We start from the raw sequence: 70,841 nt of genomic DNA on the forward strand, positions 1-70,841 counted from the left end.
CAGATATCATAGCTTCTAGGAATTAAAAATGTCAAACAGTATACTTCACTAGACCGTTTTACGATTAAAAAAATGAAAACTTCTCTACTTTCTTCATAAATATATGGAGCAAGTTAGACACACTTTTCAGGCAAAACAACAGGACTCCAGAGACCATTCCCCAAACCAAAGAAAACTAAAAATCGGTTTCACATAGGAATGGGGTGCAATAGCAACAGTTTCCGACATAATCATGGAGGTTGCCAGCCAACCAGAAGCCTGCCTAGTATATGAATCAGAGTACTCAAGGCAGCGCTGATAATCTTATGGTCTAGGTTCCAAAAATGGCATGGGAAATTTAACACCTCTTAAACAAAAAATCTACAAAATAAAAACAGAAGCAACTGGGCTTGAGACTCACCATGTTTTGCCACTTGTGGTAAATTCCTGTAATATCCTTCTTTTTCCACTCTTTAAGATCAAACATGTTCATTCCATATGCCCACCCGCAAGCATTCGGATCAAAGTTCCTTGATATATGAGGATTGGAGAAGTTAAGGTACTTGTCGAAACGGTGAAAGCTCTCCCCACAAGTTTCAACTGCACCGTTCACCTTTCCATGCAGATCCACTCTCCACAACCCAGTCAAGTCCTTCTGGACAACAATGTCGTCATCCAGAAATAGAATCTTATCCAACTTGGGGTAGACTTCAGGAAGATAGAATCTTAAATGATTAAGCATAGAGAGGTACTTCGGATTCCTGTACTTAAGGTTGGAAGACCCAGATGAGAGTGTGGTCGGATGATCAGCCTTGAAATAGTACTCTTTCATGGCAGCAGATTCAAGCTGCCGTAAAACTGGGCAGTAAGATGAGTTGAGCCATTTGAATTCATCAACATTCTCAACATGGATCGTGGCTTTTCCAGGAGGATTCAATAGAAACCACATATTCATTGCTCCAAAGTTCAGTTTATCAGTAACAAGATGAAAGACATGTTTTGAGGGATCCTGCAGATCAGCGAGAACCCATTTAGTGAAAATAAGAAACCAAATCCTAAAATATCCGGCACAGTTGCTGATTGAATACCAACGAACGATAAACTCCTCTACTATAACAAGAAAAGGCAAAATTACCTTCGCATTCCTGATTGTTGAGTTGACAACAACTGATGCAGCCAAGACATTATCAGAGAACAGGGCATAGTGGTAAAGATCGCGATTTTCCAGATTCTCACTCCTCGGGAACTTCCTCTTCTCTGGAGGTAGAAGATAGTAGTCAATTGTCAGGCGCATGGACAAACAGTGGATTCCGTTAGGAATAGTCTTGGCCGCTAATTGGCTCAAAAATGTGCTCTGCCTTTTCAGACTCCTAACTTGCTCATCTGCCGTTTGCAGCATTGCTCTTAGCTTTCCAGTGACTAGATTGCAATCATACAACTGCTCTCTTGCTTTTGACAGAACTTGCCCCATCGCTTTCATTTTCTCTTGTGCACTAAAAATCAACACCAAACAATAAGCTGATAGAACCTTTATGATGGTGACAACAGACACAAGTATATAAAATGAAAGTCATAATATTGTCCAAACAAATATTATTACCTGTGAGGAATATCAGCATCAGCTGTAGCCTCTCCCAAAGCACGTTGACTCTCTTTGAGTCGAGTTTGTAATTCTTGGTACAAATCAAGCTTGTTTTTCATCTTCGCTAGGGTTAAATACACCCTAGCCATTATCATTTGGTCCCTCACAAACCTCACTGTTGTATCGGGGTTCTCATTTTCATTGTCCTTTCTCCAAATACTGTACTTCCCCAGAACAGCTGAATCAACTGATTTAGAGCGTTCTATGGCAGCATTTTCAAGTTTAACTGTTGCTTCATCATCATGCTGCGCCAAGTCAGCCACACGCTTTTCACGTCTCTTCTCTCGCAGTTGCTGCCAATTCATAAAAGTAGAATTGGGACTTAAGGAATTCTTGAATAAGTACACAAACACACAATAAACACAACACAAGCAGAAAGCATAAACACTGGAAAACCAAAATTTTTTATGCTAGAGTTCATCAGTCTCTTCCAGCTGAAGTTATGTCAGTATTCTAAACATGGAAGGATTCAAGATGAAATGAAGTTATTACAATAAAGGGGAAGAAAAGGAGAAAGAATATACCCGACGAGCTAGCTTTGCAGGGGTATCAACAAATTCTGATTTATTATCTGCACATGGATGTCATATCAGAAATCAACCATCCAAAGGCATTGGCAAGCATATGAGCAGACTGCATATAAAGACATTAACCTGAGGAATTGGTAACTTCGCTCCTTGGTAGCCCTTCTTTGATATCACCAGCTCCTTGGATTGACTAAAAAAAATTCAGAAAGAGATATACATATATGAGATATCCAAATAGGAAAAAGTAAAAACATTCTATATCAAAACTAAATAGCTATTACTGACCTCCAAATTGGAATCATTCACAACTGATGCATCTGGTCCAACTATTCTCCATGAAGCAGACAAATTGGATTTTCTGAAAACATCAAGATTTAGGGGATTTGAATCATCTGTGCTGGCTGTAATTACATCGATCACCTGGACATGAACAAAAGTTAGCATGAGGCCACCATTCAAAGGTTCATGCTGCATCCGGAAGAAAACTCATTAGTTCGTAATAAATCTTTCAATATAAGCTCACCCCTTCAGAGAAAAGAGATTTAAGATGTTGTGCTGCCAGTCTTTCTCTCCAACCAATATTCTGCATTCCCGGAACGATTTTATCATGAGCAAATCGGAAAAACAGAAAATGTATACTAAAAGGAATGAATACAGAGGCATATTAAAAGCACTACCTCATTCCCTAATCCATTTGAATTTTCAATTGTGCCTGCAATTCAACAATAACCACTTAAAATTGTAAACCAAAATGGCATGGGCTTTTACTTTTTTAACAATATAAAAAGAAAAGCAAGGCACTAGTGGTTTTGCTTGTCCGCCCTTGGCACAGGTAGGTAAGTACAAAGGAACACAGGTAATGCAGAGGATGTTCATCACAGGCCACGATAACATGAAATGGATTTTAGTCGATAAGAAAGTGGGGGAGAAGAGGTCAACAAAAAGATAATCTGCTAAAAACTTGAAGGTCGTTCCCACCAATAGTTATCCTGCAAAAGACAACAATACTACAAGATAGACACTTTGGGTACGGTGGAACAAAGCTACACTCCTTCCAAGTTCTAAAAGATCCTACAGTTGCATCCAATAGATGCGATACGAGGTGGTAACCGCTTGGCAACCAAATTTTCCTCAGGGACCTAACAGCTGTAGACGAACTCCGACTCCGAGCATGATGATCCATTTCTATGTAAAATGATGTAATATGGAGGACAAACATAAAACCCTCTTCAGCAATGAACAAAGTATCTAAGCATTAACAAGATGCTAAAATCTCCTCAAAGCTTTTGCTCATAACTTGATGAACAATGTAAATTCGACCCGAGATTCATATGAACATGAATCTTGGTCGAAGAAGCCTGAAGAGAAACTCTTAGACGAAATGAAACCAACCCCACATCTAACAAACTAAAGAACTAGCAAAAGAGAGAAGGGGCAAATCAATTCACTTCCCTTTTAAGGCAATAAGATCTGCAAACACGCAAATCCGAGACCGAGAAGAAGAGGAAGCACGGGGGAGTGTAATTGCAACAAGGCACTGACCTAATCGGAGGCCGGGGCCGTAGAAGAAGAAGAAAGGAGAGAGAACGCAGAAGAAGACGAGGACGGCTAGAGGCAGCCAAGATCCACCGAGTATGCTCCGGTGGACGCCGGCATTGGAGGGCCCCCGCTTCAACGCCATTGCCGATTTGGGACCTGGAATCGGGAGAGAGTGCACAGGATCAGTCACTTCGCAAATTGAGATGGTGACTTCAGGAGAAAGCAAGAAAGAGAGACGGAGAGAGATGGGGAACAGATTTACCGGTCAAATCATGCAGAGATCTTGGGGTGAATCAAATTGGCGTGATATTGATTGCTGCTACTTCCGAGTCCATTGCTGAAACAAACAGAAAATGACAGAAGACACAGACGGAGAGAGAGAAAGAGAGAGGGAGAGGGGAGTGAAGAAGAAGGAAGGAAGGAGTTCCGAAGAGTAAAGAGCTGGGGAGGGAGAGGGAGAGAGAGAAGGGATCTTCTTCTTCTTCTTCTTCTTCTTCTTTGGGGGGAAGGAAATCAGGAATGGCTCTTCCTTTCCTTTCCTTATTATCTCTCTCTCTCTCTCTCTCTCTCTCTACTCAACACTGATCTGTTATTTTGTTTGTTTGTTTTAGTAATTGAAAATTGAAGAAGACGACAGGGACGTCGTCGTTTTGGCGCCGAGATTGGCTGTCGGCAAGCAGATGGTTTTTGGGCTTTACTCTCTCCCTCTCCTCAGCAAATAATAATAAAGATTAATGATAATATAAAAAAATGGGATTATTCCTCCTGAGATTTTTTGCTGAACTCGTATACTATTCATTCCTTTTTTTCCCCCCTCGAAAATCAATAATGAAATTATGAAAGCATATTATTCATTCTGATTCATTATTAACAGTATAAAAATAATGAACCATTGGAGGAGACCTGGACCTATTTGTTAGGTCCGATCGCAATGAGTTTGACACCATAATAACTCTAATAAGGTATAAAATGAGGTATAAAATGAGAAAGAATTAAGTGAGCATCAAGAATTTCCTTATAAATCAAATTCAATACGTCTTGATTAATGAAACAAATCTTCACTCTTCCTCTCTTCCTCGTCGCAGGGCACGTTGCGACTACCAAGCGGAACCTAAGGATTCCATTTTTTTTCCCGGATAGGTAAAGTAACATTACCATCCTTTCTTCCAAATAAGGAAAGTTCAATTAATCATTGGAGTGATTTTAACCAATCGCTGCAATCCGGCAGTCGCCTTTACTCTTCAAAGTTGCATCCCGAATACAGACGAGTCATATGGCATATCAAAAGTTGCTCACATTTCATTTCGTTCATTTGGATACATAACCGAACCATAATTCCCAAGTCCTCTCACGGGATCGTCTGTCACGGCAGAAAATCAAACTTGAAACCAGCGTGCTTCGTTGAACCCATTTTGTATTTCCTTTTCTAACTACAGTAAAGAATCCTCTATTCTATCGTCATTGATGCTCAATATTGCAGATATGAACATGATAATTGATACTCCACGTTGCAGAACTAAGACCGGAAAAGGATAGTAGGCTGATGAAAAATGAAACCACTGAGTTCTATGCTAACTAGGGTGACAATTGCATAAACATCACCTCACAAGACAATTCAGAATGACCTATTTGCTATCACATGACAGATCATTTCCAATACATGCAGAAACTGTATCATAGTAAACCAGTACATCGACAATTACATTGACCGTCTCTCGTGCAAGAGCTCTAGGCATGAAAAGCTTCTTCAGAGAATGGCCACATCCAAGTAATCTCCAATCTGTAAAAATAGCACGAAAAGATTAGTGCCCCATTCAAGTCGTTCGATTGGGTGATAGTAGACCAAGTGCAGGTTATCAAACCTGGAAGCTTAGTTCAGCCAATGTCTTTATATCATCCAGTCGTCTCCCGTTACCATAGGAAAAGGTCTTCCCAACCTATTACCACAATATATAAGAAATAAGAAGGGATGCACAATCAAAATATCATTGAGCTACCATTGGAGTGCAAGCACTCAATTATTCAAGGTCCCGATTTGTGCACCTTGGATTTCTACTCCAGGGTTTGATATGATCAAGAAGTGACGAGGAAAAAAAAAAAACTCACCTCTCGGACCACAAAACGGCCATTTTTATCAGGATATACAAAAGCGAAAGACAACTTTGCATCCCTTCTCCTTGCTTCCGGAGCTACCTCCTTGACCTGAAGCAGTAGAACTTATAAGGCAACATAACAGTACAATTATCTGAGGTTTCTGTTTTAGCCAAACAATCGAAAGTTCACCTAATCATATCAAGGAAATACAAATACCTGCCATTTATCCAATTATAATCAGCAAGTAATGGATTTGATAAATAATTACATGCAAACTTTTTAATCCAACAGTGATCAGTGCTATAAATGTCAACTTGAGTTCCAGTACTAAAATTTCCATGTTCTGCAGGTAGCCGACATTTTACCAATTATTCCTCATCAATTTAAGTGAAGTTATTATTTGTACCTCTTTCTCCGCAAAAGCAGCAAATCAAATAACTAAAGAACTGAAGAATGGCAGGACAATGTACATTTCAAATCAAGAGACAACAAGCACTGAATATTGAATACAAGAAAGGCCATAGCCAAAAAGTGAAAAGCAACTAGGGTATCTTAATCAATTAAATGAAAATCAGAATTATCATTATCCGCATCAGCGGGGAAGAAATGCAAATAAGATGATATTCTGACTAAAATTGGCCAAAGGATGGATTTGAGCATCAAACAAGGATTGCAACACCTCATATGCATTGCATGATCAACAATCATAGAAAAACATACACGTTTTGATAAAGATGGATGAAGAACAATGAAGATAGGGAACAGTCCATACCAGGTCAGTCAACTCACGAAGAGTAGCATCTTTCCATGTATAAATTTGAACCTCATCTTTAGGCTCTTTGCCTCTCACCGCAAATTCTTCCTTGGAATGATGACCCCCACTCTGCAAAACCACATGTGATCAATCAAAGCAGGCACACTCCATTACCGAAGCATGCGGCCACTAATAGCAGAACCAAACATCCATTTCTCAACGGGAATATCATCCCATGCAAAAGATGTGCCTACGTTGGATGTAACTATTCAAACAATGAAATTTTAGAATTGCATTTCCAATGATCGTTTTGTTTGGGAATGGAATGGAGTTCATTCCAACTATAAATAATTATATTTATTTGGGGTTGTAATGATTATATTGTCGAATTATGGAAAAAAGTAATGAATAGTTGAGAGAAAGTAATAATCGTATTGTTGAATTGTGAAAAAAGTAATAAATAGTTGAGAAAATTTAGTATTAAAAATTGAATTGAATGGTAGTTAAGATTAAAAAAATTAAAGAAAAAAGGAAAAGTAATAATTATGTTGTTGAATTGAAGATAAGTGGAGTTAAAGTGGAGTAGAGTAATGAATATTACTAGTTCTACTCAGTGTAGACGTAACACCGGAAGGACGGGTGAGACACAAAAAAGTACCAGCAAACACTAGACTTCTTAAACATTGTCTAACAGCCAGAGCATTAGCATAAAAATCTTTCATTTTTCACTACCGAGAAAAGTTATTAAAAAATAATCAATGAAATCATATCAAGCTATCTGTTTGGTGATAATACATGAAAGCATGTAAGCCTGTTCTGCAGGTGGAGAATTCTTATGCATCTAAGAAACCAGTGGCATCACCTTCTAGCTACAAGTTACAAATCAGTATCACCATCTCCAACGGGCTGTCTTTTTAATAGTATCGAGAAATAAATCCGGGCTAAATTCAATTCAATTTAAAAGGAAAAAAGCCGTAATAAATAAATATCAAGAGAGACAAGGAATCAAGAAAACGGTGCTAAGTCTATCTTCTGTAGGATTCGCATCGAAGGAGGAGCTTACCTTAGTGAATACCCGAAGCAGTAGTGGACATGTCTGCAATACCCAAAAGCCAAAAAATGAAAAGCAAATTAGTGAGAAATGACCATGAAACAGAAACGCCAAGAAACGACCAAAGGTACAACCCCCCGTTTGTGTCACTGATCAACAGAAACCCATCGAGCAAATTCGCCCCCAATTGCAACATTTCTACGTCTAGAACTACTACGTTTTTCGACGGTGGAAAGACTACCGTAACGTATCTCTCCCAATTTAAGGTAACCGAAGCCCTAGAAGCTCTCTCACTCGTTGCTTATATCCTTACTCTACTGAACCCTGAAGGCTGCTCAAGCTTATCTATATCGACTTAAACTCTTAAGGGCGTGCATATTGAAAGAGGAGATGATCACCTTCTCGCGCTCGACGGGCTCGTAGCGGGCTCGAGGAGGAGGCGGCGGAGGAGGACCGCCTCTTCCGGGAGGCATTGGCCTTCCTCCCTGTCTCTTCGGCGGCTCGGCCATTCTAGTCTTCCTCGGTAGCTCTGGAAGCTTCTGAAAGTTACAACCCTCCCTCCGTTTGCTTTCTCAGGGCCAAGAGACGATCGTGGGGTTAATGGCTGGCTCCGAAGAAGATACCGACTACAGTGAGCGGCGCGCTTGAACCGGCTAGAGGAAAGAAAGCGACGATCGTGCTGTGTAAGGGCCTGGGCCGAAATAATTTTGGGCCTGGGCCGAAGTATTTTTGGGCCTCCTAATTTCACTCTTGCTAAGTTAGTGCTCCTTTACGCAGTTCCAGGCTGAATGGGACTTCGAATTAGATAAGTTAAGCCAGATTAGTGTCCTGTCAGCCCTCCAATGATTTCGTTGACATGTCCGTGACATGATCTTGGACTTGCAATAGTCGAGCCACGATGTTCTCAGAAATTCACTGGATCTCTAACGAAGTGATACTCGACCTCTATGTACTTGCTCCTTCGATGACGCGCGAGAATCTTGGCCGAGGTGCCAGTGTTGCCTTGTTATTATGTTTGAATCAACATTAAGTATGCTCCCGCTTGTGATGTAACTTCCTAAGCATTTAGGAATTATATGTATTCCGCTTCTGCGATAGTCTCCTTAATTACCTCGACATCATGCAAACAATTCCGAGAGCAAGAGAATACGGTGTTTAAAGGCGCATTCTCACGTCAAAAATTAAATATTGATAGTAGACATGTTGACACATGATCCGGTCAATGCCAGCAACCTTGAATGAGATGAGGGCCAGGAGCGGCCAAAAGGAATTAGTGACCTAAAGCAAAACTTTATACGAGGGTTATTACTAATTTAATGAAATTATATAAGTTAATTTTTTTATTTAATTTTTTTTATTTTTTACGATAAAAATCACTATTAAATTCTTCAGTTGTTTTTTAATTGTGCTTTCAATATGTTGTAAATGCAAAAGAAATCACCTCACGGAGGTGCTTCGGTTAAATCTTATTTTATTAAAACTTTTCAACAAATAATGGAACAAATTTTTTTTAAAAAAAAAGAGTGAATGGTATGAAAAATACATTATTTGCTTTATAAAAATATTGAATATTAAGGGCGGAAAAAGGTCGATAGAAAGGACAACATTATGACAAGGAGAAGAATAAAAGTTAATGAAGATGGGACCAGGAGCAAAAATAGGGAATCCAGATTGCAAGATACGTTATCACTTATTCGGGTGAATATATGAATTCCTCTTTAACTATTAGGTTAAAACCTCTTGAGGTTAAATGTATAATCTGTTAAGTACATGAGTTTTGCGTTTTTATTTAATCCTAAATGCTTATTGGTTTTTTTTCGCTATATTATTCACAATAATGATCGTTTAAAATTTTCTCATTAATAAAATATAGAGATTGTGGGGATCTAATTATATAATGTAATTGAGTAATCATTACAAGTTGGGGAGAATGAGATTTACTAGCAAATTAATTGGAAAAAAATTAAATTTGAGGCATTGATTTATGATGCAAAAATATATGTAATTATATAATATGAGGCCTAATTAATCTTAGACCCTTTGGGGGGGGCTCCAGCCATTGCTTGAGTGGCCTTACCCAAGGGCCGCCCCTGATGGGGGCCTTATCCTTTGAACTTAACATCATGAAAGCACTCTTTAACTTTCAAGTTGAGAGAATAAAGAAGTCATCCATATGAAAATTAGGAAAAAAGAAAAAGAACATGTGGCCATTTGTAAGTAAAGTATAACCTTTCAAAGTCTACAATTATGAAAATTTCACTCGACTGACATGGAATGATATTATTAAATTAAAAATGAGTACACAGTGAATATAAATTTTGAATTTATTAATTACTTATGTAAGACTTCAATTATTAAATAACGTATAATACAGTAGTGCACGTCTTCTCCTATTAAATAAGAGGTTTTAGATTTGATATTTGGTGAGATTATCTGTGAAACTTTATTAGTTATTACGATTTGCATTTCATTGTATTACTATTACACTTATAGACTTCTTTTATAAGTGAAAAATTTTTAATAATGAATAAGGACAATATGAAGAACAGGTTACTTTCCTTTTTTCCTCCAAATAAAATATTGCTTAATAAAAAATAAATAAATTCGTGACTGTCCGTCCATTTTCCTCCGTTCCCAGCTCTACTCCTCTCAAGTCTCAACCTTGAACCTCCTATGCTCCTCTTCCTCTTGTCACGCCGCTCCCCCATGCGATGATTTCTCCATTACTAAAAGTTACACATTATTTGTACGTTATACACAAACGCCATCTAAATCTCATTCCATTCCGATCGATAATCCTATCATATCTTGACGAGCAAACATGGCTTTAGTGAAATAGTGTTGGGATTTACTTCGGAGGAGAGATGTCATTACGTAGAAACTGATTGTCAATATTTATCTATACAAAGAAAAACTTAAGATGGAACCATAAACTCTCACTAATATTGAGCATTGAATAATTGAGCATATTGAGGTGATTTATTTTAACTTGAGGCATTTTTTTTTCCCTTTTGAAAGAAAGATGAAAAGAAAATTAGGAAATGGGAAGAGAAGTCATCATGATCATTCATTTTAAGAAACCCTCTGGTTTTATGTACGTAGTTCCATATATGATCATACACCGTCCACATCATTACTCAATTGTAGGCCTGTGGCAAATTATAGCAAAGTCTACAACTCTCCATATAATTTCCCTTATACAGTACAAACAAATGCGATGAATCATAAAACCTGTGTAGCCCCACCTCACATGAATTTGCACAGTACCCGTGAAAATTCATGAAAATGACTAGCCCTTTCCCTCCCACATAATAATCGCTCCCAATATCTTTGCTCGGTCAGCATTCGCTCATGTATGAATGATACATCATTGAATTTGAATGTCACGATGTCGAAATGAAAAGTTGAATTCACTTGCTTGCGATGTCAAAATTCTGTGATGCGAGGTGATAGTGGTTATATTGGAAGCATACAATTAATTTGAAACTCAAAACGTAAATAATGCGAGTGACATGGTTCATTGGTGATACGTGATTTTGTACGTACATGATCTTACGATTATAATCTTATGACTAGAGGTATTGAGCTAGCTTTGGAGATCGTAACGCGTTAATTTATCCTATCATATATACCCTCAAATAATTCTTTTCAAACTATGTGTATTGCTATAAGCCTATAACCTCCTTATATATGAGATGCTCATAGGATATGTAATTGGTTCAGTCGGTCATCCTAGTCGCCACAATGCACATAGTTGATGGTACGATCCATAAACTGACGGTATAGATTAATTGAGATTAAATTCATCCACTCTATGATCGCCGACTGAGATCAGATATAGTTGATGCTCTCTGGATGGACCTCGTTTCATTGCAATAGGAACATACATATAGCTTAGCTAATAAGCAGCAACATGCTATATGTTTGGCTGTGGATTGAAAGTTGAGGTGATAGCGAAAGTGGGTAAATTGCAAGAAATGGGCACTTCTGCATTGAAGAACTTCCTCGAAACCCCATTAAAGGTTTCCTAAAATGGAAACTTCCAACCACCACCACCTCCTCCTGCTTTGCCCACTAATAATCCATCCACTGGCTAGCTTGTCAACTCTTTTTTTTTTTTTTCTAAGTTACAAAAGAGGCCCAATACATAATACAAGGTCTAATACAATAAAAGAAAATTCATAAATAACTAATAAAAGAATACGGGTAGTCTCATTAAGTATTGAATCAGCGATCTCTAAATCAACAGACGAGGACATGCGTTACTGAGCTATTCCTTTTGATGCTTGGCAACTCTTTACAAGAGGAAGTAGAATTAGCTGGCCCCACATGGGAAGGGGAAACTATATTCGCACTTCCTGTTCAAAAAACCTGCCCAATGTTTTTTTTTTTTAACGTAGGGTGTTCGAACTTCACCGACTAGTGCTCGCGGTCCCATGTGCACGCTTGCAAACACACAGGACAAAGTAAACCAAGTTACACAGAGGTGTTGGCTAGCCACAAGGGAATTCGAACCCGAGACATGGTGAATACGTATACTCCTCATACTATTAGGTTAATCCCCTTAGAGTTAACCTTGCCCTATGGTTTGATTACTTGCAATTGATTTCTTTCCTTTTGCACCTTTTTCCTCATTTCCTTGTCAGTTTTGCCAAATGATCAGTTTGCTGATCATGTATGTATGGAGTAAATCTGAGGTTTAATTTGGACCAAATTGTTTAAATTAATTTTGCCATGCCAATTGTGTCAATACTTCCTAATGCATCGTTTTCCCAAATATGTTCCGACATAAATTAATAACTAGTAATTGCGGGTCGAGCTTCCCCCAACAGTCGTGGATGCTCTCCATTGAGATTGTGGACAGTAGCCACGCAATATGACCAACGTCACGAAAAAAAGTGAACAAGACCGAATCTCCTGATGATGATTATTTGGAACATTCGCCCCCTAATCGCAGTAATTATAAGAAAAAAAAAGTACATATAATTAGAGGGAAGTATATATAAAAATTCGTATTTTTGGTGGTCACACTGCCTTCTATTCTTGAATTAGGAATATTACAGTCCGGTCTAAAAATGGTACTACAAAAAAGGGCAAGTGCTAAGGTTATTATTGCCAGCCAGCCGATAGCTAGTCATCATGCGTGTATTGTATGAACGCCATTTGCGTTGGTCAATTACAGTAAAAAAGTTTGAAATTGATGTCCCAAATCGTAACTCACACATCACCCAAAAAATGTATCATCAGCTGGGAAAAAAAAAATGTATGACTAATATAAATGTGTCTTCAAAGGGCTCCTGTGCGCTGAATATATATTGAAATTCATTGATCTTGATTCCTATATATAAGATGATATGTTCAACTGGGGCACCAGATTCTCTTAAACAGCACCGTTGGTCTTGTTGAGTCTGTAAGCACACGAGCGAGGTAGGACTATCTCGTGTCCAGCAATTTTCACATCTGCCTTAACAACCGAAATGTAACAGAGATGGAACATACGTTTCGAATCGATGGTCTGTGGAGATCGATCATGCTAGCTCGTTCAAATCTCATAATTGGAAATTCCGAATCGATCGATGGGTCATTCTAAGGAGACAAGAATTGATAAGGCACACAAATTTCTGGCACACAATATAGTCTGGAAATTTCAACAACAAAACAAAGAGAATTCCTTCAAGAAATTCAGAATTCGAAAAATTAGAAAAATTAAAATCGATGGCGGAAAAGGAATTTGACCCGGAAAATCAAACGCTTCTGAACTAAAGATAACTCTTACTTGCAGATGGAAAAAGATGGTTTTGCTAAAAATGACAAATTGGAAAAGGGAATAAATCAGAAATGAGAAGAGGAATTACTGAGTTGGGTTATTATTATTTTTTTTGCCCGATTTATAACAAAGGGAGAGGGATCGAAGCTGCAGTGGCCTTTCATATATAAAGACCTCAACTTGCACTCTTTACCATATTCACATCCTCTCTCTGCTCTGCTCTCCCCCATTTTTGTCCCCAAGCTCCAAGAATTAGCACATCAAACATTAGTACTGTAATTGACCATAAAATTAAACTGATATATATCATCATCATATATATAAATGCCTGCTCTGTGTGTATACATACATACATACATATATATATATATATATATAAATGAATTTTCAAAGTCTGCTAGTAAGCTGATGACCTCATGATGAGTATATATTAGAGTAGTGTGTGGGGTTGATATTTTCTGAAAGAGAGACTGGGGAGAGAGAGAGAGAGAGAGAGAGAGAGATGGGGAGAGGGAGGGTGGAGGTGAAGAGGATAGAGAACAAGATCAACCGGCAGGTGACCTTCTCGAAGAGAAGGAATGGCCTCCTGAAGAAGGCTTACGAGCTCTCGGTCCTCTGCGACGCCGAGATTGCCCTCATCATCTTCTCCAGCCGCGGCAAGCTCTACGAGTTCGGGAGTGCCGGGTGAGTATGATCAGTAACCGGCGAAAGTTGACCTTGTTGTTCTGAAATATGGAATTAACATAAACCCAATCATTTGATGAGCGCGCTTTGCTTTCTTTCTAGCTAGCTAAATATCCAGTCAACCTTATATATTGTTATGTTATGTTATGTCCCGGTTTTAATTTAATAAATTCAAAGCAAATTTTAATAAAGTCTCCTGAGACTTTGTCTGGATTTCGATCTTTTGGGGGTGAGAGAGAGAGAGGGTGGACGAGATGAGGTTATTACCTTTTGTATATAAGGAATGGAAATGGCTTGCTATATGGCTAGCTAGGGTTTCTTTCTCTCTGGTCTGTTCTGGTTCTTCGAGGTTTTAGTGTGTGTTACATAGTTTTTGATGATTTTGTCTCCATGCCTGCCTTTTCATCCTTTGATCCTCCGGGCTATTCCCTGCTCTCTCTCTCTCTCTCCCAAAAAAAAAAATTCTATATATGTGTTGCAATTTCTTGACTCAATTAAATTGAATTGAAAAAAGTTTAAATGTATAATAGGCCGACTCGACTTAAATTTGATAATCGGATCCCATAAGGTTTCCGGCCGGATATCACACAAAAAAAAATTTTCATTTTAATTTCCACCTTAAGTTGATCGATTTATGCTCTGCCAGTAAAAAAAAAGATCTAAAAGAAAACAAAAAGGTAAATTACACCCGAAAGGAAAAATTACACAGAATAAAAAGATTGTGCTTGGATTTGGATTCTTTCTTTTCTAGTTCTGACGTAGTGCTGGTCTTTTCTATGGGAGGACTTAGTGCTTTTTAAGCTTTTCTTCAGGATGTTATATGTACGGCCAAACAATCATATAATACGCATAGTCACATAGCCAATTAAATGTACTACTTGTCATTGGTTTTGCCGATTATAAGGAAAATCTATGAAATTCGTTCAATGAAACTTGTCATTGACTTTGGAAATGCTATATATTGAGCTTTAACGTTCACTTTGTTGGATAAATTCTCGAGCTTTAACATTATAAAACTACATAGAGAGAAGTTCTTGGTGCAACTCCTGACTAATTTATGTTGTTTATGATTGTAATCGAGAAATGCACGTCCCATATGTCTTGTACAAAGTTTCTCTATTCACTATTTTTCTTGTTGCAGTACAAGCAAGACTGTCGAGCGTTACCAGCATCATTATGGCTTCGGACAAGACATTGGACGTGAAACACAAGTTCGTATTCTTATTCATCTCGAACTTCAATATTTATACAAGCGCACCACTATATGATAACTTCTAGCTCTGCTTGGTCATTATCTAGATTGATAGAGATTGTGTTGAAGATAATTATTATAAATAATATATATAGTTCCAGTCATTGTCCAAAAAATTTTGCTGTGTTATTTTGTACAAAAAATGTATTCGCTCTCCCACTCTTTATGCATATATATTATTATTATTTTCCGGTTATAACTCTTTATAGTTTTTTTTAATAAATATATGTTTTCGCAATTTAATCTAAAAGAAAACAAAAAATGGAAGTTTATTTCAAATATCTTTCCTGTTTTTTCTAAAAAGAAAACTAGAAATAGGAAAAAAAAATCACATGGAAATGGTGCAGGTTAGCAGATGATTTATGGTAGTTATTCGATTTTCAACTTGGCTTGAGTTTTACTTTGTAACATCATTTTTCAGAGGAGATCGATTGATATTTCATTGCACAACAGTACACCAATTAGATTAATGTTATTTTTCACTCTGTATAATGTATATGTCATTTTATGTGGGGTATACAGTTTTCTAACGCATTGGATTATTTGTATATTACATATGCAGAGCTGGTGCCAAGAGGTTACGAAACTAAAGGTGAAGTTCGAGTCTCTTCAACGCACCCAGAGGTCATTGCATATTCTTTCGATGTTTTTGGATAATCATAGCTGTAACTATACATATAGACGTATACATTGGGCGTTGTCATTAAACTTGCTATATCTTTTTATGTCATATATCTCGTAGGCAGTTGCTTGGGGAAGATCTTGGACCACTGAATCTGAAGGAATTGCTAAATCTTGAGAAACAACTCGAAGGAGCTCTTGCACAGACCCGGCAAAGGAGGGTAATTTGTGAACTTATCGTGCGCTCAGAACGTGTTTCTTTTCATTATTTTCCTTGCAGCCGAGGATCTTTAAATTTGAACTATCCTAATCGTTGCCGGAAGTATGGTCGACCAGCTCGAGGGATCCAATCAAGTTCTTACAATTTTGTGTCTATTGACCAATCGTGGAAGTAATCTGGTTTTTCTTGAGATTGACTGATTTTTTATTCAGTTTGACAAATGTGCTTGTTTAAACTAATATTTTGCGCAATGGAGTGATCAGTATATGATTCCGTAATGTCTTATCAGATGATATGTGGCTATTATACAATGATCGATTATATATCGACTATTCGGAGAGTATACTTTATTGCCAAAGTTAGATTTCCATTATTTGTATTTCTCTCTAGGTAATAAGCTTGTGTTTTTAGTACTGACATACCAAGGGTATATTCTGTGGACCGACATCGTACTTGTGATCTCTAGAATATTTGTAGATTCGACATGCCGGTACATTTCACAAGTTTTCGGACAATGGAACGATAATGGCCAAGATCTTTAAATTTATTATACGAACCCAAGAGAAATTCCTCCATTTATAACCTTTGCTTGTTCAATTAATTTCAGACGCAGCTCATGGTGGAGCAAGTGGAAGACTTGCGGAAAAAGGTATTAATCTTCGTGAAGATTACTTTGTGATTCACCTCTATCATATTTGATGATTTTTCACATGTATTTCGATTTCTGTTAATGGGATGTAAACTCTTCAAGTTGAGGAGGAGCATATGGCATGGCTGTCTGTTATATTGACACTGTCTTGTGGTGTACGTATATGCCTCTTTCGGCAGTGGTCATTGGCTGAAGCACACTATCTTCGGCATTGATTTAGAGCAGCAATTTGTCACCTGTCAAATTTTCTTAATGATATCAAAGGAATCTGTGTTATCAATGTTTTAATCAGCCATATATATCTATGCACAAAATTCAACTTTAGTTTTCAATTTACTAGCATATTTCAAGTTTCATCTGTCATCAAGCCTAAGTGTATATTCGGTTGGTGGTTTACATGTCCGGCAGGAGAGGCAGCTGGGAGATATCAACAAGCAGCTCAAGCTCAAGGTCCAAATTCAAAGCCTTAATTATAATGTGCGGACTAATTCATACTTGTGCACGTCATCGTTTTTGACTGATCTATTGATTTGCTTTATGTATGTGTCTATCAACTCGATTGATCACGTCAGCTCGAAGCCGAACTGTGGAGCTCCAGCAATGGAGGAGCAACAACATCAGGGACTAGCAACTTCCATCTCCACTATGCCCAGCCTAACTCCATTGATCACTGTGAACCACCTGAACCTGTACTCCAAATTGGGTATTACTCTATCCATCTCTCCATGACAAGAGTTATATAGATCGTATAAAATACAAGTATTGGTCAGGCCGTTTTCTGTTTTCCTTCTGTTTTACATAATGATCAGGACAACGCGTAAAAGTATATAAGCTAATCTGCATTTGACAACGCATTTTTTCAACGGCTGAAGTGAAGCTTTGTTTTTGCTTCTTCAAGAATTCAGTATTTATTGGAGGGCACTACTTGATCTCTCACACGAACCATTGCAATAGTTTACGGCTCTAGAAAAAAGGATCACCTCCAGTTGAACGCTTGTTCGAAAATTTTGTTCATTTAAGCCGATTTTATATTCCTGAAACAAGCGATTCGTGATATGTACAGATCATTTCTTGAATTGCAGGTACCAGTATGTGCAAGCAGAGAGCTCGTCTATCCCGAAGAGCAATACGGCTAGCGAGACCAACTTCATCCAGGGATGGGTTCTTTGAAAAAAAAATGAAAATCTAATTAAGTTAAAGCCATTGCACTCCAGGCACAACGAATGAATTTGTGTGGATATATTAATTGTTACTTTTGGATTATGTGGTCTCCTTAAATATGTTTTGATGTTCTAAGCATGCATTCTCCAAAACATGCTGCACGTTTGGCCATATTCTGTGCTATGGTTATGGTTACGTTATGTGAATCATAACGAAGTTTGATTTATTTTGTTTTGAAAATCAATCAATCTGGTTGCTTTGCGACTAAAGTTTATATATGTATCTTCATATGTCACTGGAAATGAGATATACACGCATATGTCACAGGTGATAAAGCTTGTTTTATGTTTGGAGTGAGAAAAATAATTTAAATTTATGCAGACCTATTTAAATAGATTTGAACGGGTAAGGATTTTCTTAGAAATCGATGACAAAAGAACGAAAAAAATTGAAAATGCACGGTTAATTGATCTATTGTAAAGATCTTTAGTTAATGACCAATTTGCATGGTAAAAACTAACAATTTGCAATATAATATTTGTCCTAAACTAGGAGGAGATATCCTTGCATATTAATTGGTTGACATGAGAGTAAGTACATAATAATGGCTTAATTAAAAGAGTAAAGTATGGATATTTATCTTGTTAAAACAAAGGATCTTACAGTTTAACGTACCGATAAATTTTGCTCCTCCTAAAAGTCCATCAAAATCTCCTTATGATAATGCGCTTCTAAGTACCCTTTCCAAGAGAATTGAAAAAACAAATCAAAGTAACAATTCCTTTCTTAATTAATATTTATTATTCGATCAAGTTTTTGAACATATATAAAATATATAATCTGAGAATTGACATTTTAAGGTTTTTGAAATTTAAAAAATAAAAATAAAAAGGTCGTATGAATATTATGTGATGCCCCTTTTGGTCCATTAGGAATTTAGGTGGGACCCCGCTAATTAAGTCAGGAGCTCACTAGATGGACCGATGAGATCAGTGTTGGGCCACCTTCTAATTTGGGCCTACGGCCCAATAAACCCACAGTAAGTGCCCAAGAGGAGCCCTTGAACTCTTCATCAAATTTATACTACAAACTTTTACACTTAATTTAAACTGGGCACAGCACCGCACGATACACAGGTGAATATAAAAATTGATAAAATATAAAAATTTCATAAATATATATTGAGAAATTCTTTAATTTCTCAAGATTGGATTATATTACAAAAAAACTTTTAATATTTATTCGCGATTTTTTAATATAAAATTAATTGTTATGATTGTATTAAAATTGAAATATTCAAATACATGAATCTCTTTTTGGAAAAAATCAATTAATTGAATAATCGAGAAGACACTTAATCACGAGTTAAAAGTTAGCAATTGGTACTCCAACGACTCGCACTATATTAAACCACAAGCTAAGGGTTAACAAATGGAGCTCTCACGTTTTACGTTTCAGCTTTTAAATATAATAATAGATAAATGCTGAAAATTGGAAGTTCTTGGGATGTTGTATATACTTGACAACTCTACATTTGCAATTTTTTTCACTTTTACCCTAGCATTTTCATATTATGCTATTTTCATATATTTTGAAACTAAAATAAAAGTTGATAAAAAGGGAAAATTGCAGCCATCAGAGACATAAGGTGGTGATGGCTACGATTTTGACCACCACCACTCTGACAAAGTTACCGATGGCTTCAGATGTCGCTGATGACCTCATTTGAGGGGGTGGAGGTCAGGGTCGAGGCCTCCACTGCCCAGATTTCTCTACTTGTACCGTCTATCGAAGAGAGAGAGTCAAGTCTAGGGCGGTGCGGGTCCCGATAGTGGTTCCACCTTCTTAGACGAGGTCGCCAACGATCTTTGAGGCCAACGATGATCTCGTCTGGGCAGTGGTAGTCGGGATAGAGGCTTCCTTCTCCCCAGACGAAGTTGCCAGCAACCTCTGAGGAGTTACCTTTGAGGCCTCCTGCGCCTTGTCGAGGTAGTGGTAATCGGAATTAGAGTCTTCTCCACCCCTTCCCTTTAGTCCCCTTTCACCGGCTCTCTCTCTTGTCCCCGTACTGTGTGAAAGAATGGGAGAAATTTGCAAAGTTGAAAATTTTGGGGGCCATCACTGCAAATTTTGTAAAAAAAAATTGATATGCTAGTCGCAAATTAAGTAGGTTTTAAATTACTAAATCATTAAGTGTTTTTTTTTTACTTAACAAGCTAAGTCCATTTTTTATGTTCTAAACAAACAAGCTATATCTAATAAAGTGCTGAAAAGTAATTTAAGCACTTAATTGGAATAAACAAACACCACCTTAGAAATTGAATTCAAACGGTTCGACTCTTGTCCCCCTTAAATAATGTCTCAGATTCAATTCTTGTAAATGAAAAAAAAATTATACTAGGAGAGAGCGATACTTCTTAATGGGTCACTCCAGCTTGACTGAATTATTCAGGAGCCAATTGGATTTCTGAATACGAGAGTACACACAAAAAAAAAACTCAAAAAACTGAGATAAAAACTCTACCAATCCCATAAATCTATATTTATATGTTTTAAAATATTAAATATTTAAATATTCTTTCTACAAAATCAAGAAAATAATGAATGAATCCACAAATCTATATCCATATATTGTAAAATTTTGTTTCTCAAAGGTAAAAAAATAAAAAAAAAATTCATTAGGGATCTGGATGTTCTGGGGTCATCTGATTGGATCCACCATATTTTTGCTTTCATATAAATATAGATATTAATGGGGTGCATTCCAAAACCAACCATATTATTTCATAAAAGAAAAATGACACTCTACTTCAAGAATAAGACCTCTAATTAGCCTTTTTTTTCTTTCATCACATAGGAGCTGATTATGCGCCAAATGTTGCTGTGTTTGGTTTTAGAGTTAAGTAAAGTTGAGTTTTGATTTTAATTGGGTTGTAATAATTGTGTTGTTAAATTATGAGAAAAAATATGAAAAAGTAATGAATAGTTGAGAGAAAGTAATGATTGTGTTGTTGGATTTTGAAAAAAGTAAATAGTTAAGAGAAAATAATAATTGTATTGTTGAATTGAAGATAACTAGAGTTAAGTGGAGTAGAGTTAAAATTTGTTTGTGAAACCAAACAAACTGAATGTGTTAGCATGGCACTTCTAGCTCTAGGTTTCAATTTTAATTTCAAGCAATAAATAAAATTTAAAATTTTGGAATTAAATATAAAAATCTTAAAAAATAAAGCATAAAGAATGAAATCGGCATAGGGGGCTCAAGATTGGCCATCACTCCCTAGAAATTCCAACAGAATCTTCGGAGGCCTCCGGCAAACTCATTTGGAGCGGCGATGGCCAGTAGGGAAGCCACGACATTGATTTGCCGTCTTCCCAATTTGTTTGAAAAAGACAGAAAGTTTGGGGCGGATCGGGGACAGAAAGTTTAGGCCGCCACTAACCATGCCTAAGGCACTGGTTGGTTGGGAGCCCCATTACTAGAGGTGAAAATTGATGAAAAGTTCAGTTTGTTCTAAAAATTTGGGCCTGTTTTATTCAAACCATTTATTTTAGGTGAAAAAAAAGTGACGATTCAAGATTTCCCTTTTTTGCTCCAAATGAGATTAAAAAAAACTTTTTGACTGTTATGGATTGAATTACTTAAGCTTTCTCGTTACCATAAACGAATTCCGAAAATAAAATAATAAATCCAAAATAATCTAATGGATAGCGAATCCAACAATTTAATATAATCTAACTATTTATAAGGAGAACATGCAACATAATCCTTTTTGGCAAATTCGTAACTCAAAATTAAAAGTCTCTTCGAGTGTCTACATTAAATACGTAACATTTTTCTAAATCCTCATTATTATTATTATTATTATTATTATTATTATTATTATTATTATATCATCATCATCATCATTATTATTATTATTTGTCACTTCTTACAAATCCCACATCGGTTGTGCAAAGGGGAGATCTAAATTTATATGTAAAGCCTAGTGGCCTCAATAGCAGTTAGCACTTTTGAGTGACGAGCCCGTGACTGTTACATATGATATCAGAGCTGACCCTAGGCCACAACCATGCGAGATTGAAATTAGGCACTCTGGAAGTTACCCACTAGTCCAAATCACTGGGGGTTATGTTCTGGACCTTGGCCTAAGAGCCCAACCAAGGATACTAGGCCTAAAAGGGGAGAGTTTGTCACGCCCCACAAATTCCACATCAGGAGATCTGATATTTATATGTAAAACCGAATGATCTCATTAACAACTGACACTTTTAAGTGACAGATCCATAGTTGTTACATCATCATCATCATTATTATTATTTAATTCTTGCTTATCAATAAAAGAAAAAAAACATTAAAAATGTGTCTTATGAATTATATGAAAGCACAGATAGTTCGGAACCTCTAGACCTATCACACTCAAAAGAAAATTGAACCTTTTTAGAGTTAAATTACGTTTATCATATCACGTTTACTTGAGGAAAATAATGATTATAGGACACCTTCATAACTTGAATGGAACCTCATAATAAAAATCTAACTGTATTCTGAATCTAATATATAAATTAAAAAATTCAATTTGTAAAAGCCCTCGTGATTTTAGATCAAATGTCTAATCATCTTAGATAATAAGTCCAGACCAAATACATATGGCGCGCCAAATAAGATATTAAGAGATGAGAATACATTTTGAGCAAAAAAAGAGATAAGAATACATCTAAAAATTATAATCAAATTACAGCTGAGTTCGGGTATTGCTTATATATACATATATTTATGGAAACTGCAAGGATATTTTATATTATAGTTGTATATTATTAGTATCGTATCTAGAAATTTTGTAAAGTATCCTTACGTTAGGCTAGATATCATACATTACCTAGTATTCCTAGGATTTCCTTATTTCACTTGGGTGTACATTGATCATATAAAGGACTTCCCTGATGAATGAAGATATATCAAAGATTTTACATAATTGTCCTGCACTCTCCCTCTCGGTTCTATCATGGTATCAGAGCAGGCGATCTGAGGGCCGTTCGATTAAATCACAATCGTTTTCTCGTTCTCGGCAAATCAATCACCGACTCTCTAATTGACCATGACCGGAGGAAATGCAATTCCAGTTGCCCTCCCTCTTGCAGGAAACGTCCTAGAATATGTGGCCTGCTCCTGTGCGTGTGTTTGTGGTGCAGCTCAGAGTCGACAGGGGCAAAGGGAGAAGGAGAAAGTTCATCGGTTTCTCATGAGATTGAATCCTGAGTTTACTACGGTTCGTTCCAACATTCTCAGCATGGATTCTTTTCCTAGCCTTAACTGTGTTTACCAGATGGTGTGTCAGGATGAATAACAAAGAACCATAGCTCGTTCCCAGGAGTCACAAGGGCAAGAAGTTGCCACCTTTGTAGTGAAGACATCGGACGAAGGCAAACTTGTAGCATAACAAGGAGGAAACCAACCTCATTGCAACTATTGCAATCAAGTCAGGTATATAGGGAGCACATATTACAAGCTGAATGGACGCCCGACAAACCTGGATGGGCAGCGAAACTCTGGTGGCTGGGATAGTCAGTACAAGGCGGGAAGCTCGAAAGAATCAAGAGGGTCGTATGGAAAGATTCAACACGGCTCTTATGGGAAGAAGTCCGCGGGTAGTTTCAACCAGGCAAATGCAGTGCAAGTCGTAAACCAGTCGTTCCCGACGTTGCCTTCTCTGAAGGACGGATTCAACGTTTACTCAGTTTGGTCGAACCTGATGAAGAGGGAGAATATTAGACAGGTAACCGTTTTGATTTCGTATCTTGTAATGAGAAATAGATTATTGATATTGGGGCTTCTAAACACATGACTAGTTATTCCCAATTCTTATTTAACTCATCACTTTTGTGGGGTGACTCATCAGTTCTTATTCTTAATGAAAAGTCGATTCAAGCTACGCATGTTGGCCGTGTGCATCTTAGTGGCGACTTCATATTATCTAACGTCCTACTCGTTCCAGACTTTAATTGCAACCTTATATATGTTGCCCGAATCTCAGAAGAAATGAATTACCGAATAATTTTTCCTCTGATTTATGCCTTATTCAGGACCGCGTGTTGAAGAAGATGATTGGAGTCGATGAGCTTCATGGAGGAATTTATTATTTGCGATATATTGCTCGAGCTCGTGAAGTCTATAAGGTGGCGGTAGTAAGGGAGAATGATTTGCGGCACAAAAGGCTCAGGCATCCGTCTCCCCGAGTTTCTATTCCCGATTTATTGTTTAAGAAATATGTGAACAAGGATTGTGAGGTTTGCCATAAAGCTAAGCAAACTCGATCTATATTCTCGAATAGTTTAAATAAAGCAAGCTCTATTTTCCAATTGGTGCATGTTAATATATGGGGTGCTTATAGAGTTCGATCGCATTCGGGTGCATATTATTTCTTGATCATAGTTGATGACTTCAATAGAGGCTTATGGGTTTATTTGACGCGGGAAAAATCATTGGCAAATCAACATTTAATAAATTTCTGCAATCTCGTACAAAACCAATTTGATACAAGTGTGAAGATCATTCGAAGTACCAATGGATTGGAGTTTCTGTCTCGAGACATACATGAATACTATTCTCAGAAGGGAATCATTCATCAAACTTCATGTGTTGATACTCCTCAACAGAATGGACGCGTTGAGCGAAAACATCAACACCTTCTAAATGTTGCACGAGCTTTGCTCATGCAAGCCTCTCTTCCGGCTAAGTTTTGGGGTGAATGTATTTTGACAGTGACTTATTCAATCCGCATGACACTCACTTCGATATTATCCGGAAAAAGCCCATATGAAGTATTATTCGGCAAGCCTCCTATCTATTCGCATTTGAGAGTATTTGGTTGTCTTTGTTATGCGCAAATAAGACCACCACCCAAAGACAAATTCAAGGAACATGCATGGCAATGTATTTTTGTGGGATATTCCTATGGGAAGAAGGGATGGCATGTATATGACTTGAAGACCTGTGAATTTTTCGTCTCGAGAGATGTCAGCTTTTACGAAAATTCATTTCCCTTCCAAGTTTAGGGAATAAGTGGTCAGCAAGATGGCACACTTTTAAACATATATAATTCTATTTTGCATGAGGAAGAAGAAGAAAATGTCGACCAGGAGAATGGGGAAGCTCACACTCTGGTCCATGACGTCAACATAGGAGATTCAGGTGAAAGCTCAATAATACCGAACGACAGCCCAATAGATCATGGATTTCCCGGTCACGCCTCTCCGAGTCGCACCCCTTCCCGGATCAGAGGTGACAATCTGCCGAAGGAATCTGGCCCAAGATCACCTACAAGGCCGATCCATGCACATAACAGCCTTACCCAGATTTCTCCTCCGCTGGGCTTTACAGAGGAGCCCGGCATAAGCCCAACGACATCATCAGACTCGGCTCCAGAGGATATTCCTTCTTTACGTCGATCCGATCGAGTGCGTAGGCCACCTTCATTTCTAAAGGACCATGTATGTCATACGAGTATGGCTAATTCTTCCTCTTTTCACTCTCCCGAATCTCCAAACTCCTCAGGTACACCGTATTCTTTTCATAACTATTTATCTTATTTAGGTGCTATAGATAAATATATAGCGTTCCTTGCTGTTTTGGATTCAGATGTTGAACCCCGTTCATATAGAGAGGCTGCTCGCGATTCGCGGTGGCAAGCTGCTATGGCAGAAGAACTGTAGGCACTTGAACTTAACGGTACTTAGACTTTGAGCGCTTTGCCCTCGAGAAGGAAACCCATTGATTGTAAATGGGTCTACAAAATCAAACGGCATGCTTATGATTTTGTTGAAAGATATAAAACTCGTCCCGTGGCTAAAGGTTTCACACAAGTAGAAGGAGTTTATTTTGGCGAGACCTTTGCTCATGTTGCTAAACTTGTAACAATCAGATTTTTTTTGTTGTTGCCGTTATGAAGTAATGGGAAATCCATCATATGAATGTGCATAATGCCTTCCTCCATGGTGATCTAAACGAGGAGGTTTACATGTCACTTTCACATGGCCTCTCTCTCACTCAACCGGAACAAGTATGTCGACTCCATAAATCCCTTTATGGCTTACGACAAGCTTCCAGGAATCAGTTCTCCAAATTAGCGGACGTATTATATACGTATGAGTTCAAACAGTCTGGGACCGATCGCTCTCTTTTTACTTATTCCAGAGGCACTATCTTCAGTGCAGTACTCGTGTACGTGGATGATTTACTAGTCGCCAAGAATTCATCTTTTCATCGCACCTCGTTCAAAAAGGTACCTCAATTCTTGCTTTTGCATTAAGGACTTAGGCATCTTAAGGTATTTCCTTGGCATAAAAGTGTCTCACATGAATTCGGGGCTGTTTCTTTGTCAACGGAAGTATGCCATTGACATTTTATCTGAATGTGGAATGCTCGATTCTCGTCCTTCTGAAGTTCCTATGGAGCAAAATCATCAGCTTTCCTCCGACTCTGGTGCTCTACTAGTTGATCCGGGACAATATCGTCGACTTGTGGGACGTCTTCTCTATCTTACTATCACTAGGCCAAAACTCACGTATTTGGTCTAGCCTTTCACGAGCGTACAAAACATATTGAGACTGATTGTCATTTCATTCGTGGTCATATCAAGAAAAATGTCATTGCTACCACATACGTCTCCATGAAACATCAATTAGCGGACTTATTTACTAAGGCATTGGGACGAGATCGATTTTTTTCCTTCTCAGCAAGTTGGGTGTTCGTAATCCTCACACACTAACTTGAGGGGTATTGCAGTTGTATATTATTAGTGTCATATCTTGAAATTTTGTAAAGTATCCTTACTTTAGGCTAGATATCATACGTTACCTAGTATTCCTAGGATTTCCTTATTTCACTTGGGTGTACATTGATCATATAAGGGACTTCCCTGATGAATGAAGATATATCAAAGATTTTGCAGAATTGTTCTGCACTCTCCCTTTCCGGTTCTTTCATTTTAATCGGGATCTCTCTTTGATTGGGTCTTCATAGGCCTTGATTAGATTTGGATTTTTTCGAGTTTTTTCCTTATACCCCTACCAATTATTGATTTCGTCGCTCTATGCTTCTTTTTTTATTTGGTTCCCTTTCTGATATTTCAGCTTTTATTTCAGATTTTTTTCCCTCAACTTTTAATGATCGAAAATTAAAAATAGTATACAAAAGTGCCATGTCATCGCAATGAACTCATGTCGCTCAATTAGCAACATATCAATACAAAAAAGGGTGGTTAGTATTTTTTTTTTTAAATCCTGAAATCCGGAAGTCCAATTGGGTATCGACTAATCCAATCGAGCCGGATCGACCTAGTAAGAGACAAAACTCTCCCAGCGTGAATTTTATGTATTCATAAAGATTCGAACTCGAGACCTTACTTAAGCAGAATAATGATCTATGTCGCTCAATTAGCAACATATCAATACAAATGAAGGTGTTTTTTTTTCTCAGTGTGAACCATGGTATTTGGAAGTCTAATTGGGTCCCCACAAATTCAGTCGAGCCGGGTCGGCCCATTAAGAGGTAAAACTCTCACAATGTGAATTTTTTGCATTTCACAAGGACTCGAACTAGAGACTTGCTTAAGTAGAACAAGTGCCGAACCGCTCGAACCAATCCACGTTAGTAAAATTAGTTAGTATTTTAATTTGAAAGAAGGTATTACTATTCTTACGATACTATAGGAATATCTATAAATTAAAAAAATAATTTAAAAAAAGGAATAGGGCTGGCAAAATGGGCTGGCTCGGAGATTTTCGATCAAGCCGGCCCGACCCAAAATAATGCTGGGCCATGAAACTCAGGCCCAAGCCCGACCCTTCAAAATTAACGAGTGGGCAAGCTTGGCTTGTTGGTGCGAAATTGCAATTAATATATTCAAGTCTTGAGAAATAATAATTATACAAAGGCCTAAACATGGCCCAATCACCACGAAAGAACACATTCAAACTCAAGAAGTCCAAGTCCAAAACATGTGCGAGATTTTATTGCCAGTTGTGGCATTGTAGGATTCAACTTGTACAAATATATATATTTATATATATAATAAACGGGCTTTTGGGCCAGCCCGGGCCCAAATCATTTTAGGTCAAGATTTGCTGGGCCGGGCCGGGAGAATTTTTGCCAGCCCTAAATAGGAAAGGTATGTGAAATTTACTATGTTAATAATGAACAGTCTTATATTTTACATCCCCCATGAAAGCTCGTATATCACCTTCTTCATTGGTATCTAACCCGCAATCAGATTTCATTTGGAAACTTCACTATCTATCTCTCTTACCGGAATGAAGTCCTTGGATGTATTATAACGGATACGAGAAGAGAAAATAAATGAGCATCGTATTCTACCAAAAAAAATTCCACCAAAATTTCTATATGCAAATTTGGGACGACCACATACAAAAATATTGATCCTTGGTATTGAATATTTTAATTACTAAAAGGCATTGCAGTCCATTTGAGCGAATAATTACATAAACAGCAAATTCCAACCCCTCCTTTCCCCATAACATAAACGAAACTTATCCAGCTAATCAAATTACAAACGAGCCATACCCTATAAATATTTGATTTTGACCCCATTTGTGATTATTTCTTCAGTAGTCAAACCTTGCCATTTTTTTCTGGTCAAACAACGAAATTTAAATAATAATAATATATATATAAAAAAGTAGTTAAGTGAAAAGGACGAAGAGGACCCTATTGCGGCCGATTTAATTAGCAGTAATTGCATGATCTAATATGAGGCCCCGTACCCCAAAAGGACCCTCAAGTAGATGATGGCCGTTGCCATTTACCTCCCCGGAGGCGGCCCGATGAAGAGCTGTGTCTCTACGTCTTCTGAGGTGACTCCGCTGCTACTCTCCCTCAGCGACGACGAGCTGTTCCACCCGAACAGCTCCTTGGCTGCTTCTTGCTGCGGCTGAACTCCGCACTGCCAAATAATAAGTACAGAAGTCAGATTTAGTGGAAAGGCTAACCAATGAACTGGGTCGATGTTAGGCTGAAAGGATGGCAGAGACAGTCCAGCAAGTCATTTAAAAGTTGAAACCATCTATTTGGAGCTGAAATCAAGCACCCGAAACTGCTCCGTCGACGAATGTGACACAAAAGCTAAAACCTTCTAATGCACAAAAAAAAAAAAAAACCTCTTAACAGCTAGAACCATAGTATGTACTCTACATAATACTTATTAGGGTATCTATCCAACAATTCAGAAGAAACCTTTTATGAAATATATATCATTAATACAGGGTACGAGAAACGTCGGCTCTATGTATCTGCCCTTGAAATTTACAAATCATGCCTTAAGTCACCACCCAGAATCTCAACTATCTATGTTTAGTCCAAGCAGTTCACAAGCTCGATCGAGTCCACAAATTTGTTTGGAAAATCCACCCCAAAGTATTTGTTATGGGTTAATCCCGATAATATTCTTATCAAACATAGATGTGGGAAAAAGAACATATTATTCCATGTACTATTGAAGAATATATGCAGCAAATTAGAATTTTGAAGTACCACTAATAAATTCTCTTGTTTTTACAAAATCTGAGTTCTGATCACTAGTCTCCAAAAGCTTGAGCAGCTATAGTCCATTTTGATCACACTAAAGACTACGATGATTCGGATGAATTGGTATAAGTTCCAAGAGATACATATCAAACAAGCATATATAATCACATGGAGTGTAGAATTTCTGTTCGCTATACTAATTGAGTGATAGACAAAGGCTTACCTTGTCACATAACATTGCATTCTCGGCGGTTAGAACCATTTCCTGAACTCGAAAGCAAATGATATCATCAGCCTTCGGGAGTAGAACTTATGTCGAGCATACATACATATATATGTACGTACGTATGCATGTTTATGTATTTAACTTTCTCAGCATCAGAAAGGAACTTATAAGAATAAATCTCAAAATACAAAGCAAAGACTAGCGAGCAAAGCTTTACCTTTTCTTTTAGTTCCTCAATCTGCTCCTTAAACACCTGAGTCTGAAGCAATTAGGAGGAAGACATAAAAGTTTTAGCAAAACTTATTTGTTGAACCTAACCTTAAAAGGTGGTGTCAAATTTGCTCATCTGCTTTAAGTGAAAGAAAAGAAATTATTGCCTTTCGTGCTCGGATATTGCTGACGCTCATTTCCAGCTGTTGTTCGATTTGTTGGAGTTCTTCAATGGAGCAATCACCCAGACCTCCTCCTAGTAATTTCCTGAAATCAAAGCAATTATGGAGATTTTAGCCTTGATGAACTTTGTTTATAAGGATATCCATGCGAGGAATATTTATTTCAACGGAAAGTATCGATCTATTAGAACAAACCTTTTTGAAGCCTCAAGGAGCTCTATCTTGGTCATTAGATCTGCAGTTTCTTGCTTGTATAGCTGCCAGTTAGATTAAACGTCAACAATTGTCACATATAATTTACAGCTGTAAGGCCAGGTTATTGTACATTCACTTTCTGTATGTTCATTCGTAGCAAACATGACCTTGGAACATATTTAGGGAATTGATTATAAGGAATGTATCTATGTATTTCATTTCTGGAAAAGCAAAAGGAGAAATTCATTCAGATTCAAAGTACACAAAAGCAAACGGAGAGATTCTTTCAGATTCGATGTAAAGGGATATCAAAGTTCGACATAATACCAGAGCAGTAAGGGGCCAGCCCAGGTCGATAAGATTTCACGTCTAACTTTCTAACTAGAAGAGATATCCATGTCAGTTTTCAATAATCATGTGCTAGCCATGTCACGGAATATTCACAGATAACCAATAAACAAGTCATATAAAGAAATGCGACAGCCTTCTTAGATTATGAAAAACAAATATCACGCCAATAATCAGATTTAACCTATATTGCATCAAACAAGGATACTGATAGGTACACACATTGATTAGTGATTTAAGCTGAAGAAGGCAGAAGAACAAAAAACAACAAATGATGAAACGAAACCTGAATTTCATGTTCGGTTGATCTCTTCTCTTCCTTTCGCTTGTCTTTCGTGTGCTTCATGTAGCGCTCTATTGTATCCTGCACGCTGGAGATTTCATGTCCCCAAAAAATCGTAACAGATTAACGCATAGTTTTGAATTAGTAATGAACTACGTAGCAAAAAGAAAAAGCATGCACCGCCATTTTTTTTTCCCCTTTTGTGGGTCATATATATCCAATTACACAATATTAGCAGCTAAATTGTATGTCTATAATAAGTAGAGACCTTCTCCAATTAAATCTTCTAGCTATATATATGAAGTAATGATATATGTTCATTGTTCATAACTCGTAGATCATGGAATTAATAATTATAGGCCTGCTGTTGATAGAAACATAGATAATAATACATACATATAAATACACACACACACACACACACAAGACAGGATCAGCTGCAATTTGAAAAACAATAACCTAAGTTTTCAACTAAACATAACTGAGAACCCATTATGTTGTTTATATTATTTATAATTCATTATTTATCCACATATGATACTGAGAGGATCATATATTTTTTATGTCTAAACTTAAATATTAGTAGATCAGATTTCATATATTGGCTAAGTAAAAGCTCGAGTGTCAGTCTACTGATGCTTAGTTAACTTAGTTTACAGTACCAAAGGTTCAATATTGAAGTTATGGAACTTTCAAATAAATTACCTGAATTATTTAAAATTAATTACTTGATCTATATTTAGAATTAATTACTTGATCTCAAGTAATTACTTACATTTTACATAATTGACATGAATTATATGTACTATTTTGCCAGGAATTATAAGTAATTCATGTGGAACTTTTTCAAAAGGACAGGTAGGCGTCATCTATAAATTAGTCGATAGATAGAGGTATCATGTTCACATTTTGAACAATTGTATCATAGAAATTTCACTTCAGTTTTTATATTTCATGAACAATATCATATATATCTGGTTCTCCATTAATGCAGGAAGGGAGAAATAAATGAAAAATCTTGTTAGTGGCCCAGCCGAAAAAGCGATCATGCGTAAGTTCTTGCAATATTCTTTGAGTAGTATATATCTTGATAGACTAAGTAAATAATTTACATATTTTAATTTTAATTATATATATAATATAAGCTTCAAGAGATATACAGTGTAATTATAATCTCTCTTTTTGTCTTTATCCTTTTTGTGCGGAGCATGTTAGTAGCAAACTACCATAGAACAATCCATTCGAATATCTACTACTAATTTAGAAAGAATATTGGGGCCAATTGTCAAGTTCCTTTTTTCTCCTCCCCCCCCCATGTCAAGCAATTTTGCAGAGTTAACTCCGAATACAATTGTATCATTTAATTCTCAAAATAGTATTCAATCAAATAGAGTGTAGCGCAGTGGCGCATACCCTCACATGGTAACCGAGAAGTTCCAATTTCGATACTCATGGTAGGATTATCCGTACCTCTTTATTAATTATTTAGGATTTTTATTTCTTTGTACTAGACCCATGAGACTCCCTTATAACCGGAAGATAGTTTTCATAATTAATAATGTTATATTTCACTTTCTTAAGAAAAAAATGACTAAATTAATTCTATAGAAAAAAAAATATTTCTTCCTCAAATATAACAAGGAGAGAAAAAAAACTGTTTTTCCATTTATATAAATATTTTCCTTTAAAACGAGTTCTTAATTATTGTTTAACTCACTTACTCGCTACTTTTAGCATCTAATACTAATTATAAGTTGTGAAGAGGGGTTCAAGTTTATTAAGCCATGATTATGATTGATACAACTTACAAGTACTCAATTATATAATTGTGGAAAGAAAATGGGTCGATGCCCAAAAAAGTAAAGAAAAATGCTAGACAACACACAAAAGTGGGGTATGGGACTCCAAAAATGACTCCCACTGGCATGAGACTAATTCCATTAGCAGGAGGATCCATATACGACGTGCAATATCGAGAGGTTGATCAAACACCCAGTTAGCAAGTTAGTCTGCGCAATAATTGCCCTGAAGCATATATTTGTCTATATAAGCAAAATTACATTGAGTGCACTTTAGATTCACAGCTCATCAAATGTAAATGCTCTCCTTTTACATAATTAGCAGAGGACATTAACTTTTACTTGAACATACTTTCCGAGCAGTGACAAATTTATCAGTACATGTTGTCAGCTTCACAAAAATTTTCATAAAATGAGAATCGGCATGACAGAGTTTAAATAGTGCGACTCTAATCTCCTTATGCATACTGTGTTATGGTTTTAAGACTAATAGAGAGCTAAAACTAATGAATATAGTGAACTCTAATATACATATAGTAGGTTTTTAGACCCGTGCATTGCATGGACTCTATAAATAAAAATTTATGATAGAAAATTTCATTCATTTATAATATAAGAAATTAAATTTAATAATATTTATTAATGTATATTTTATAGTTACAAGCGTACATAACATAAAAAATCTTTTTATACTTATATAAATTTTAATATAGTAAGAAAATACTTAATTTATTCAAGATTTTTCACTATTTTCACATTTACATAATATTAATAAATTATATTTATGTTGTATGTATGTGAGGATATTAATGTTCTTAAAAATATACCATATGAATTCTTTTAAATCCTATATGATGAATATATAAATTGTATTATAATAAGAAACAAATACTTAACTCCTAATTACCAAAAAAATGTATATATATTTTCAGAACATATATATTTGTTTTATAATTTATTTATTTGATAAATATTTCGTTAATGTGAACTAATTGTATATATTTAATTTAATACACTGGTATTCAAATTTATATGTATATATAGACTTGCATATGTTATATAATCATATTAACTAGCAAGAGAATTGAACGGCAATGACCCTTTTGATGAGACATTTCAGCTGATAAGAATCATAGCGTTCCATTACTTGAGACATAAAGAGCTTACTGATGATTAGTTCTGATTAAACCTAATTAGTGATGAGACAGATGTTTTTTCAAGAGGGAAAATTGTCCGATCCAATTGTACGGATAAATTAAGCAAAAGTTCATTAAGGAATTCCCTTTGATCGCAAATCAAATCTTTCTGTAGCATTTGTTATCAAATGTATAGCTACAATAAAAAACTTTTCGAGTTTTTTTCTGCGTAAAAATGCTTTTTTCTTTTTCCAAAAGAAAGATTTTACGGAAAATGGTATGAGAATTGTGGAACATTTGCACGTCCTTAACCTGTAGTAACACAGACACGAGACTGAGCAAACCCTAGGAAAGCAGAAAATTAATCAAAAAGGGAAAAAGAATTATTCAGAAAATGTTGAGACATACCAAAAATAGTTGTACCCCATGATGGGTTTCTCAAAGGCAAACATATTTATGGAGTACGAAAGTATCGGGAGAATCATAAAAAGCTGATATATACAGCATGTAAATTATCAAATATATATAGCCTTCAGAAATGAAGTACAGCATATATAGCCTTTGAGAGAGAGAACTTCGATTAGCGAAACAACCAGAAATTGAAAAAGGATAAAAACTTGTGTCCTTCCTGACTGCTTATTTAATTAATTTTTGAATTATTAGTACCTGAGCCATCAATTAGGGAATCTACTGCAAGTTTCATTTTTACATATCCATTAATGTGGAATTAATTGAGCCATTGTACTAAGGTTTTGGACCTTCTTTATTACCGAAAGAAAGAAAAGAAAAAAACTAAACCTAATTGAGCCATCTCAAGTTGAGAATTTATGCAGGTGACAATTTGTCACAATCAATACTTTATTTTAAAAGGCGTAGAGTAGTACTTCTATTCAAATGCGCATTATTTTGCATGGTATTTTTATTCAATGATGAATTTTCTAACTATTACACGAAATACTAAGCATTTGAATAGAAGTACCATATATACCTTTCAAAAGTTATCACGGTAACAAAATATCATCTTATGAATTCCCAACTATAAACTTAATTGAGCTGATTTATATTATTGTATCCAATCCATTGATTCTTCTTGACAATATTGTGTCGCCGAATGAGATCTTGAAATGACAAGTTAGTTGAATGGACGCTCAGGTAAATATTTTCATTTTGTCCTATCAATCTAGAGGAAAAGCATGATCGCAAATGGGCAAGCTTTTGTATGCACAGTGGTCTCCAATCTATCCTCTCGACTTCTGTGGCGGGAGATGGAGATGTGATTTGGCCCGCTTGTTCTACCCTTTCAGTTTACATATTTAAGGGGAAAAAAAAAGGATCACAATCAACAAATATTATATAGATACATTTAGGACTTAAATCGTAAAAGTTATAATTATATACACTTTTTCTCTTTTTCACGTGTGGATTTTACTAAATCTATGGGTCTGGCTAATGAAGACCTAGGCAGGCTGTATAGACAGCGGTATATATCCATAAGCAGGCAGATTTTTAAAGAATCGACATTCATTTATTTATATTGGAAACATTATTTGAAGAAGAAAACTGATGAATGTCTATTTTATCATTTATTTAATAAAGAAATCATGATATACATACTTATATATCGTCCACAAGGCGAGTGCATATGACCCTAAAAAAACCCAACAGGAGAGGACAGTTCTGGGAAAGCTTGAAATATATTATGGTGAAAGAAGGTACGAATAAAACCTGACAAAATCTTAGATTAATATCCTTTTCTTTCTTTCTTTCTTCCTCAGGAGAAGTGCTCATTATTGTTTTAACCCTAATGTGCAGAAGGCAATAATCTGCCCGCCAAAAATTTCTTTTTAGTCCATCATTTTTCCAAAATAATTTCACACAAGCAAATGATCATGACGGCCTCAGTTAGTGTGGTTGCGGGGCAAATTACCCACAAGATTATAGGAAATAATAAATTATGAGAAATAATTACGCTTTCTCTGAGTGTAATTGTTTTCTAATTAGCCTTACCGTAAAAAAAAAAAAATTGTTTTCTAATTAGATCAATTTACCTGGAACTAGCGAATTCATAGAGCTTCCCTCTGGGAGAGAAGATCACGAGGGCCACCTCAGCATCACAGAGCACGGACAGCTCGAACGCCTTCTTCAGGAGACCGTTGCGCCGCTTCGAGAACGTTACCTGCCTGCTCGTCGCATTCTCGATGCGCCTCATCTGGGTCTTCCCCCTCACCATCTCTCCGTTCTGCTAGCTCTCTCTACTAGATAGAAAGTACCAGTAATTGTTGATCGATTAGTAATTACTAGATATTTCCGACACATCAGTACGCAACGTCGGCACATGGGTTTGATTTGGCGTAAAGGAAAAACGAGGAGATGCGATTCCTAAGGGCCTAAGGAGGGAGGAATGATGAAAAAAGCCAAAAAAAAATTATTGATCACCAAACCGAAAATATCAGAAGAAAAAAAACTACCTACTTAGAGAAAATTAACATGGAATAAGTACCAAAAAAATGAATTTAGAATCAATTTCTTCTAATTAGGAGAACAAGTAAATAACTCCGCAAAAATCAGAAACTTTACTCCTAATTCGCGTAAAATGAAAATAGATCTCCGATTCTCCGGCTCGATCGAACCCTCGAGAGACTTTCACCAGGGACAATCAAGACCTTACCAAGTTTACCTAAGAAAGAGCCCAGGAGCTGAAGGATCCTGTCCTCTTTGTTTCTTTTAGTCTTATGTAGGAAATGAAAATCTCTTCAAGGGATTTATGAAGAAAGGGGAGGGGGGGGGGGGGGGTGGGGGGAGAAAGAGAGAGAGAGAGAACTGATACTACAGATTCAAGAAGAAAGGTTTTCCCATCATAAAGGGAAGGGGTTAAGGAGCAAGGAGATTCCAAGAACTAAGCCAAAAATGAACAAGTAAAGAGAGTCATGAAACTTACCAAAAATAAGCCAAAAAAAGAGAAGAACCCAACCTAGAAGGAAGGAAGGAAGGAAAGGCCTTTTATGAGGATTGGAAGGGGAGGGGAGCTGAGAGTCCTAAAGAAGGCAAAGGATCAAAGCAAAATCTTTAAGGGCGACAAGTAATATGAGGAGGAGGTGGAAGAAGAAGAAGAGGAGGAGGAGGAGGAGTGGTGATTTTTCTTTTAAATTTCATTTTTTGTGTTTATGGTGTGACTGAAAAGATGTATTCTAAATATTTTTGCTTTTTGGAATAGGAACTTTTTCTTCTTTCCTTATTAATACATATCCTCTATTTCTCAAGTAGCAGAAGAACCAACCCCAAAGAAGAAACCATTGGTAAATATCTCTTGTCTTTCTTTGTTTTTTTTTTTCTTGGGTAATATGAATCCTTATATATATGTATATAATAATGACAATAATAGTAAAAGAACAAAGAGCAATGATGAATAATAGTTTAGTCAGGGGAGAGATTGTGAGGTTGAGGTCTGGGTGAAAAGATAACCTCATCCCCTTGCTTGTTTTGGTAGTTCCACAATGCATCGCCCCCCACTGAGGAATTTTACATGGAAAAACCAATAAAGGGGAAGGGTACATGGAAAAGTCTTGTTCTCCTCACCCAGACACACTCTCTCTATCTCCCTCTGTGAGGGGAGATATAATAATAATAATATGCTATTAAATGGATATTTTTTCTACCGATGAGAATTGATTTAAGTGATTCAACGCTTATTTCGTTTAAGAAATGTTTCGAATTCGAGTTCTTCTGAATACAGAAAATTTATGCTGAGAGAGCTTTATCTCTGAGTGAATCGATCTGACTCGACTGGATTAATCGAGACCTAATTAAGTTTTTAAATACCGAGATTTACAATGAAATTTTTTTTATTCTTTCTTATTTTATTGTTCGCTCGTTGATTACTTGGAAGTTGGAAATTTTAAATGGAGACTCTACATTATGAGAAAGAAGGTGTAATAAAATAGCGCACGCGAGAATCAAGAGATTTGAGATTTAATTCTCGAGATATGATTAATTGTGTCATTTTATTAGTTATTGTGATATGATTTTTATTTTATTATACTAAATTCTTTAACTTTTTTTTCATAATAGAAAAAGGACACTATACTATTATCTATTCATTTGAAAAAGCAACGAACTATGATCTCTTTTCTTTCTCTTTCGGTGAATCCTATGGTCTCCATTTTGTAATGCCACAATTGGCTGACCTACACTAATGGCCTTCCTAGTGTTGGCGTTTGGACCAACCACATCATAAATTTACTATGTCGTCCCTCGATTGTAGTCTTGATTCTACCGATATTTCATGTCCTACATAGATCATGCTTAATTGCTTGGTTAATCTTTTTGCACTTAAGTTGATGAATGGTATATCGATTACCGTTCATTCCCCTTTTTCTGATTAGATAATTGGAGTCATATATACACAAAATGACCATACGACACAACAACCAGCATCTATACTGTAGCCGCATGTATTCTTGGCCAGAACTGAAGGTTTAGACTCTTCGTAATTGAGACATTTCAAGTTCTAATTTTACTGTAATTTGAACTTAATTATATTGATGAAAATTTTTATATCGATATAAATCTTTTAGATATGTACATACATATGTATACTTGCAATGAACATCATGTCCTACATAAAAAAAAAACGTCAAATGGGAAATGGTCTCCCATGAAGAATCATTTAATGTCAACAAGAAAAAGATTCGTTCCTGGGAAATTATTTCAAGTGGCTTTACAATTTTTGTGGGTAATATAATATGGCAAAAATGGAAAGAGTGAGAGAGAGAGAGAGAGAGAGGTGTGGTGTGGAGAGAGAGGAGAGGGAGAGTCTGTGCATGTTGGAAACACGTCAACATCGTCCGTACAATTAACGTACGGAATGGACCAATCAGGAGCCGAAAACGCGATGAGTTTGGTTTAATTGCCTTTTTGTCAAAACCAGACGGACCACTCCGCTCCTCCTCGTTGGGGCCCCTACCTTTCTCTCTCCTCTCCTCGTTGGCTGTCCCGCTCTTTTTTTTTTTCATCTTTATTATACAAGATATCATAAAAAAAATTAGTGAATTAAAGTATTATAGGGCGTATTTGATTTTAGAATAGGATTGGGTATTTACTTTACTCAATTTTTGAAATAAAAATAGACAAAAAGTAATTATTACAAGTGTTGATAAATGTATGGATGTGTGAGAATATATATATATATATGTATATGTAGATGTAAATATAGATGGATAATTTATTATTAAAAAATTAATTATAAAATTGTTGAGAAAAAATATGAGTGAAAAATTATTATTGAATGGAATAAAAAATGAAATAATAATGATTATAATATTGAATTTGGAAAATGATAGAGTTGAGTTGAGTAGAGTAAAAATTTTATTTGGAAAACAAACATCAACATAATTTTTATTTACCTAGATCGGGTCAAATGATTTTGTATTTATTTCCCTTAAACGAAATTTCGAATTCGAGTCTTATAAAATTCACATTGGTGAGCTTCACTCACTAGTAGACCGACTTGGCTTAAATTTGATAGTTATGGTTAATTTGGCTTCTGAATATTTGGTACACCCAAAAAGTACCATATTTTTATTTCGATTATACTGGAGGGTCGTAGATTTAGTATAAGTAAAGAGAAAATGTAATAAAGCGGCATAAATAATTGAATCAAGAACTTGTATACCATGCGAGAATATGTACCATTATATCATAATTTTATTTTGAAAAAGACATTTTGGTATATATATATTGGCGATGCTTGACGTTATTTTGAATTCAATTATTGTGACTAATGATTACTTATTAAATAAAAAGACTTTCAGCATTTATCCTCCGTTTGAGTTGAGGGAGGTGCTATACAATTTTTCATCCTTTCATCTTCCTTTCCTTCCATTTCTCTTGTATTGAAACAAGCTTTTCAAAACATAACTTTTGAAGAATGGATATAAATTTTTATGACAATGTCCAGATATCAAAGAGCTTCCAAAAGTTCTGGGAGATGAATCGACTTTAATTGACCAATTTCTGAATGTTTTATGTATGATTGCATCAAACACCCCAAATTTCTTAGTGCTTAGTGAAGTGAAATGCAGGTCCGTTAATTGGCTGGGATAATATTAAAGGCCATGCAGCCAAAGGTTAAAATATATATAATATACCAGCTAGAATTGAGAGTTGGGATTAGGAACTCTCCAAGCCATTAAGCCCGGTGATAAAAAGGAAAACAAAAATCAATCAAACCCATTGAAAAATAATTGTCGATTTTTAAAATTGTTAAGTGTATGCAGCCGGAAGTTTGAATTATTGATACTTTATATAGATGATAGATTGATACTTAAGATAAAGAAGAAAGTAAAATTAAATAAACTTTTGTAACCACTCAAGAAGAGATTGCGAAAACTGGGTCCACTCGCAGTATCAAAATTTTATAATTATTCTCCATATGTTAATTTTAATCAAGAAAAAGGTATAAAAGACTTTAAAGTCTCGCATTGACCATATGGGTGATGAGAATTTAAGTCACCTCAGATTTACGATACAATGTACCATGCATTGGTCCTACCACGTTTATAATGTTGAATAACACGAACAAGAAGTCCATGTGAACAATGGTTCCCACATCAACGGTTCTCGTATTCCCGGAATTTCTCATAATATCATAGCACAAATTTGAAATATTATTTCTCATAATTTCTCATAACCGCCGAATTCTGGTGCCCTAGTGGTTAGTGCTTAGGTCAATTGTTATTGTGACAATGCAGAAAACAAGCTCAAAATCGAGAATCTAATACGAGCAAGCCTAGAAACAAAATAGAGTAGAGAAATGGGAGAGAATTAAGAGATCGGAGATTTACGTGGTAAAATCTGAAGCAAAAAATATTCATGGTACAGAGAAGGAGAAATTCACTATGAAGGATTGGAGATTACATGTACAAACAAAATCAAGACTCGAAGAATGCCCGAAAGTCAATTGCAAAAACCCTAACTTTTCCTCTCTTCCTCTCGCTCTCTTCCAATGTGCTTTCAAGTGGTTCTAAGTGTCTTACATACAAGAGAATGACAGAAAATATCTAGGGGACTAAACAGAGTTACAGGGAAATAAACCGAATTCGAATCGGCCAAAAATGGGCTTCATATCACGCAACAAATGCAATGTGCCACGGCACAATGTACTAAGCTGCATTGATGGGTGTTGCCGCAGCACATAAGTACTTTGCCGTGGCACCTTTCACTGAGCCATCCCAGGGAGCTCTTGCAGAGGCACGATGCACCGTTGCTGCGGCATATTGCTCCTAAGCCCCCTCTCCCTCATCTTCGGTCGATTCCATCCCCCTTAGTCGAGTTCTTCGAGTCCCCCAAGTCTTCCGAGGTCGAAATGCGAGGCATAACTCCGCAATTGCCTTAACGTCTACTTAGTAATACAAAAAGTTGCCTCGATTGTCCTAAATTCGAATCACTTTCCATGCAATCGCAAATCTCCTATAGGAAAATCTATAAAGATGTGCACCCAAACTTACCGGTGCTCATGTCAACCGATCCCGATATGACCGCTAGCATATTTGTGGTGAGTTGCATCATGTAAGAATAGTGATGTCAGGACACAAGCATAGGAGCCTTGGGTTATTTTTTGGGGGGGGGAAAAAAACCAAATTAAATATATTTGATGCTGATTTGTTTATTTTATTTTATTCTAAATAGTACAGATTTTTCGAAAGCAACGAAAAGAAAAAAGAAAAAAAAAAACTGAATTGGGACGGGCGGAGGGAACTTCTTTTAGCATGTGTGGTGCCGACACTTGTCAGGGGGCGAAAGTGTGAATTGTATATAAATATCTTTTGCGAGTGACCAATGAATAATGTCAATTTTTTTATTATGTGTGGTATCCGTTTGGCTAAATTAAGGTTTTGCTTTTGGGAATTCCACCCCATCCCCAAACCTGTTGGGGTCAGACCCAAACAGGTTCGGTTCGGTGTGTGACGAGGAGGCCGGGGGGTGGGGACCACCACGAGTGGTGGTCCCGGTCCTTCCACTGCTCCCTTAATTAATTATATTCACTTAAAAAAGAAAAGATTAAAAAAAAAAAGAGAATAATTATCGTACAATATTTAACCGTACGATGCAATTTGAATATAGGTGGGTGTGCCAGCCGATGCTTTTCCATTTCCTCCGATTGTTATCTCTTCCACAATTCCATTTTTCTCGTGCAATTTATTATCTGTTTTGGGGCAAAAGGAAAAAGTTATCGTTTGACTCGACGAATGATCGCTTAAGCAGTTCTAACCATTGGATCGGCTGGGTTGATCTCTGCCGTCCATAATGACAACCTGTGGAACCAGTTCCCTTTCTTTTTTTCTAATTTTGCTTTTGTACCCTTCGAGGAGTCGATCCAAAGCCAATCTCTCTGATCTCTTGACCCCATGAAGAGTTTTTCGTGGCCATGCCACCACTGATCCTCAATTTTCTGATCCCTAAATGATCAGAAGTTCGCAGACAACCTTCTCGACAAACCTCGTTGATCTACCGTTAAGATAGAGACGTGTACTCCAACCAAGTCATCGACAAGTTCAATGTCTACTCTGATCAGATCGGCAGTTCCCCTATGCCCATATCAAGGTCCCTCTCAAGCTAAGCCCCAAGCACTGGGACGGTCATATAGGCCGAACCCGATGACAGCTGCTGTGCCGCTCATGGCACCAACAGCCACGTCTACGACATGAAGAAGAGTCTCAACCGGACACCCTATTTTTCGAACAACATAAGAACCATATTTACAGTAAAATTCTAAATTTATGTGTCTTGCAAATATTAGTTCCATAATTATCGTTATTATTGCATTAACCTCAGTTCAGTTTGTGATGCTTCCTCTCATTTGAAAAAAAAAAAACAGCTATCATAATTTATTATTCCTTTTGGGAAAATTCTATTGTCCGCCGCCTTATGAGCCATCTCCTTAAGGTTGCGTTTGGTTTTATAATAGGATTTAAAAATCAGATTTTGATTTTGAAAAAGAGTGGTATAAATGGGGCCCACCCTTTGACTTTGTATGAGTTATGTTGTTTTATTGTATAAAAAAGTAGTATAAATGGAGTCCACTCTTTGACTTTGTATGAATTATCTTGTTTTGTAGTGGGTAGAGTTAAGTTAGAATTGTGATTCTAAAATTATATCCTAAAACCAAACATGGCCTAAGTGATTCTAGCCATTGGATCAACTAGGATGATCTTCTCCATCCGTAACTACAAACTTGTGGAACCAAACTACCTTGCTTTTTTTTTCCCCCCCTAATATTTATTAATTAAACTCCCATTTTCTTAGAAAAATAAGAATAACAACTAGGAAAACATATGAGGGTGGTAGGTGACCGGTGTAGAGCAACCACTAATCTTTATCATCATCATCATTATTATTATTATTGTGATTATTATCATCATCGTTAATTTAATTTTTTGGGCTTAGATAGAGCAACCACTGCTCAGAATGGGGTTCACTTTTAATTTTTCATAACTCACCCTACTTGAAAGGGGCCATTGAAAGTTGAACTGTAACTACAAAAGTTGAACTTTTAATTTTTCATAATTTTTCTAAAATATCCTCAATTTTACGCAGTTCAATTTGAAAGGAATTTAAAATTAACAGTTTTTGTTACAAAAGTTTTTCTAAACCAAGTTATTTTGTATTTTTGTGGATTTAATTTATAAACTATACTCTTTTTACCAAAAAAAAGGTCAAAATCATATTTTGTTCCTGTATTTTATGCGTTAAAAACTGTAAATTGGTTTAAACGAAATAAAAAGATACGATAAGTCTCACTAATAATGGATAATTATGTAAATGAAAATCATGCAATCACATAGACGTACTACACCACATTTAAAAAAAAGAAAAAAAAAAAAAAAAGAGAGCAGTAGAAAATGAGATGAAATTGTCATTGAGCTGCGTAGGCTCCTGATGAGGCCCATATAGCTAGTCAGTCTCCAGAGGCACATTTGGACTTTCACTCGAAGGCCAACTACCTCTACATTAACCTCTCTGGAATTTCTTCATTCCGATGGTTCGTTCTCCGGAATAAATCTTACCCTACCAATTACGATAGCAAGCATTAACACGAACAATGAATCACATATTTGCATAAATGATATAATTCTATTGGTTCTTTATCATTACCGTCGGGCTGTCGGCATCAGGAAGGACCGGGTTAGTTTTCCAAGCAAGTGATTTTGGTCTCTAGAATCTGTGGAGAATCCCTTCAGCCATTCTATTACCACAGACAATGAAGAGCAATTTGGTTAGCCATTGATTGCTGAATCCAAAACTGCAACTGTGATATAATAAAATTGAGCTTTAATTAATCAATGTCCTAATAACACAAAAACTACTGAGGAGAGGCCCGCTGCTTAGGAAAAATAAAAACAGTACTAAGACCCCCCACTCTCTCAATTCTCTCCCTCTTTAACATCTCTCAGCAATAAGAAAAAACAGTAATTTCTTTTTTTTTGGGCTTACAACAATCTAAGCAAACAAGAATCAGAATCATATAAAAACCAAAAAAAAAAAAAAAAACTCAAACGAGAAAAATAAACATATCCATGTTTCCTATTATACAATGTCGTCGGATGTTGTTTCTCCGTTTCCTGATGTATGTGCCTGCCCCAACTGGGGTGAGAAGAGCACTATCAGCAGGGGGTTCTTCCGCAAGCAGGTGAGGAACTCCTCCCTACTGGATCTTCCATCACCATCGGCATCGAACAAACCAAACAGCTCATGGATCTGCCAAAAGAAAAAACACCAGGATGGGATGTGTTAGGATACCTTTTGCCTAAGAAAGCGTGGAAGACCGATCAGCTTCCAAAGGGAAAGAAATGTGCAGCTATGAAATGGTAGGATTTATTTTGAGGATCTTGGAATAAGATCAACAGCCTGTTTGCTTCTCAGCAACACGAAGAAGCTTCCCCGTTTTCCATTTTGCCCTTTCCTAAAGATGAGTAAGAGGTGAAAATGTGTCGGGACTGTATCACATGTTGATTGATGAATGTCCTGATTGCAATTTCTATTTGCAAGAAATGCAATATCAAAAAATCTAAAAGGTAACAGCTTTAATTGGAGTGACCATCAGGCATTGTCTCTGGTTTTTCAAAACCAAAACGGACAAGTTGATCCCATTACCTCATCTTTGGTCATCTCAGGAACGGCGGGGCGGATGCTCTCTCCAAACTAATGAAAGGAAAAACCAGGAACACCAATTAGCACATCAGATTTACATTTATCTAGAACAAGTAGAAGAAAGATATAAAATTCATGAACCTGCTCTTCAGAAACGTGGTCATTTCCTCCAACATCATATTCACGAAATGCTTGTTCACAGGCCTGTCTGAAGAGCGGTTGCTTCATAACATGCGCCGAGGCAAATAAGAACTGCAGAAATGTATGATGAGGTCAATCCATCTCGAAGTCATCATGAGAATGTTGGAATCATACAACTACACTTATGTGAACTTCAGCAAATAGAAACTACAGAGACAAGCCAAATAGGTACCTGCTTGAATGTGATATAACCGTTATTGTCAACATCAATCAAATGGAATACCTGTCATCATTAATATTCACAGCGATCAGGGAAAATGGAACACCCCTAATTAAAAAAAAAGAAGAAGAAATCTAAGAAAAGGGAATATTCCCAAGCATCGGCTAGATGCTAAGGGAAGGCAACTTAATGGAAACTAACCTCATCCGTGAGATTAGAAAATCTCAATTTTAGAGCGCTCAAAAAACCATCAATGGTAACATGGCCGCTGCATGAAGAGGCGGAGTATATCTTAGAATGTGTCATTTTCGCATTAATTTCATAGATTTAATTGATATGGACAAAGAGAGATGCATTTTGTCAGTAAAATATAATACTACCAAGGGCCATATACTTGACCTAGCTAATCAAAAGTAAGCAAAAGTGTGCAGAGGACAAAAAGTGAATGGGCCAAAGGGAAGAAGAGAGAGGGTGGGCAACTATTTCAGCCAAGTTAAGAGCATTGAGTCAGGCAAAATCACTTATTTCATTAATTAATTTTCACTATCCTAAAGTGGTTTTTTTGACTTAAATTTTAATTCATATGTAACTATTTTTGAACAACTAACATATTAAGCTTATGCAAACATAATTCCAAGAATCTGTAAACAAACATCAAGAAGGTCTGATACATAATGCACTATCAGTATCTTATGTTTGGCAGGAATTAGCAATTATAATTCATCAGAAGAAAAAAGGAAAAAGAAAAAATTGGCAACAATACCTGGAATCCGGCTTCATGGAGAGAAACTTGTCGAGAAAATTAACCGCTTCCAAACTGTTGATGTGAAATAGCTGAAAAGAAAGACACAAACTGTAAAGTCTACCATGGTAAATTATGCCTCGTTTTATTACAAAAAGATTATTGTCTCACGTAGCACATCAAATTTCATCAATCTCAAAACAAGTTGCTTAAGAACTCAACGTAGAGAATCCCATTCATTGCTAAGCAACATATCTAAAGTTTCTTCAGAATGCTCAAGATCGAATGCTCCAACAAACAAATTCCAATGCTGCAAGGTTCTAGCTTCAGCTTTCTTCCATGGAAGAGATTCTAGTCGCAAATTTTGAATAAAATGCAAGATTGGGCATTAGAAACTCACTGATTCCACCTGAGCCATTTCAACCAAGTAATTCGATGGATTCTCCTGTAAAAGGTCCATCAGCAACATAGAAGACTTAGAGATATTCAGACCATTTAGGCAAAAGAGACTGGATTCATGGCATATTTAAAGTTGCCACTCTAACTGCTATCTATTCTCCTCATTCAATCAGACCCATAAAATATATTCTAAAATTGTTCGCCATGCTATAAACAAAAAAAGGAATCAATAGCCTCAAGGGACATAGTACGAGCAATCTAGTCCCAAAAGTGGACTGGAAATCCATATTGCATGGCTTGTTTCAAGGACAGATAATAACCGGAGTACCGGACCTGCTGCAATTCTGATGCTTTTGTGAGAAGCATTATATCTCCAAAGGAATGAGATGTTTGGGCAACATTTAAAGCCCTGGCAAGAACTTGTCTAGTCTGCAAAAGTCCAACAGCAAAAAAATATCAACTAGAATTCCCGGGTTATTTCATGAAATTAAGGATATATATAGATAATTCCTTCTAGAACACAATATCACAAAGATATATTCTAGGTTTCCTCCTATCAATAAGAATATTCTAGGTTTCCTCTAATATACTACTACTAGTATGTAAACCCTTGCATGCACAGGTTATAAATTATAAATTATGTCAACTTATTTGGCGTTTTTGAATAATTGTTCCAACTTAATTTGACCAAATTACCTCAATAAATCTTAATAAGATAAAAAAAAACAATATAAGAAAGTGTTAAATTTAGCAATAAATTAGTAAAATTACCTCTAACCGCACAATTTCCTTATTTTTTTCTCACCTCTATAAGGGAAAATCCAGATTTAACTCTTAAATCATTTTAGTTTCTATATGTTCTTTAGTGGGCCGATTCGCCTCAAACCTGGTTTGGCCGGAGCCCATTGGGCTTCCCTGAACCAGATAGTGTACATTGGAAAAAAATAAAGGCACATTAATATCTTTAAATGACTGTGAGATACTAAATTAATGAGATGATACATACAGATATTTGGCTTTTCGAAAAGATTTAAAATAATAATAAAAAAGCACAAAAGTGCGACCTTCTCAAGTGATTCAAACTTTGGACCTCAAGGAGGTTAGATAAAGACTAGCCATGCCCAATATAACCTTTATTAATTTTTCAAAAACTAAATTAGTTAAAAAATGCCTAATAAGACAAAGGAAAAATATCTTTAAAAAACCCGGGAATTAGATAGATAGGTTTGGCAATTTTGTATCTCTGCTAGGACAGCTAATTATAATGTTGATTTCACAATGAGATATTCAAACAGTAATCTTCTTGAGAAATAAAAAGAAATATAAGCTCACCCTCTTTGCAAAACGGGTTGGAATCTCCTTCTGGTTCTCAAGAGGGAAGACAACTGGAAGGTACTCCACCTGTCCAAAGAAGAGAAAACTGAAGCTTGATTAACCGAGTACATTTCTTAAGGAAAAGGCACCAAGAGATATAACAAGCACACATATAACAAGCATCAGGTGAAGCCATCTAGCACATATCTAACAAGCAACAGGTGGTAACAAGTAACTGTATCAGTACCACAGATGCATCAAAATTATGAGAATCGATTAATGAGTTCTCTAACAGAATATCCTTCTAGTGCAACAGCCTAAAAAAGAGGAACTTCTGATAGGCCTAAAGAATGGGTACTATACATATTTATATATGACTTTATGACAAACCAACAATTATACATACAATATAAACAAATATTTTCAGATGGAGGAATTTGAAGGAAAAGGATTCTGAGGGGAAGTGTCATTCTCCCAAATCCCTCCATTCAAATCAGGCTTCATTTCTTGAAATGTAGATCTTAAAGGATTCCTATTACATCAAGCAAAAACATTCCCAATTTGAATGGAGGGACATGGAGGAACAACAACCTCCTTCCCAATCTTCTCTCTTTAAGTCCCTACAAATTCCTCCACCCAAAAGAAGTTTGAAAGAAAAATCTCCAGCAGAGAGGATCTAGGTTAAGATTTCTCTTTTAAGATTAGCAGTACCTCCATAAAATTGTGAAACTGCGTGAACATCCTGAACATTAGCCTTCCCAAGGAGATATTTCCCCTAGTACAAAACAAAGTGAGGTCAAATATCGAAGTCATCAAAGACAAAGCAAAATGATAAATTCTGAAATGGGAAATAGACTTACCAAGACTGATCAAAGTGCATATGGGGATATCGTACAACAACTGGTTGAATAGCAAAACCAGGGATAAATGCACCGAGTTGGAATGAGATGAGGAACTTTCCGTTAGTTGTTGTTCCCTCAGGAAATAGCAGCACACGGGGAAATCTATCGCAAGCGGCCTTTCTCTGTATTCAGATCCTCGAAACCACATTTCTGTATCAAATAGCTTATAAATTGATGAAGATCATTTAAATTTGCTTCCAATAAAGCAAAAATTAACTTAAAACTACTTTGTGTCTGATCAAAAAGAGGATATAGCTGAATTTTGATCTCTTCAAAAGAATCACATTGCTACAACAAAGAACGGAAGCATATAGCAATATCTACTTCCAGCAATGGTTATTTCAAACATAAAACTGTGGCAAAGCAATTCTTGTTATTAGGAGGTATATGACTGGGGCATAATGTGAAAACTGTAACCGGTGCGAATTTTTACGCTGTTACTTCTAGAAAATAACTGGAATAAATAGCCATTTACAGCATCTAAGCCATCATTAGTGACGAATGAGAGAAGCTTTCTACCTTTATTTCATTTACTGCATGCTTCCTTGATGATGGCGAGAACCTATTTACATATATTACCTACAATGCAAGAAACCCAGTCTGAGCTCATGAACAAAAACAGATTGAACACTCATACCTGTAATACCAGGAAAAATCAGAAATTACCTGCATTGCTCTGATTATAGTTCCAACAAAGGGTAGAGAATCATGGGATTCAGAAGCAACCATGGTGGGAAAAAGTTCATAGAAGTAAAAGATAGGCTCTATATATGATACATGGTTTGACACAACAATTGGGGCGATGTCCCTCGGTGCGGGTTTCCCTTTTCGTCTAATCCAGTGATAGCTGCAAAAGTTAAAACTGGCGAGTTATATTCCAAGACATGCAACCTGTCAGTAGCAATAGATAAAACGTCAAGAAAGACCATTCACTTCAGTTTAGCATTGTTATCTATTCCCTCCCAACTTTCAAATAAAGATTCATGAGATTAAGATCCCGTGGTCTACTCCAACAGATGCATATCAAATCTCAGGCTTTCCTCTATTCAAAGTCATTGCCACCTGCAAACCAAATTACTTTTCCTAATGAAAGAGCTCAGAAGAACTTTAAAAAAAATCAGAAACAGCAGAAAAGGGTTTCTGGGCACAGTCACCCAAATGACCCAACCTCTGCTACAGTTGGCTCGATCGATTCTTTTGCTCGAGTTTTATTAACAAATATCATCTCTAAACTTCACAAGTCATTTCCTAACTCGTCTCCCAAGTAATCCCACTTGACCCCTTCAACTGGCATTAACATTCAACCGAACAGCAAAATTGTGAAGCCTCTTTGCGTGTAAACCAAAAGAAGACTCGACTAGCATACATACATAAATCCCGACAAAAAGAACAAAGAGGAACAGTTATCATAGCACAAGAACTACGCAAAGTCAACCAAAAGCTTCATACAGATAAAACACAAAAAGAAGCCAAAATTGAGGTTGCCTTAACACAGCAAAAACGCTTCTTCACTGATCATATTTCCTCAGGCACTGAGAGAAAATAGGAAAGCTTTACCCAGGAAAAAAACGAAAAAGGAACTTGAACGAAAAAGAAGAGACTCAACCGGGCTCACCCGAATGAGAAAAGGATGCACCGGGCACACACTCGGGTGACCCACATGAGCCGGCACCGCCAGGCAGGCATGGGATTCTGCTTATCCTTCCACCCTTCAAGTGCCAACTTCGTGGCCAGATACCCGATGCCCAGAGCGACCCCGAAAATCAGGAGCCTGACAGCCGCAATGGGCAGGCAGATAACAATCTTCAGGAGCTCGTAGACCCCATCAATCTTCTCCGTGTCGTTCTTGAACGGGTCGACGGTGCTGGGCGTCGGGGCGGAGAAGGGCCGGCCACCCAGGAACTCGTAGGGGCTGGGGTGTGAGGCGGCGGCGGTCTGGGTGTTGTTATGGGGGCCATGATGATGATTGTGATTTTGGGGGTGGGTTTTAGTATTCTTGGGGGTTTGTGGGGTATCATCGATGGTGATGGCAGAATGCTGGGGCCGAGGGGCGGAAGTCGGGAGGAGTGGGGAGGTGAGATCGGGGTGCGCCATTGATGAGAGAGGCTCAGAGCTTACAAAGGGAGCAAAGGCTTGACTTTAGAGAGAGAGAGAGAGAGAGGAGAACGGAAGGTGGGGAGAGAGAGGGAGAGAGAGGGAGATTTCTCCTTTCCTCTCCTCTGCTCGGTTTTCCTCTGATTTGGGAAAGAAAGCGGTGACAATTTTGATCCGTGTTCTGTTCTTTCTGCGGCAGTGGAAAATTGAAAAAAGAAATAATAATTCCTCAAAAATAATAAATTAAAAAGAACACGATGAGCCTTGAATTGAAAGGAAAAAAAAATGTAATTCTATAATTTCTATTTCTTACAAATGAATTGAATAAACACATCTTTTATGAAAATTATTTTTTTGGTAAAATCACAAATATCTTCCCTAGAAAGATATCAACTTTGTCTTGGACCCATGTTGCTTTCAATACTACAATAAAATTGCTCACAAATGGCTTAATCGGCGTTTGATTTTTGAGTAGATATATATGCTACTTTATTTTATGAGACAGAGGCAAAATATAATTGAGAAAAATTATTATTAAAAAAATAGTTATAATAATGGTTAAGAAAAATTAAGTGAGAAAATTAATTATAAAATTGAAAGAAAAAGTAAAAAGGTAATAAAAAATTGAGAGAATTTAATATTATAAAATTAATTATAATAATAATTTTAATTTATTTATTGTGAAAAAATCTATCATTAAATTTAAAAATAATCATATTGTTAAATTTAAAAAAATAAAGCGAAATGAATTAGAGTTAGATCAAAGCCCAGCAGAATTGATTTGGGGGGGGGGGGGGGGGGGGGGGGGGGGGGGGGGGGGGGTGGAAGACAATGTGGTGAGGTGTGTTAGGGACAAGACGGAGGGCTACACGACATGGTTGGGGGGCTTGTTCTTGAGGGTAAATATTTGGCGAATATTATATAATAATCAGACGGTATAATATTCAATCAAGACTCTTATAAGTAGAAAATTAACCTCACAATGTGGCCATTACCGTTATTGCATGAATAATACTCGACTAATATTTTGCGGTGTCTGAGCATGAGCAGCGTGGACGGGGGTGGGTAGCTCTGTCCCGACGTCCTGCGGGGTCCACTCATCTCCTGTCTAATATTATTTTCTAGGCGGAGGGCCTACTTCTGTTTGTATATTTTCTGTATATTTTTTAAATTGTTTTTGTTTTTAAAAATTCGACGTTTCTTCGTATGTGGCAATTCCATATCTTCATTTCCATATATCTTCTGCCTTTTTTTTTATTTTTATAATTTGACCGTCACACTCACCGGATCTTTCGAGATTTATTACTCGTGTCATGGCGGGTGGGTTTAATGCCTTGTGGATTAATATAAACTATACAGTAGAACCCTGCATATGCCCAGGCTAATATATAACGGGGAGAGATTCGAACTCGGAACGTCGACGCAACTGTGCTAAGTCTTAATCACCTGATTGTCAGTAATCAAACAAAGTTTAATTAAATTAAAGACTGAAAAATATAATACACATAAATTGTGTAGCAACGTAGATACTAAGTGAAAAATCACTTTGTTGAAAAGGTTTCGATCGGAATACAACCCTGTTCAGAGTGAATTCTTACAGAAAATTAGTCCATTTCAATACATAAATTGGTTTTCACCAAAAAGCAAAAAAAAAAAAGGTTTATTTCAAGTTAGTTGAATTCCATCGAATAATTGAGTTTTTTTTTTTGCTGGGTAAAATAATTGAGTTGACATGTTTGAATAAACACTACCTATTACCCAATAATAATTAAATAACGGAAATTTTTTATTTTGAGTTTTATCAATGTTATTATTTTCTCTAGTCCGTTTAATCATTTTGGTGAACTTGCAGTTTAATTACAGGGATACAATTGGAAAATGGATGTTGGATTATGGCTGTCATTTTGTTTATACGTACCAAACGTGACCAAAGAGGACGAATGATAAGTAGTAAAATGAGACTTGATTAATATTGCATTTTGAGGAAAAAAATCAACTGCTCGGAGCCCAACAAAATAATCATGAGAGTTTTGAAATACGAATTTGTACGAATCCTGGACATGCTTAATTCGAGAGCAAGAATTAACCATCAGGCGGCGATAAGATTTAATACCAATCAATGGGCAATCGGGCAAGGAAAAAAAAAAGGAAAGAAAGTGTCATTCCAATTATAAATAATTATATTTATTTAGAATTGTAATGATTATGTTCTTGAATTATAAGAAAAAATAAAAAAAATAATGAATAATTGAAATAATTTAATATTAAAAATTAAATTTAATGGTAAATAAAAAATTAAAGAAAAAAGAAAAAATAATAATTATATTATTGAATTGAAAATAAATTAAATTAAAATGAAGTAGAATAATAAATATTACTTCAAAGCCAAACATACCATTAGGAGGCGTTTGGTTTCAAACTCAGATTTTAACTTAACTTAATTATAAATTTTTTAAAATTGAATTGTAGTCCCACAATTTTTTCATTTTCAGAAATATGTCCCAACTTCCCTCTTTCCTTTCCATCACCGCACTGTTCATCTTCTTCCTCTCTCAATCACCACACTGTTCATCGGAGCTAGATCGAGATCAATGACCCACATGTTCCGTCAATCGAAGCTAAATCGAGATCAGTGACCGACATGTTCCTTCAATCGAATTCCTCTCTGCCTCAAATCACGTCAGCAAGGCTTCGATCGAAGCCTTGTTGCTTCAATTAGGCTTCGATTCGAGGCATTGGAGATGGACATGGACACCAGAGCTTCAATTAGGCTTCGAATCCATGCAGAGGAGAACCTTCAGGTGGAGAGGTCGTTGGTAGCGGCGCAGATTTCGGAGAAGGGGTCGATGTTGGGGTTTTCCGGCAAGAGCTGGTCTTTGATGCAGGAGAGAGAGGGCTGGGTTGAGAGGGATGACGGTCTCGCCGTTCTCGATGGCTTCGGTTCCATGGCGTCCACCGCCATTTTCGTCCTGCACATAGATGTCTCGACGGATTTTGCCGGATTTTGAGGTTTTCGTGGAGAAGGAAAGAGTAGACTGCTGTGGCGGTGGAGGAGATGAGGCGCCGATGAACAGTGCGATGATGGAGAGAGGAAGAAGATGAACAGTGTGGTGATGGAAAGGGGAGAGAGGAGCTGGGGCATATTTTCTGAAAATGAAAAAATTGTGGGACTATAATTTAATTTTAAAAAGTTTATAGTTAAGTTAAGTTAAAATATAACTCTGAAACCAAACAAATCCTTAATGTTTGTGTTTGCTGGGGTTAACTAAAGTTGATCGGATCCATAAACACCACATGCTTCGAACGCGGGGGAGGTTTCACCTGCCACATATCTATACAAACATAAAATAAAGTAAAGTAACAATAACAATAAACAATAAAAAAAAATAAAATGACGAGATCAGTGGACTTATCAAAATCAAAACATCCATCACGTGTCGGCCCAATAAACAACAAAAATCAAACATGTGGGTCCCGATCCAAATGGGGAAAAAAAAAGAAAAAAGAAAAAGGAAAGGGGTTGTTTAATTAGGTGGAACGTGAAGCACGGTAACGTGGCCTTTGAGATTCGGTCCACTTGGCAACAATGTGTGTGGGGGATCCATGAGATTCTCTTTCTTCAAAAAATCAAAGTGCAAGCTTGTCGTGTTTCGTGTTTTCCTTTTTTCTCCCCCAATCTTTTTGAAAATTTATTCTTGTGACCCCATTCAATTCCCTCATATACTCTTCGTGCATGCACATAAAACTTTTTCGCCCCCCAATTTCACTTTCCTTCCCTTAATTCATCAGTGAGGCTACGGGTGTCTAATTTCTTTTGGATTAGAGACAACTTGTCTAATTTCTTTTGGATTAGAGAGAACTTGCTTCGATCATAAGATGCTTTTAGCGGATTCTGGAGTCATGCAATTCTATTCGGTCTGATACTAAATGAAGAGAATGATCTGTTTGTGAACTCTCAGGGCATGTTTGGTTTATGAAAATCACAAGGAATCGAAATTCCAATTCCGGATCAGTTCCCATTCCCGCGCTCCTCGGTGCAAGTGAAGCCAGAATTGAGATTCCAAAAGAATCCCAATTCGGTATGGATGAAGAATTGGGACTCCTCCCAATCTGGCCAGATTTGCGATTCTGTGCCTAAGAATTGGGTCATTGTTTTATTTACCTAATTACCACTGCCCGTCACCACCGCTGCCGCCCGTCGCCGCACGATCTCCACCCCCGACCATCAGACCTACCTCTTGCGGCCGGTCTCGACACGACAAGGTCCGATCAGGCTTCTCAGTGGCCAAATCTCATCGGAAAGGGTGAGTTTCGACCGGTGGGATGTCAGCCCGAAACCCTAACCTCGCGACCGGGCGAGGCTCATCGAGGGCCTTGGAGGCTCGGCCTGTGCTCGCGATGACACTGCGACCTTGGGACGAGGTCCCCCGAGCCCACAGGCGAGTCTCAGCGAGACCTCTGAACTTTCGAAAAGTCGTGAACCCACCGTGGTGCTCCTACCTTTACTCCACCTCTTGCCTCCATCGACGCCTCCACCCGTGGCTCGGACCCTTGCTCTGGGTTCGTGAGGGCTTAGTGAACCCACCCGTGGTGCTCGTGAGCCTCGTGGCTCTCGAAGCCATGGGAGGGAATTACAGACAGTGCAATGTTCATCTTCTTGCGAAGAATATGAACAGTGGATGGATTTTTGTTTAAAAAAAATTAATCTTTAATTTTTAAAAATAGATGGAGTTTAGTCTTTTCATAGCATATCTGATTTCATTCCCAGCTAATTTCGAGGTTCAATCAAATAAAGGTTTTGAATTGGAAATTCAATTCTATTTCCTTCAAATTTTATTGTCTGTCGATTCTAATCTCTCTCAATTTCATGAACCAAACGCTATGTAAAAGGTTGGAGCATGAAGAACGCCTCTCTAGCCGAAAACTGAAACCTGGAAAGAGATGCTTGTCTGGAAGCGGGAAATGGAAAACTCTGCACCCTCAATAATCAGAAAGCCTTTTTATGTAATGGAGGCATCACGTGCCAATATCATAGGTCAATAACGATTTATCATTTTGATTTTTAATATATGAACAAAATAAGAAAAATCTCTTATTGACAAAAATAATATTTTCTCTTGTGACATAATCCTATGTGATATTTTCGTTACGCACTAGACCTTCTCCTCAATAACACCTTGATCAGTTCGAGCAAGAAATGATATAGAAACGTTTGGTTACTTACCCTATAGGAAATGGTACAACAGTTGCTTGCAGCTGGCAACAAGGATAGTTGCATGGTTCAAGTTACTCTCCTAGGACCAAAACATAGAATACACGGAATGATACCCGATAATTATAATTCTCGATTGAAAATGTCATAGGCTGTTATGTATTCCTTTCATCTGGAGCCCTAACTCTGATGACTGCATCATTCTTTCCAGCTGAGGAGCTCTACACTATACAATAAAGGTTAGGCGCGACAGAAAAGGAATGGAATGAAAACCGATCGTACAAAATGGTCATTTTTGTATGGTTGGTTCCATTCGCATTCTGTTCCTTTTCTTGCTTTGCCTACCAATCATAAATAGAAAAACCAACACGTTCTTCACTGAAGAACGTTGTTTTTAATCACATAATAATCTATGGATTTTGTCTATTTTCTATCAAAAAGATGAGCTAATCATCATCACCAGAGTAGAACTCCTCGTTGCTAGTACTCACATATGATTGATCAACACCACCCGAGCTGCTTACTTTGTCCTTGTTTGAACTAGCACACAATTCCCAATCGTCGAGAGGATAGTATCCGTCCTCTGGAGGTTTATAGTCCTTCCCTCTCCAAACCACAATCTGTTCCTTCTCGAACGTCACAAGGATACATGGAACCAAGTCCTACATAGACATCCTCGAGTTAGAAACATACTGTAAATGTCAAGATAGCGTAACATGTGTCTCAGATACGAGTGGCTAATCGAAACTTGAGAGAAGAAATCAAAAAAAAGAAACAAACACTTCATGTATCTGTCTTATTTCAGCATCTTGACCATTGACTACATTCTCCCTCGGGCAGGATAAAAGGAGTGAAAGATTAGTCATTTTAGTACCATGAATCGTGGGCCTACTTAACACTCCACAGAGTCCATCACGTGAAGATAGTTTCGTTCTAAATTTATTCCTGATAAGCTTCGATTAGTTACTGTGGTTCGCGGGATGCAAGGTATACCACTTATCTTTTATCTCTTTAATAAACTTTTTAGGATCTTACTTGTCCAAGAGCTTTCTGCATACAGCACTATGACTCGACAAAAAATTGACACTGTGAATCGTTGGATACCATTTATCTAGGATAGGAACATCATACTATGTTATCTGATTTCATGCAGTTAATTAAGAGCCCATCACTGGGTAAATGGTCAACAATCAAATACATGGACACCAAATGCTGCAACATGAGAGTTCTATATGCTTTGTACGTAAAGGGGGGAAAATGTTATAGGATTATTGTTCCTGATTGTTACGGAGTGCATGCCTACACAAGTAATAGATGAGATCTTCAATCAATGAATGATGATTTTAATTAGAAACATGATCCTTTTGCTGCGACAAACTCACAAGAGCGAAAATGAACAAGAGGGAAGAAAGGACTTACTCTAAGTTTGGCTCCTATTTTCTTGTAGTCGCTCCTTTCTAATCCCTGGCAGTCTATACGGACTAGCTCTTCGGTGAGAAAGGCATCCCTCACCATTGGCACCAAACTTGCATAATATCCGTTTTTCGCTGCAATTTTAAGAACTCTGACTGTGAAATCCCATGAACAGAGGACCCTAAATGTTACTTGGGAACTAGAAGGAGAGTCATAAGAATATGTACCGAGCTTTGTGATAGGAGGAATAGATAAGCCTCTCTTCCTCATTTCTTTAGTTTCTTCGATGTTTAGTCCATCAATTGTAGTTTTGATCAACCTGGGATATACCGGCTCATGGGGTTTCCACAACATCAATGGAATCACGGGCCTCTTTTTGTGATTGTAATTTCTACCTCTGTACAGGATAAGCTGACCACTATGTCTATGTATGATCTGCCCAAATGTTTTGTCCTACAACCACCACAAGAAATTCGTTTGAAAAGTCTTTTCAGAAACCAAGCAAACCACAATCCTAGAATCGCAACAGACAAGGTCCCATGGGTGAAGAACATTAAGATGAGGTGAAAACAAAACAAAATAAATATTTCTTTTCCCCCATTCTTGTTAGCAAATGATAAAGTAAATACTCAATATAGCGTGCATCATGAGAATCTATGAAGCAAATAAGTGCGCCAAAGAGAAGCTATTGATATAGTTTGGACCCAAGTACCTCAAGTTGGTGACAGACATTCTTCATATCGACTGTGGCAACACCCATGCATCTAATTCTGACTGCCTCAGCACGTCTCAAGTGATTGAAAATATCGTTCAGCATATTATGAGTTAAACCATCTCTGCCTACAAAAAAGGATGGACTTCGCACTTATGATAAGCATAAACAGAAGCAAACTTGGTCGTAGTCAAGTATGACAAGAGCAATTATATAAGCAGTCTTATTGTTCATGATTGCCTATATACCCTCTTTGTAATTATTGTTCCAGAGGTTTCAGCTGCCTCCCCACTGTCAGAAAAAATGAACATGCGACTAGAATTTGTAAGAAGGGAAATGGACATTGGCCAGCATATCTGATCCCCAAATTGCAGCTATAAGAGCTCTGGTGCAAGGCCTCAGACTTAATAGTTCTTATGCCGAGAATCGGCTTCCAAGTAAATCTGGCAAATGCACTTCAGGAAGTGCATCGGAATGTTTTCGACCGAGACATCGGAATGTGCCATGAGGGCATATGGCATAAGGTCATCTGGTTTCCTGACAGTGTCCCTAGAATATCTTTTTGGTATTGACTAGCGATACTGGATAAGCTGAATACAAAAGGGAGACTCGTGGAATGTAGGACGAGAGTTGCTGCAGTAGAATGTGAATCCTGTGACCACGAGGCTGAATCAGAGACCATCTTTTCTTCACACGCAAGGTCACTAAAGCCTTGTGAAGAATATACTAGGGAGGTATTGGTGTTTGCATAGTAGGTCATTGGAGTTCAGATACAGCACGGACATCAACAGTCCAAGGAAGGAGACATGAGAGTATCATGATCAGGATTTTCTGTGTGTGGAGAAAATCAATGTTTCAAAAGAAATCTGCACATCTCTACTTCAATAATTGTGCAAATGGTGAAGACGAGAGTTGTCTAGTCCCCACCTTATGCAGATGGCCTGGCCTAATTGGCATTTTTACAAAATTTTGAGATTATTAAAAATACCTCTTATCTAAAAAGAATCAAAAAAAGCAGTCTCATAATTTCAGCTAAATAGTATATAAAAGAAAAAGGATGCTTCAAGCAGGAAACATAAAGAAATGTTTCAGTCTAGAAAGAGAGGTCTTAGTCATCATAACCATAAACAGGACACAGAACACCATTTTTTTCCTCTACACAAAAGATCATATGATGCACAAGCATTCTCGTACAGAAATGTAACAACACACTCCTCTGAAAATGAACCGCATGACACTGAATGTTGAGCGCCGATCATCAAACACTTAAAAATGAAAATTTTTTGAAACCTCAAGCTTCTAGAAAGACCACAGACAGTGATGATGAAGCAAAGTTTAACACTTCCCTGTTGCGTTCCCACACAATTTAAGAGTTTGAAACTATTGCTAAAATTGAAGCTTTTGAAAAGCAGGGAAGCGATACTCTCTTGCTCATATCATCGAATACGTAATGGGCATAACAAGCTTCACAAAATGCTATCACTGACTATCCGTGACAACATGAACACCACCCAGATCATCACAAACTAAGGAGAAGCCCCAGAGAAGAATTTAATTATGAAATCAAGATAAGGAAAGACAGGAAAACCGCAAATCGAAAGGAGGATAATTTTTTTACCCAAATTAATCTGTCTATTGGTCCTTTTCCTCTGACAGCTCTCCACCAAGATCTTCCTTTCGGCCGCAGAGAGGGGCTCCCCTTGAATCCTCTCTCTCATCTTCCTCCTCTTCTCCTCGAGCTTCGGGTCCTCCACTCCCTCCTCCACCGACCTTGCCTTCGGGTCCACTGCTGGGGCGCATACTCCAGTCCACTCCCGATTGAGCCGCCCGGGCCCGAAGGGCGAGTACTTGGGTTCCCGCAGACCGATGGGCCTCACGCTCTGGGTGCTCTCTGTATAGCTGAACCTGAAGTCGAACGGGAGGTCGGATTTCACGGCCTTGATCGATTCCTTGTCGAGGGAAGAAGGGGGGCGGTACTGGGGTTTGGTTTTCTTGCCGGGGCGGTTTGGTTTGTGGTCAGGGTCAGGGTCAGGGCTTTTGGGGTGTCGGGAGAGGAGAGACGGCGGCGGCCGGAAATTGTATTGGGTGCGGAGCCTCGAGGAGGGGGAGAAGGAGACGGGGGCGGTGGAGGTGGAGAAGAGGTGGCGCCAGAGGATCAAGGAGGGAAGTGATGATGGTTTTTGGCGGGAGAGCTTGGTGAGCAACATGTGAGGAGGGTTCGAGGATTCGAAGGTTTGTCTGCTGGAGGAATTGTGTTGGGAGAGTTGGGGAAGAAAGGAAAATGGCGGTGGCCCGCTTGCGAGCTCTGCTGATTTTGAAAAGGAATGGCTTTTATATGAGGGGCAATTTTCAGGTCGAGCGGCGGCTGAATGTATTCAGCTCTCCTTATACGAAAGTAACGAAACGTTATCGTGTAAGTACAAAAATATTTCTTGATTCGTAAGTGCAGTAGATTAATTGTTTTATATGAAATGTTATTCTTTTGTATAAAACCTTATTAGTCAAGTAAAAAAAATATTTTGCATGAAGCGCGATGATTGAATATTTAGTCACTGAACCCAATAATTTTCTTCACATGAGAAGTGGAATGGAGACGAAAGACAAAAAAGGAAAGGAAAAAAAAATGAATTAATGAGGGGTTTTCTAACGAGGAGTGCTATTTAGTATTTTGAGTTAAGTGTTAAATAAAATTGTCCTTTTATTTTCTGAAAACCTAATTAGAAATTGGTGATCAATAAAATATTTGGAAAAATACATATATAAATTATGATGGCCTTTTCTATATTATATATTTCTTTTCCAAGCCTATTGAGGGAAAAAAAATTCTTTTTCATTCATAAGACTCAAACTTGAGATCTTGTTTAAGGGAAATAAGTATTAAATTAATTGAATTAACTCATGATGATTTTTCCTATACTATATTTAAAAATATAGAAAGATCGAGGATGTGAGATGTTATTCTAATAAATCCCTCTATGTGAATTGAGAATTCTTCACCCAAATTGAAGGAAAAAAGTATTCTGCATGTGTTGAGCATATAAAAGGTACATACCTATACCCGTTTCATTAATCTTTTGGGATTACTGATCTTTATTATTTTCTTTTTCACTTGAATATTGATCTCTAATGTTTCTGAAAACCTATTTTAAATTTATACATCATAGCGTACGGACTAGGTTAGGGCTGGGCTAACTAATGGCACGATATCAAAATATATAAAAATTAGATTTTCTTGCCCGTGCGTTGCATGGAATTTTCATGAAAAATATATTTTTATTTACATAATTTAAACTTATTTGTTTTAGCTAAATTTAAAAAATTTCATGAGAAAATATTCCTTTTTCTATAGTATATAATATCTACTAATTATATCCAAATATCTTTAGGAATTTTAATCAGTTCATATATTACAAATATATTGGAGAGGCAGAAGAAAAATAGTGATGTAGCCTTTTCAAAATTATCATTTTTTCATTCCTCGATAAAAATTAGTAACTATAACTTTTTTCATTACACTTGCTTACCTATTATCTTTTATTGTCATGGATAACCTCTTGAGATTTTAATCTCTTTATTGTACTCTATGATAATCTTTTAATTGAAATTTCTGATGAGTTATCAAAAAAAAACTTTTGAGGATAATTTTTTATTTTTCAAAAAGTCAAATTCACTATTTGTTGTGCTATTCTTACTCAAATCTCATATATTAAATTTTGTGAATGTGATTAATTTTTGTTACAATGAATCAATTATTTTCATGAGAGATTTACTTAATTGAGACTTTATGAGATTCATAATAGTTTAAAACATTATTCAATAAATTTTAAATTATTATAATTAATTTTTTTTTATTTTCTTACGATTATGAATATTTATTTACTATTGAAAAAATAATAACGATTTGAATTAATGTATTCTTCATTTTCATATTTTCTACTATTATTTATAATTTTTATATTATTAATTAATTTTTATTTAGCATATTAATTTATGAATTACAACACATTTAATATTATACCCCATTTATTATACAATATCGACGGTAAAATTTCCATCAAATTGATATTGACATTGATGGTAAAAATACTATTATGGGACCATTTAATGCAAAAAATAGTTTATCTTTTATAGCCGATTTATTAATGTTGTGATGTGGAAATTATTTTTTTTAGTGTCATACCTAACAATTTTAATTATTGACCGTAATTTATTTCCCTCCACATATATATAATATCTCTCCTATAAGATATACATATTGACTATAAGGCGTATACACTCAAATCCATTAATCTTAGTCAAGTTTATATATCTAAATATATATAAAATTAGTTAAAATTTGTATAATTTTAGCTAAAATGACTAAATTATTTTTATGAGAGATCAAAGTATATTTTTTTTAATCAAATCTCATATAGTTATTTAAGTTTTTGAGTATAATTTTAAAAAATATTTTTATTTTTATTTTTTTAGTATATAAGTGACTTAATTGTGTATATATATATATATATAATTACTTCACTCTTTATTTGCATTTAATATATGTATATATGTCATTAATATAATATTTATTTTCTTTGAGATACTATCTTTTAATCCTCAATATTATTTTACATACTTTTATGATTTTATAATATTTAAAAAATTACATTTCTAACTCTATTTAATGTGCGAGATAGAACCTTTTATATATATATATATATATATATAAGGTTCCTCACATCATACTATCTCCAGCAAGAGAGACTCCCTCAAGTCTCTGACGTGAGCTCATCTCTGTCACATAAGAGCCACATTAAATAGAGACACACCCAAGAAAAAAAGAGACTTTTCACTCTAATGATCGTCTCTCTTTCTACTTCTCAGGGTCCACATACATATTATATTAATCAAATAAGTATAGCTAATATTATATATAAATAATATATATTAATAATAATTAAAATTAATATCACGTTCTGAATTCTCCTTCCCTAACATCGCCACACAGACACAAACACTTTCCTTCCCCTGCTTTGTTCACCATGGAGGAGATGATGATGGTAAAATAGATGAAAATGATGATGGAAAATCAACATAAATTCGTATTCGAATATCTTTTTATTTTTATTTTTATAATTCATTCAAATTTCACTAATAGAGGTGATCTTACAAGGCGTAGATCACAAGAGGTTTATAAAAGGATCAGAAACAACCCCTACAACCACAAACAAGGAAAACACAAGGAGATACTTACAAAAGAGAAACAAGACAACTCCTACAACCAGGCAATAAAAATGCCTATCAATATCCGATTTGGCTAAATCGTCTGCAAAATCATTGGATTCTCTAAGAGAGTGTTGGTACCGAACCAACATGAAGTGCATAATAGACAACCGAATGTCCAAGAATGTGCTCTAATATTTCCATGGTGAGTCGGAAGCTTTGGCAATCTAGGATAAAGCAATCTTGGAATCCAACTCGATGATGAGAGAGGAACCAAGGAAAATGAAGTTTGAAGCGGAGATTTGTAGGGCACATCTAATTGCAAATAACTTAGCAAGATTTGAATCTATAATGCCAGAAGAAGAAGATAATAGACAAATAATAAGACCTTTTAAATATTTGAGAGCATTTCCGATACCAACGGGGCAAGGTTTGCTAAGAGAAGATCTATCGGTGTTCCACTTGAACCAACTAGCAGGTGGGGCTAACCATGAGATTTGAGGACGACTCTTCCTCATATTGGATCAGCTACGAATACCCTCTGAAGAGTGATAAAGATCAGCAGCAAAATAAGCAAAAGCATCGTCAATAGCTTTTACCCACATAGCAAATCGATTAAATAACATATGGATCAGATTGTCGAGTGTGGCTACCTTAGCATTGAAAAGAACCTCATTTCTTGCAAGCCAAATGGACCAAACGGTAGCAAAAGATGGCACGGTCCACACTTTTCTCTGAAATTTGCTAACAATGCATTGCGACCATTGAAGAAAGTGGGCGGGAAGATCATCTGCAATAGCTCATGACCAGCCCCACCAAGACAGAAAAAAGCTCAAAATATTCCTAGACAATGAGCAGTGCAAGAAAAGATGAGATCCCAACTCAAGATCATGTCCACAAAAAAAGCAGCTCAACTGATATGAATTAATAAGTCATTTCTAAATAAATTTTCCCGCGTATTTATTTTTCGGTGAAGGGCCAGCCACGTGAAGAACTCGACTTTAGGAGGGGCATAGCTAGACCAAGCCATTGAGGAAGAGGAGAACAGATTTTCCGAAGAAGGAGGGTTAGCGAGCAGCATAAAAAATGATTTGACCGTGAACTCATTGTCAATTGAAGATTTTGAAATAATCTTGTCAGGTACTTCTCGAAATATCTTGCAAGAAATGAGCATTGAGTTCAACTGTTCCAACATTTTAGACTCGTACTCAAAAAGATCCCGTCTCCATCGAAAACACCAACTCCAATGAGCATCCTCAAAGAAACCCATACCACTTATTAAAGCCTCATTCTCTAGGCAAATGGAATACAATCTAGGGAAGCATGCCTTCAATGTTGACTCATCAATACAAGGATCTAACCAACACTTTGTACGGAGACCATTTCTCGCCGAGATAGATAGATTTTGAGAAAGCAGCGGACGAACAAGAGGATCAACTGAACAAGTTCGATAAATGAGAGACCATTGAGAAGGAAACCACGATGAAGAATCGGACTTGTGAATAGTACAAATGACTTTTTTCCGTAGAGCATCTCGCTCTAACCTGGACCTCCAGAACCACTTACCTAGAAGCACCCTATTCTTATTTTAAAACTGAGAAAACACCAGCCCCACCCCTCTCTTTTGGCATACATACCAGATCCCAATTTGCTAAATGCATCTTTCTGTTTTCTGTGCAATCACCCCAAAGGAAAGCCCTAGAGATTTTCTCGAGATTATAAGCAACAGATTCTGGGATAGCAAATAACAAAAGATAATACTGAGGGAGACTGCACAAGATTGACTTGAAAAGAGTGAGACGAGCACCCAAAGAGAGGTATTTGCCTTTCCATGTGGTGAGCCTAGATTTCACTTTGTCTAAAACATGCTTCCACATGGAGAGTTTATCTATAGGAGACCCAATAGGCAGACCAAGGTAAGTAAAGGGAAGATGCACTTCAGATTATTAGAGAAGGAGATAACCTGATCTTGGCTTACCCCGATGCCCACTAGGGAGCTTTTAAAGAAATTCACTTTCAGCCCAGCAAGAAGTTGGAAGCACTTCAAGATTCTTTTTACGTTTTGTAGAACACAAAAATCATTAGGGCAGAAAACGAGAGTGTCATCAGCTAATTGAAGGAGAGAAATACTTAAATTCGGGCTTGATATGGACATTCCTTTGATCAGACCCAAAATCTCGTTTCTCATCATTTGGAGAAAACCTTCAACCGTTAAAATTGAATAAAAATGGTGACAGTGGGTCACCTTGACGGAGACCCTTTTGAGGGGAGAACTTGTCTGTCGGGGAACCATTCACCAGGACGGTTATTCGAGTTGTAGAGAGACATTGCATAATCCAGCCCCTCCATTTGTCACCGAAACCTATGGATGACAAAACAGAATCGATGAAGCTCCAGCCCACCGTATCAAAGGCCTTTTGGAAGTCGATTTTAAGCAAAAAGCCCATCCTGCTTATTCTTCCGGAGAAAATCGATGAGTTCATAAGCAATAAGAATGCTGTCGAAAGATTGTCAACATTTCATGAAAGCATGCTGTGTATCACTTATGACCTCCTTCATGACGCCTTGAAGTCTCCGAGATAAGAGCTTTGCAATGATTTTATTGAGGCAACCGACAAGACTGATGGGGCGAAAGTCCTTCAAGGAAGAGGTACCAACGAATTTTGGAATGAGAGAGATAAAAGAACAGTTGATACCCTTTGGCAGTTTACCAGTTCGGTAGAAGTCTTGAACCATAGCAACTATATCAAGGCCAATAATAATACTCCAGGACTTTTCGATGAAGAAAAAATTGAAACCGAGGACCTTCGAGCTCTCACAATCCCAGACAGCTGCTTTTATTTCTTCAATATCAAAGAGAGCTTCCAAGTAATCGGCAGTGGAGGTTGAAATACTCTTAAATTCCAGACCCGGGCTCAATGGGACGACATTGGAATCCAGAGAATAAAGCTGCAGAAAATAATTCCTGACCTCCTCTTTAATAATGCTAGGCTGCGAAGTGATACTAGCATCATTCAAGTTAAGAGAGCATAGCCTGTTCCCGGAGCCTCTGATGGAAGTGGAGAGACGAAAGAGTCGAGTATTTGTGTCACCCAATTTGCACCACTGGATTCTCGATTTTTGCCTCCAGAGAGATTCCTGCATTCGATGCCATTTACCAAGTTGCTCTTGAAGAGACCTTGCCTGAGATATTTCAGCATTATCAAGACGTCTAGACTCATCAATGAACTGAAGTTTATTAATCTCATTCTCAATTCTTGGAACAGATCTATCCACGTGACCAAAGGTTTCGGTATTCCAGCCATGCAATCTGCTGCTCGGATCCTTTAGAGTTGAGACAATGGTCGAAGACCTCGCAACCGACTCATGCCGGAAATTTGCAACATCTCTGAAACCAGCCTTTTGCCACCAGCAATCAAGAGTTTTAAAAGGTCTCAGTCCCCAGTTGAGAGAAAAATTGGACAGTGATCTGAGAGTCCTTTACTGAGACCGCAGAGAGTTAAGCAAGGGAACAAAGATAGCCACTACGGCGTTGCAAAAGCTCGATCAATTCTACTCATCCATGTGGAATTGGACCAGGTGTATTTCCGTCCAGAGAGAGGAAACCCAATCAAACCCCACGAATTTACCATGTCTGCGAAATGGCGCATCCCACTTGTAAAGTTAGATGTACTATTTCGATCCTTCGGTTGCAATACTTCATTAAAATCTCCTAGCAGGCACCAAGGTTTATCCAAAGCTGAAAAACCACTTATCAGATTTTCCCAGAGATCATCACGGAGAAGAGGATCATTTGGAGCATATACCCCGGTTATGGCGCAATCGACTTTCTCAGTGCCCAGCTTCCCTTCTATAGAAAGGAACCGATCGGTTGAAGAGCAGCCAGAAAAATAAAATTGATTAGAATTCCATATTGCAATTATCCCGCCAGAGGAGCCAACAGAAGGACAGAAATTCCGACCCCAGAGAGCATTAATCAGAGAATCATCCACCGCCTATTTTTTTTTATTCAAGCAAAAACAACACATCCACCTTATACTTGCTGATCAACAACCTAACGGCACGTTTTTTAGCAGACAAGCCCAACCCACGAGAGTTCCACTATAAAATTCGTACTATAGGAACAAGAAGATATCCTGTAGCTTAAAGGAAGCGAGAAAACTTCAGTTCCGCTGCCATTCTTCCTCCTCACCTCGAATCATACCCAGAGAGCTGCTGCAGAATCGGTGCATCTCCATCAGTTGAGGCAGGTCCAATAGCTTTTCCTAGCTCCCATGTTCTTACTACTTCAGCTTCATAATCCATCGATTTCGCCACTGAATCAGCAAGGGTATCGGATAAAAGAAAAAACTAGAACAACGAAAGATTACAACTTTTCTTGGAAGAAAATATGTTCTAGCATTTCCCTTTAATATTGGTAATTCATATCTCTAGTCGTAGATATCATATACATCCTTCTCAGTGTTATTGCTTCCTCCAACACTTTGGTCTCCAGAAGAGCGTAAGCTGAAACTTGTGGCCCTCAAACTCAAAAACATGCTTCCTTATTAGAAGCAAAGTAGCGTCAAAGAAGGCAAAACGTGGGACAAGATGAAGAGGGAGTTGAAGAAGTGGTTATTACCCGATAACTATTGTCAAGATATTTTGTTAAAATTCCACAATTTGAGGCAAAAGGACATTGCACGATATTTAGGAGGACTTAGAAGTGAGATCGCTTATGTTGTTGATATGCGGCCCTTTTGGAGTATGAACGATATAAAGAAACTTGTGTTGAACGTGGAGAGACAGCAAAAGGAGGGACGTAGAGGTGGTTTCAAGTCTATGGCCCGAGACAACAGTCTCAACAAGGGGAGTGTGTCCACTTTGAAATCCACTCCCGGGACGAAGACCTCTTTCCGAAAGAGCACTTCAAAGGGCAATGGAGGAAGATCTTGAGTGCTTCAAGTGTTATGGTTTTTGGCATAGAGCTTTTGAGTGCCCAAATTGCAAAGTTATCATTTTGATGGAGGAGGATGATGAAATTCAGCAAGACGATTCCGGAGGCGAAAAAGAAATTATCTATGCGGATCAAGGGGAATTGCTTGTATGTATGTATAATTATGCATGGAATACAGCCACCGAAATAATTGATGGAAAAGGGTTAATGACCTCATTGCTTACCAAATTGCAAGTTGCTCAAATTGGGTGAATCGATGAAGGTCCCACAAGCCCCCCTTTGCCTTGCTATGGGAGAGGAGATTTTGCCTATAAAAGGCTATATAATGGCAAAAGGGGAACATAAAATACAGAGACCCCATTGAAGAGAAGCTCCCTAGAGAAGAAATACAGAGGATGTTTCTATAAGGGGGGATCGTGAAGGCTCCCCAAAGAGTATACTCGGTGTATGTAAAATAGAAGTATGATCTTCGTGTCCACATATAAGAAATATTTAGAGACTAAAAGATATATCTTCATCACCTATGGTTCAAGACCGTGCCAAGGCCAATGAAACATAATTCGACATCGAGGGCACGCATGGATCGGTCCTAGGATCTTCTGTAGATCTCGAATTGCAGAAGCCACTGTTCATTTCGTGTTTCCCCAATTGATGATCTTTATGCGATGAATAAACTTTTGCACACAACAGTTCAATCACATGATTTCATCGGAGCCTATATAATTACATACTTTGACAGGTCTTACCCTTCGTTTCCCTCAATCCAAATGAAGAGTAAGGCCCATCCCATCTATAAATAAGTCCCTTTCAAAATAACTGCTTCTCTCTCTCATGTGGGATTAATGATTTTTTTTTTGGGTGAAATCACTAGTATTGTTAGCTAATTTTCTAAGATCAATCCCATTATGGCGTCAGCTTGCCCCTAATCACGAGGGGATTAATGATTTTCTTATTGATGGATATGATGTTTATAACTAGCGGAATTGCATAGAACACATGATTAGCCCGATTAAGTGGAATCTATATATACAGATGCATTTCACATGAGTATTACAATTATATGTATCCGTGAAACCATTACGGACTTTGCCTATTACCACCACCAAATTTTTTTTGAACATTTCTCAGTGATAAATAAAACTCTTGAACGCGGACTCCATGGCGAAGCTTTAATTTCGATTTATATAGCTCAATACAACTTTTATCACGATTTCTGCTTCCTATGGCTAATATGTAACACGGCACTTAAAATGACTAATTATTTCTTTTATTACGCATATACGTGACCTTCTCTGTCGTTGCCAATTAGATAAAATAATCTGGTATCCGGTTTTAATTAGAAAGTGTTATGATTAACTGGTCTTGCCTATGGTCCCAGACAAGATTATTATGATTGCTTCGCATGCATCAACATGCGCCATCTACCTTAGAGAGGAAGCTATCAGTGATTGTAGAATAGGGAGGCACAGAAGAAGTAGCATGATATCCCATGATTCTAGAGACCACTCATGACTAAGAAATGCTCAACCTTACTTTTCCTCATCATTTCCTTTTTGGGCAAAACCCACTTTCATCAATCGCTCCATACGCCCATCCCTCAAAAGGGAATAAAGCTAAGGTTCAAGTCCTCTTTAGAAGATTCTTATTAGACCTTAATCTTGATTGATTGGTTATCATTTATTGCAATTTGATCCGGAAAAGCCCTGGTGTAGCGGCTAGAAGCACTCGCTTAACACCCTAGTACGTAGCTTCGACTGCTTTGCTTCGCAACTGATGTATGGACTGGTAAGGTCAAAGACCTTCTCTCCCATCCATTAGAAAAATTTCTATTATGAAAGAATGTAGCCTCTATAGCGGGTTTGATGTAGCCAAAAGGGAACCGAGGAAAGAAATCAAGCCCCGAAAATTATTTTTAAAAATAGCTTCCAGCTTCCAATGTGGACATATAATTAATTGTGTTACTTTTAAGATGAAGCAAATGCAAGTAATAAGTTGACCAGAAAGCACGAGACCGATGTAATCTGAAAAATATGATTGGCAAAACGTTAATTAGAGAATCAATTACAACCAATACGATTTGATTTAAGCGATTTGACACTTATTCCTTTTTAAAAAAGGTTTTGAGTTTGAGTATTATAATTGGAGAAAATCAATGTTGGAAGAGGTTTATCACTTAATGAGCTGAATAGCTCGAACAAAATTAGATGGGGTCACGTGGACTTCCGGATACCAGTGTATATGTACAAAAAAGAAAATCAATTGCATGCTAATCTAATATCTATATTACATAATGCAAATAATTATAATTATCAAAGAGGGTGTAGCGCGGTGGCGCACGCTCTCATTTGGTGACCAAGAAGTCCTAGGCTGATATTCAAGTGGGACTACACGTGCCCCCTTTATTAGATATTTATGATTTTCATTTTATTGTGTTAGATTCATGGACATCTCTAGTAATCGAATACTGTATAAATCATTTACAAGCATAAAAAAAAATTGCAAATTTTTTCACAAAATTTAGGTTTTTTTTTTGTAATTTGCCCAA

The 70,841-nt window shown here is 37.0% G+C and overlaps 6 protein-coding genes across 12 annotated transcripts in view; 1 reads left to right on the top strand and 5 right to left on the bottom strand.

The window, feature by feature from the left end:
- The window catches only part of LOC116203706 (polygalacturonate 4-alpha-galacturonosyltransferase), a 4,951-nt gene extending 689 nt beyond the window's left edge, over positions 1-4,262 (bottom strand). The window contains exons 1-10 of the mRNA XM_031535584.1: positions 3,950-4,262; positions 3,691-3,843; positions 2,826-2,860; positions 2,672-2,731; positions 2,434-2,568; positions 2,275-2,338; positions 2,146-2,192; positions 1,580-1,914; positions 1,115-1,472; positions 401-988 (exon numbers count right to left, since the gene is read on the bottom strand). Of these exons, the coding sequence (XP_031391444.1) occupies positions 401-988; positions 1,115-1,472; positions 1,580-1,914; positions 2,146-2,192; positions 2,275-2,338; positions 2,434-2,568; positions 2,672-2,731; positions 2,826-2,860; positions 3,691-3,829 (1,761 nt within the window). The 5' untranslated portion in view covers positions 3,830-3,843; positions 3,950-4,262. The remainder of the gene's footprint in view (positions 1-400; positions 989-1,114; positions 1,473-1,579; positions 1,915-2,145; positions 2,193-2,274; positions 2,339-2,433; positions 2,569-2,671; positions 2,732-2,825; positions 2,861-3,690; positions 3,844-3,949) is intronic.
- An 899-nt stretch (positions 4,263-5,161) lies between these two features.
- LOC116203707 (histone deacetylase complex subunit SAP18) lies at positions 5,162-8,214 on the bottom strand. The gene is made up of 6 exons (XM_031535585.1): positions 7,985-8,214; positions 7,599-7,631; positions 6,554-6,664; positions 5,794-5,889; positions 5,550-5,624; positions 5,162-5,467 (listed from the first exon to the last, which is right to left on the bottom strand). The coding sequence occupies exons 1-6, from the start codon at positions 8,093-8,095 to the stop codon at positions 5,435-5,437; spliced, it is 459 nt and encodes a 152-aa protein (XP_031391445.1). The 5' UTR covers positions 8,096-8,214; the 3' UTR covers positions 5,162-5,434.
- Positions 8,215-13,572: 5,358 nt separating this feature from the next.
- On the top strand, positions 13,573-18,222 carry LOC116202439 (agamous-like MADS-box protein MADS3). 2 transcript variants are annotated; one of them, XM_031533982.1, is made up of 8 exons: positions 13,573-14,037; positions 15,179-15,248; positions 15,846-15,913; positions 16,032-16,131; positions 16,738-16,779; positions 17,188-17,229; positions 17,352-17,482; positions 17,862-18,222. In XM_031533982.1, exons 1-8 carry the CDS (start codon positions 13,856-13,858, stop codon positions 17,947-17,949), a joined length of 723 nt encoding a protein of 240 aa, XP_031389842.1. In that variant the 5' UTR covers positions 13,573-13,855; the 3' UTR covers positions 17,950-18,222. The 2 variants fall into 2 exon arrangements, with proteins under 2 accessions (XP_031389842.1, XP_031389843.1); XM_031533983.1 differs by having other exon boundaries at positions 13,576-14,037; positions 15,852-15,913.
- A 10,142-nt stretch (positions 18,223-28,364) lies between these two features.
- LOC116202227 (MADS-box protein SOC1-like) lies at positions 28,365-37,034 on the bottom strand. Of its 3 annotated transcripts, none has more exons than XM_031533684.1 (8): positions 36,800-37,034; positions 35,910-36,116; positions 30,930-31,014; positions 30,296-30,357; positions 30,086-30,185; positions 29,926-29,967; positions 29,706-29,747; positions 28,365-28,901 (listed from the first exon to the last, which is right to left on the bottom strand). In XM_031533684.1, the coding sequence occupies exons 2-8, from the start codon at positions 36,089-36,091 to the stop codon at positions 28,761-28,763; spliced, it is 654 nt and encodes a 217-aa protein (XP_031389544.1). In that variant the 5' UTR covers positions 36,092-36,116; positions 36,800-37,034; the 3' UTR covers positions 28,365-28,760. The 3 variants fall into 3 exon arrangements, with proteins under 3 accessions (XP_031389544.1, XP_031389545.1, XP_031389546.1); XM_031533685.1 differs by having other exon boundaries at positions 35,910-36,113; positions 36,800-37,014; XM_031533686.1 differs by lacking the exon at positions 36,800-37,034 and adding an exon at positions 36,530-36,647 and having other exon boundaries at positions 35,910-36,113.
- Positions 37,035-43,644: 6,610 nt separating this feature from the next.
- Positions 43,645-50,979, bottom strand: LOC116204928 (lysophospholipid acyltransferase LPEAT2). Of its 4 annotated transcripts, none has more exons than XM_031537305.1 (16): positions 50,343-50,979; positions 49,394-49,574; positions 49,247-49,306; positions 48,686-48,849; positions 48,537-48,600; positions 47,844-47,912; positions 46,845-46,940; positions 46,513-46,521; positions 46,134-46,204; positions 45,572-45,638; positions 45,383-45,433; positions 45,151-45,261; positions 45,013-45,060; positions 44,452-44,616; positions 44,014-44,104; positions 43,645-43,926 (listed from the first exon to the last, which is right to left on the bottom strand). In XM_031537305.1, the coding sequence occupies exons 1-15, from the start codon at positions 50,819-50,821 to the stop codon at positions 44,096-44,098; spliced, it is 1,644 nt and encodes a 547-aa protein (XP_031393165.1). In that variant the 5' UTR covers positions 50,822-50,979; the 3' UTR covers positions 43,645-43,926; positions 44,014-44,095. The 4 variants fall into 4 exon arrangements, with proteins under 4 accessions (XP_031393165.1, XP_031393163.1, XP_031393164.1 ...); XM_031537303.1 differs by having other exon boundaries at positions 46,513-46,557; positions 50,343-50,978; XM_031537304.1 differs by lacking the exons at positions 43,645-43,926; positions 44,014-44,104 and having other exon boundaries at positions 44,121-44,616; positions 46,513-46,557; positions 50,343-50,978.
- Positions 50,980-56,131: 5,152 nt separating this feature from the next.
- LOC116205691 (CRS2-associated factor 1, mitochondrial) lies at positions 56,132-60,499 on the bottom strand. Its single transcript, XM_031538337.1, has 5 exons — positions 59,777-60,499; positions 58,159-58,286; positions 57,674-57,899; positions 57,453-57,580; positions 56,132-56,695 (listed from the first exon to the last, which is right to left on the bottom strand). Exons 1-5 carry the CDS (start codon positions 60,363-60,365, stop codon positions 56,480-56,482), a joined length of 1,287 nt encoding a protein of 428 aa, XP_031394197.1. The 5' UTR covers positions 60,366-60,499; the 3' UTR covers positions 56,132-56,479.
- Positions 60,500-70,841: the final 10,342 nt, after the last annotated feature.

Source organism: Punica granatum, chromosome 4 (genome assembly GCF_007655135.1).
Source record: "Punica granatum isolate Tunisia-2019 chromosome 4, ASM765513v2, whole genome shotgun sequence".
NCBI classification, from domain to species: domain Eukaryota; kingdom Viridiplantae; phylum Streptophyta; class Magnoliopsida; order Myrtales; family Lythraceae; genus Punica; species Punica granatum.

Coding starts and splice junctions, on each gene's coding strand:
- LOC116203707 (XM_031535585.1), bottom strand. CDS start 8,095: ATGGCCGAGCCGCCGAAGAGACAGGGAGGAAGGCCAATGCCTCCCGGA. Junction 7,632..7,984: donor AGCCCGTCGAGCGCGAGAAG/GTGATCATCTCC, acceptor TGGGTATTGCAG/ACATGTCCACTACTGCTTCG. Junction 6,665..7,598: donor TGCTTCGGGTATTCACTAAG/GTAAGCTCCTCC, acceptor GTGGTTTTGCAG/AGTGGGGGTCATCATTCCAA.
- LOC116202439 (XM_031533982.1), top strand. CDS start 13,856: ATGGGGAGAGGGAGGGTGGAGGTGAAGAGGATAGAGAACAAGATCAAC. Junction 14,038..15,178: donor TACGAGTTCGGGAGTGCCGG/GTGAGTATGATC, acceptor TTCTTGTTGCAG/TACAAGCAAGACTGTCGAGC. Junction 16,780..17,187: donor TGGAAGACTTGCGGAAAAAG/GTATTAATCTTC, acceptor CATGTCCGGCAG/GAGAGGCAGCTGGGAGATAT.
- LOC116202227 (XM_031533684.1), bottom strand. CDS start 36,091: ATGGTGAGGGGGAAGACCCAGATGAGGCGCATCGAGAATGCGACGAGC. Junction 30,358..30,929: donor CAACCGAACATGAAATTCAG/GTTTCGTTTCAT, acceptor TCTAACTGGCAG/CTATACAAGCAAGAAACTGC. Junction 28,902..29,705: donor ATGCAATGTTATGTGACAAG/GTAAGCCTTTGT, acceptor ATTATTTGGCAG/TGCGGAGTTCAGCCGCAGCA.
- LOC116204928 (XM_031537303.1), bottom strand. CDS start 50,821: ATGGCGCACCCCGATCTCACCTCCCCACTCCTCCCGACTTCCGCCCCT. Junction 48,850..49,246: donor ATGCAGTAAATGAAATAAAG/GTAGAAAGCTTC, acceptor ATCTGAATACAG/AGAAAGGCCGCTTGCGATAG. Junction 46,558..46,844: donor AAGCATCAGAATTGCAGCAG/GTCCGGTACTCC, acceptor GACCTTTTACAG/GAGAATCCATCGAATTACTT.
- LOC116205691 (XM_031538337.1), bottom strand. CDS start 60,365: ATGTTGCTCACCAAGCTCTCCCGCCAAAAACCATCATCACTTCCCTCC. Junction 58,287..59,776: donor CAATAGACAGATTAATTTGG/GTAAAAAAATTA, acceptor CCTTTTTTGTAG/GCAGAGATGGTTTAACTCAT. Junction 56,696..57,452: donor AAATAGGAGCCAAACTTAGA/GTAAGTCCTTTC, acceptor ATGTCTATGTAG/GACTTGGTTCCATGTATCCT.